The 72,089-nt window shown below is 32.3% G+C and overlaps 1 protein-coding gene and 3 pseudogenes across 2 annotated transcripts; 1 reads left to right on the top strand and 3 right to left on the bottom strand.

Moving 5' to 3' along the window:
* The window catches only part of LOC148588018 (protein FAR1-RELATED SEQUENCE 9-like), a 5,239-nt pseudogene extending 1,067 nt beyond the window's left edge, over nt 1–4,172 (top strand).
* Nucleotides 4,173–4,976: 804 nt separating this feature from the next.
* Nucleotides 4,977–9,320, bottom strand: LOC132169302 (uncharacterized; annotated as a pseudogene). The gene is made up of 5 exons (XR_015911538.1): nt 9,045–9,320; nt 7,151–7,630; nt 6,823–6,975; nt 5,795–6,234; nt 4,977–5,706 (listed from the first exon to the last, which is right to left on the bottom strand). The product of XR_015911538.1 is annotated as an uncharacterized LOC132169302 (transcript).
* Nucleotides 9,321–41,370: 32,050 nt separating this feature from the next.
* On the bottom strand, nt 41,371–44,478 carry LOC148588017 (uncharacterized; annotated as a pseudogene).
* Nucleotides 44,479–53,069: 8,591 nt separating this feature from the next.
* LOC132169301 (uncharacterized) lies at nt 53,070–62,507 on the bottom strand. The gene is made up of 9 exons (XM_088513826.1): nt 62,436–62,507; nt 61,667–61,839; nt 60,920–60,995; nt 57,454–57,568; nt 56,575–57,045; nt 56,149–56,319; nt 54,197–54,300; nt 53,804–54,142; nt 53,070–53,717 (listed from the first exon to the last, which is right to left on the bottom strand). Exons 1-9 carry the CDS (start codon nt 62,505–62,507, stop codon nt 53,070–53,072), a joined length of 2,169 nt encoding a protein of 722 aa, XP_088369952.1.
* Between the last annotated feature and the right edge of the window lie 9,582 nt (nt 62,508–72,089).

The following is a 72,089-nucleotide window of genomic DNA, read 5'->3' as shown; positions in this document are numbered from 1 at the left end:
AACTAATTAAGGAAGAGAATAAACCTTACAAAGAAATATAATAACGGAGAATAAAAATATTCTAACATAAAGAGAAATAACTTGTTAAGAAAAATATTAATAAACCTAATTTAGAAAATATATAGAATATTCCAACATTCCCCCTCAAACTCAAGATGTAAGCATGAATTTGGAAAATAGAAGAAATTAAAGGCATCTGAAGTTGATGGTTGGATCAAGGCAATGTCGGCGAGAAAGGATGAAAGTGGCGGCCAGAGAAATACCGAAGAACGGAGATAAGCCGCTAAAAGAATCCGGTTAAGGGCAAAGCCACAATAGACATTGAGGGTCAGAAAATGAAAACTAGCTGTTAAATCCTGTGAAGGGCCAAACCACATTGTGCCAGGGTTCACCAATAAGAAAGACGAGAAAGGCTGAAAGTGACGGCCGGAGAAATACCGGAGAACGGAGAGAAGCCGCTAAAAGAATCCAGTGAAGGGCCAAGATGCAACTGACAATGTGGTCGGAGAACAGAAACTAGCCGTTAAAAATCCCGTGAAGGGCCAAATTGCATTGTGCCAAGATTCGCCAATGAATAAAACCATGGATCACAACAAAATTGGGAGTTCGTAATAAGAGAATGCTAGAAAACACCAGAGAAATGTCATAAGACTCTTATTGAAAGCCACAAAAGCAAAAATGTGGCTCTGATAAAATGTTAAAATAAGAAAGAGAAAGAAAAGAGAGCGGAAGCAGAGAGAGATCGACGTATGGGCTACATCTTGCATTTCCAAGATATCAAATAATATTACATAACTCTCTATTTATAGAGAGACAATGATTAGTGACCAAGAAACCCTAAAGTAGACCTAAACTAATTAAGGAAGAGAATAAACCTTACAAGCAAATATAATAACGGACAATAAAAATATTCTAATATAAAGAGAAATAACTTGTTAAGAAAAATATTAATAAACCTAATTTAGAAAATATAAAATATTCCAATATATAGATATATATATTCCTTAATTGGACATCACCTCACAATTAAGTTGCATGAAAAATCGGATGCTCATGTGAGTGCTATTATGGACTAGAGTAGAGATTTTCGGCTCCCCACAATCAGCCCATCGTCCACCAACACTGATGTGGCAAAGGCCACATCACATTTTTTTTTTTAATTTTTATAATAATAATTTGTTAGGTTAGAAAAATCTCTCTTCCCCATTTCGTGGTCGCCTCCCCTATTAGAAAACATCTTTGTTTTCCTCTCTTCCCTCACACAAATCTCTCCCCCTCTCTCTTTCTCCTCTTTCCTTCTCCCTAGCTCTCCCCTCACTGACGGCCGGCCTCCGAAGACCACGAAAGCGAGCCACCCACATCTTCGACGAGGAGCTACATCGGTCAAAATCCACAAATTTCAGTGACAACGAGCCAACCATATAAACTAACGACGAGCCAGCACAATCTCCAACGACGACCTACAATCGTCAAAATCCCAAAATTTCAGAATCTCCAACCCACCGTTTTAATCCATTTTCCGTCTCCCCTTGAAATGGACCCCCAAAATGGTATGTTGGGCCTTTTCATCTTCATTTAATTCTTGTAGCATAATTTAGTAAATGTTATTATTCGTATTTACTTCATCTAAATTTTGTTTTATTTGTTTTGATATTGTTGAAAATGAAACTGTAGCTGATTTAGTGTCGGAAGATAATGTGGGCAATGGCAAGTCCGTGTTGAAGCTCATAGATGAAGTTGAAAATGTTGAGACACCTAAAAAAGGAATGGCATTTAGCTCCATAAACGAACTTAATATTTACTATAGGAGTTATGCGAAGAAAGAGGGTTTTGGGGTGGTACAAAAGAGGATTAAAAAGGATGAAAAAGGGCATGCACATTACCTTACTCTAGGATCTGCTCGTCATGGAAGTAGAAAACCCAGCTCAAGTAATAGTTTTTGTAAGCCTAGTCAATCAATCAGAACAGGGTGTAAGGCCAATTTTAATGTGAAGTTAGTTGATACAGAACTGTGTGTGACTAGTGTACGTACTGAGCAAAATCATCATTTAAGCCCACGTCAAGTGAGATTTTTTAGATGCAATAAGGATTTGGATCCTGATGTGAAGAGAAAGCTTGAGATAAATGATAGAGCGGGAATAAGAATGAATAATAATTATAACTCATTAGCTGTTGAAGCGCGCGGGGGGGGGGGGTATGAGAATCTTGCATTTGGAGAAAAAGATTGTTCTAATTTTATTGCCAAGTCAAGACGTCTATGCCTAGGCACAGGAGGTGCCGAAGCACTTTGTGGCTATTTTAGTAGAATGCAAGAAGTAAATGATGGTTTCTACTTTGAGATGGATTTGGATGATGATTGTAGGTTGAGAAATGTGTTTTGGGCTGATGCACGAAGTAGGGCATCGTATGAAGATTTTGAGGATGTCATTACATTTGACACAACTTATTTGACTAATAGGTACGAAATGGCATTTGCTCCTTTTGTGGGAGTAAATCATCATGGGCAGTCAATACTCTTCGGGGCAGCTTTAATACCAAGTGAGAATACAGAGACATTTGCATGGTTGTTTGACACTTGGTTGAAATGCATGAACGGTCGATCGCCAATGGCAATTATAACAGATCAAGATAGGGCTATGAAAAGTGCAATCAATATAGTTTTCCCAATGCTCGACATCGATTTTGTTTATGGCATATATTGAAAAACTTTCCTGATAAATTTGGATCACATTCACAGTACCATGCCATTAAGAGTGCCCTAAGAAGTTGTGTATACGATTCTTAGACATGTGATGAGTTTGACGCAAGTTGGCAAAGTCTACTGGAGTGTTATAGGTTGGAGGATAATGCGTGGCTGTGTAGCTTATATAGTGAGTGGACATTTTTGGTACCAACATATTTGAAAGGTGTATTTGGGTCGGCATGACTACCACACAATGTAGTGAAAATATGAATGCATTTTTTTTATGGTTACGTGTATTCGTCGACCACATTGAAGGAATTTGTGGATTAATACGATAATGCTTTGTGTAAGAAAGTTGAGAATGAGAGTGTTGCTGATTTCCATTCTTTTAATGTCACGATTTTATGTGTAAGCAGGTTTTCTTTGGAGAAGCAATTTCAGCAACTTTACACCCATGCAAAGTTCAAAGAAGTGCAAGAGGAGATTAGGGAGGTGTTTTATTGTACTAGCTTGCTTCTAAAAATTGAAGGTGAAATTAGTACTTATCAAGTGACTGAACGGGTAGAAATCAATGATGCCTACACAAAAAAAGTATGCTTTAATGTTTACTATAACGAAGCTTCATGTGAAGTGAACTGCAGTTGTTGCTATTTTGAATCAAGAGGAATTTTGTGTAGACATGCAATATGTATATTGACCACACTTGATGTTACAGTATTGCCAGAAAAATACATTCTCAATCGATGGAGGAAGGACTTGAAGCGAAAACATCAATTTATCAAAAGTAGTTATGATCCCTTGATTGGCAACCCTACTGCAGAACGTTATTTCGACCTATGCAAAGATATGTTTGAGTTAGCATCAATTAGAGCGACAACCGTGGACAATTACACGATAGTGAAAAATCATGTTTCAGAGTGTTATAAGAAATTAAGTGTACCAAGGAGTGAGCAAATTCCACCTTCCCAATCACTCCCAGATGCATCTATTACCGGTAATGTGTCCAGTGATATGGCAGTGGAAAGTCAAAACGTACTTAATCCTTATGTGGTTTGTACTAAAGGGAAGCAAGCATCAAAAAGGAAAATGTCTGAAGTTGAAAAAGTGGTGGTGAGGAAGTCAAAAGGAAAAAAGAATCAACCGGGTGACACAAAGCCGGGTAACACAAAGCCCAAACCAAACAAGAAGAAAAAACAGGTTGCTAATTTTGATCTATTGCATTTGTTAAATTATTCATATTAGCAGTTTTTTCTAACATACTTTAATTCTTTATTAATTGAAGACTTGCCAAAGATCGCTACAAGATGAACTAGACACAAATGAAACTATGTTTCCTTTTGAAACTGATATTCAGCATGGTCAAGTAATTGGAACTCAAAATAATGTAGTTACGCAAGTATTTTTATATTATTTCCTTTTATCTTTTGTAACCAATATCCTTGTTTTTATGCATTGAAATATCTTTTTTCAGGCCCAATGGAATTCATAGTCACCAAGTCCCAAGTCCTATAAAAGCATATCTTACTTTTGAGTGGAATGCTTGGAAGTGTGATGAAAGCTAATTTTTGTTGGATCTTACTTTTGAATGGAATGCTTGTTTCTTGAAATTGTTCAATGTAGACCACTTTATATGGATTTTTGTAACTCAATGTAGAACACTTGAAATTGTTCAATGTAGACCACTTGAAATTGCTCCTTATTTTTGTGATGATTTTGGATCGTGGCAAGACATTATTTTGAGGCATGATTTTGAGGCATTATGTGGATTTTTCACAATGGCAGAAAATCCCTGAACATACATATATATAAAATATTTTTTATTATTTAGTAAGCATGCCATAACCCACTAGTTCTTCGCTGTACATATATAATCCGAACTACATACATAAATTTCACACTATTCATATTTAATTAATTTGTTTCTCTTTTAGTCAAATTAATTGAATCTTAAATGTTAAATCATCTAGTCCAAATAACCAATCACTTCTCAATTCAAAATAAGAATATAAGATTACATATTAAATATATTTGATTCAATTTAAAACCAATATTTCTACCAAAATAGTCTTAGTCATCCTAATATATTCTATGGGTGTCATACCTTTATTTTCTTTCTTTTTTATTATTATTATTTATATTTTTTGCTATTATCTTCTAAGACTTTTTTTGCAAAAATATTTAAGAATTCTATTATAATGAAAAATGCACAGGTTATATGCTAGTATGCATACATCACAGTAAATGGAATAGCTAAGACAAACAATATATATCAATCCAAAGTCTTTATTTGCAATCAATTCTTCCTTTGGCCTTCCTTGTTTAATATGTTGTGAACCTCCAACAACTTTTGTTCCTTTTCGTTTGCCTTCGTATTTTTGGATGATCAATTCTCCAATCGGCATCTTCCGCTAGAAAAGTCAATGTTGATGTGGCCGAAAAAGAAATCTAGAGTTGAATGTTGAGCGGAATATATCAACCCAAATTTTCCAATGTAGTAGACCAAATGAAATAATTGGGATACCAGCCAAAGTGATTACAACAACCGGAGTCCATGCCCATGCTCTTGTATACACCAAAAAGAAAGTTGCAATGAAGGCTACCATCATGCCCGCAATGGAAATGAAGAGTGTGGTGAGTCCAAACAGCAATTTTAAAGGTATTGACTTTAAGAAATCATTTTCCGTGTAACGTGACGTGAGAATTGACAAGAAAATTACTATTGAAGTCGAAGAGGAACACAATGATATTGCATCGGATATGAAGAATACCATAAATGAGGTACTTCTCAAAAGAATAGGAGTCCCTTTAGTTTGATCACTGCCACCTGGTATTGTGAATGCTGCAGCAAACATCACAGTGGCAATCAATGTTGCGACGACCATGCAATTGTTTGCTGTGTTCTTCATCCACATTTCACCATCTTTTTGGAAATCCTTATGTTCCTCTACAAATATCTCCTTAGGTGTTTTTCCTCTCGAATTCTTTCTCTTCGCAAATGATCGCGGGACAATATTTTCTATCTCCTACAGTTGACGAGATATAAATTGATAGGTAACAGTTGAACTGTTATGTATGCAGCCAGAAGAAAAAAGAAACAATATTATTACTCACCTTAAACCACAACAACTCCCGTTGCATTTGAAGTGCCGCTCCTGATACGATATTTAGTCGATCCAAAGGAGCCAATTTTCCAGCTAAATGCAACATGTTCTCTCTGTCATCTTTGGTAACATAGGATGCAATGCTATTCATGGGATCACCTATCTCATATATTAGATTGAACACACTCTCTTGCCGATGTAAAACAGCAGTGTGAAATATACTCATGTTATTTTCCTTTAGTTTCCAAATAAGGTCAGGATAAGAGTCTGAAATTATAATTAGAAATTCAACATTTCCAGCTTCTGCAGCTTCAAAAATTAAAGCCATATCATTGAGAATCAATTTTGATAAGATTAGGTTGTCTGGAATTCCATCCTTTCTCAAAAGTATTTTAACCAATTGATGGGCTGATGCCTTCATGAAAGCTTTGTTATAGATCCCTTTGAAACCTATGGTGTTGAGAAAAGAATCTATTTAGAAATCAGAAATGGTTCGGTAATAAAGAAATATTACATCTATAAATTCAATTAGTTTACGAATATCCTTAATAAGAAATTATATTGACAGCTTTATAAAATCAAAATGCAAAGATAACTAAAGCATTAGATCGATGCGGCTATTTGTGTCCTAATTATTGACTACTTAAGACAAGTTTTGTTTCTGCAAAACCCAGGCACTTTAAATCTCTTATATCTTTTGAATTTAAGTAAAAGAGAAATGCTAGCTTTTGCCAAAAAAGAAAAATAGTAGTCACTATTTTCTTGTGTGTATAAAAGCAACGGTTACGTACAAGTATTACAAAAGATTGATGAGACATATAGAATAGAAAATAACTTATAATCGTATAAAATTTTCCATAGTTTAGAAGTAGATATCATCTAAAGATTTGATGAAATCAAATAAGAGTATTTTCCCATGCCAAGCTAATATGAGTAAAATTGTCATCAAATTGTGATTAATGTAATAAAAGAACTATATTTACTTGGGACATGTCGTATCTTTTCAATTAAAGAAGTTTGGTTTGGAGGAAAACTAACAGGAGTACTTTAAGAGACTTTTCCAGAATGATAGCTCTCTTTCGCTGCCAATTGAGAATGGTTTCTTGGCCAACGTTTCCAACCCTTCCCGCCAGCATTCAGTGTCGGCATTTGCTATGTTTGGATACAATTTCAGAATTTTCAAAGATATATCTGTCCATATATAGAAACAGCACATTAATTTGATAATTGTCGAAAGGTGGGTTAAGAAATAATGCTTATAGTATATGGTCACTAATATTGCAATATATAAAACTGGTAACTCCATCCAACTTGTGTAACTACATCAAATTCGCCGAACAAAGATATAGTCAGATGTAGGGCTTACCATACATATCATTGCGGATAGTATGACCAAGGAGCTCAATGCGTTTTGCTTTCGTAAACTGTTCATGAGGAGTCACAGAGAATAGATACGAGACCATGTTTGTTTGTCCTATATATGCTGCAACAATGAGTGGTGTGTCTCCCTCGTGATCAATGATCGATGGCAACTCATTGTTTTTTATCACAAGCTGCTTAGCAATGCTGACGTTTCCTACTTGGGCAGCAGTGTGAAGGACAGTAAATCCATAATTGGTTTTCAATTCCATGTCCCCCTGCTCCAATATCCTCAATTCCAACCATTTCTTTATAAAAGTGGTGTGTTGGTGAGCCACCGCAATGTGGAGTGCTGTCGCTTTATAAGTTGCTATGGAAGCTCGAACACAGTCGTTGTCTTTGTCTAAAAATGCCTTAGCAGCCGGCCAATCACCTTTTGTGACCGCTTGACGGAGGGGACGGTAGCGATCTAATGTTCTTTGATCACCTGGAATTTTGGGCTAAGATAAATGAGAAGAGGTGCAGATATATGCAGAAAGGTACTGAAGAGAACATTCACGATGCACTTTTTTGCAAGATATATATATATATAAAAGCAATCACAACACTTTTACCAAAGAGAAAGAGAGAGACGCTTACTTTCAAGATCTTCATCATTTGGGTCTGAGGACTGTCCTGGTGAATTATTGCTTGCTGGAGTTATTACTGAATTCGGCGTAATTGGGATAATAGGAGCGGCTCCATGATGGACTGCATTAGATTCATCAGAAGACGATGTTTTAGGAGGAGGACTAGAGCTATAGAAACCTGCTGTAGCCTTGTATTAGATGATATTGGTTGACGGATAGCTTGTATAGAAGAAGTAGCACCGTCTTCCATCTTTTTTCTTGTTTTTTTTTTTTTTTGGTCGTTGAATAATAAACTCAATTTTAATAACATTTATTTTGATTCTTTTCATTTCATATTCCCTTAAGTTCCTAAGTGACTTGAAGAAGTTGTGTTTTTTAATTTTTCAAGAATTATTTTACATAAGAATTACATTACATGGAAGTTATATGAGATGTAAATGAATAAAGTTAACACTGATTTAGAAAATTGAGATATGAACATTTTTAGATAAGTTATGTATTGAGATATGTACAAGTGAAAGAATTAGAGGGAGAGAGAGGAATGATTCAAGAGTAAATTCATTTTGTAATTCTTCTTGATTTTTCTTGCTCATTTCAAGTTTTCTTCCTTCAACTTACACAACCTAAACTACAAGTTTTCTTTTTAAGAGGACAAAGTAAAAAATAAATACTTCAAATATATTTTTAACAAATTTAAAGACTAATTTTTTTTAACAATCCCCCCGCCCTAGTCCCTCACGTACGGGTTGTAGTTTATTCTTACCATGATTTGCGGTCCAATTTTATCGGGACAATCACATTGCATTAAGCGATCCCTCCCAACAAACTTATAATTGATATTTTTCTTCTGCCAGATTTGCTAAATAGTAAATAAGAACCACCATATTACAAAAGTACCAAGATTTTGATTTAAGGATTCGAAAGAAGAAAAAAAATGCATGATGCTTGGTTTGTGTACTTAAAAATTGAAACAATATACACATACAAAGTTAAGAATAAAAGAATAATGGTAAGGAAAAAGAGAACAACGCTAAATTCATGATGATAGTAACAATTATGGTGAAGATTTTCTCTGGAATTTTGGCCTATGATAAATCAGAAGAGGTGCATGATATATGCAGAAGGTGCTTAAGAGAACATTCACAACGCAGTTTTGTGCAATATATATATATATATATATATATAAAGCATTCACAATACTTTTACCTAAAACAAATCGAAATTAAAACTCGGCCTCCTGTTCTGTGACCAGAGAGAGAGAGAGGCACTTACTCCCATTAGTTGCGTCCGAGTTCTCAATCGTAATCAAGTGACTACCAGAATCTCCAGCATCATTAGAATCCGGTGGACCGGAAGACGATGCAATAGAACCAACTCCACTAGAGGTGCTAGCGGAATCCGTTGTTGTAGAAGAGGATCTTTGCCCAGACGAAGTGCTTCCAAGATTGCGTTGAGATGTCTCACTCATTTGCAATTCTATCGTTTGCCTGTTGTCCTCCATTTCCTCCATTTTGAGGCATGGTTAGATATCTTCTTTCAATTTTTTATTTTTTTATATAAAAATAAATTTAATAGAAAATTGACATGTGAACATTTTTAGAGATATAGAAAGAGAGAGGAATGATTCAAGAGTAAATGCATTTTGTAATTTTTCTTTTTATTTTTCTTGATCATTTCAAGTACTTTTCTTCCTTGGATTTTGGGACATAATTACAAATTTAACTTTAGAGGGCGAAACTGGGTTGAATTCTCTTTTTTTTTTTTTTTTTTTTTTTTAAGAGGCCAAAGTAAAAGAAAAAGAAAAAACCAAAAAAACAAGACTTAGAATATTTTTTTTCACAAATTTAAAGACTAATTTCTTTTAACAGTTCCCCCGCCCTAGTCCGTCACTGGTTATAGTTTATTTTTGTCATGATTCGAGATCAAATTTAAGCAGGACAATCACATGCATTAAGCGATCCCTCACAACAAACTTATTGATCCTTTTCTTCATTTTTCTTCTGGTTCCGCAAACTTTTCTTCTACCAGATTTGCTAAATAGTAAACAAGAATTATCCACCATGACAAAAGTACCACGATTTTGATTTACAGATTCGGAAAGAAGAAAAAAAGGCATGATGCTTTGTTAGTGTTTAAAAATGCAAGAATAACAACAATTATGATGAAGAGAAAAGTAAGAATAAAAGAATAATAGTAAGGAGAAAGAGAAAAATGCTAAACTCATGAGGATAATAACAATTATGATGAAGATTTATTACTGATACGTACTTGACGATATTACTTACTATTCCAATTCTTGCCTTTACAGATTGAGCTTTAGAGCCTCCGAAGAAACGGGGCGTCTTTAATTTGATAGGATTAAATTAAAGAGTCGAGTAGATGTTCACGATAGGATTCGTCATTATATAGAGAGAAAAAACACTCTCCACTAAATTATTGGTTTATTTATTTTGCTATTTAATTTAATTTATACCTCGCTAGTAGGTCACGCTTGCATATTAAACTAAGATTCTCTGGTTCATTTAGCTTTATTTCAAACAAGAGCCATGTTTGAGCTTGTCACCGAACTAGGTACTCTCTTCACGCTTGGTTCATTTATTTTTTTAACTAATTCAAATTTTATTATGAACTTCTCAATTAACTTATTCATTCATTATATAATGTAAATATCATGATTGTTTATATTTTCATAAATTCATGCTATTAGTTAAATAATTATTGTTAGTATTTTATTATTTGTCTTAATTAAATGAAGTGAATTTTTGAGATAAATTCCTGATTCAACACGCAAAAACAAATGACACCTCAAATATATATATATATATATATATATACAATAGATCTTTTCGTTGGTTGTCCGTCCGTTAGTGCCACATTAGCATTTTTCTGTCTCGGCGAAGTTTTGGTGGTTTGAGAATGAGAAGCTCAAACTCAAAAATTGATTTTCAGTGTTTAAAAAGGAAAACCATTTTCCGGATAGTAAAAGAAGCTTTTTTCTGTCAAATCGAAAATGTTTTCCATTGACTCTTATTTCCGTCACATCAAACACCAAAAAATACGAAAAATATTTTATAAAAATCATTTTACGTTGAAACAAGCGGAGACTTTATAATGATTACTGGTTTGTTTAGCTTTCCACTCTACTATAAGACTACCATTAAAATATGCTGCCAAAAAGTATGAGAATTCTTAGTAACGGCATGTTAATTTGATAGGGATTGTACCATACTCTAAAATAAATTCCTTGATACCCTTTTACATGTCTAATATGGTACATGATGGAATTACTCAAATGAGCGTGCTTGGACGCTTGGTTATGAGCTGATCTTTCTAATAAAATAATTATTAGCTACAGTTTGGAACTAAGTATCCTTTCATGGAAGAGGTATGTTTGGTCTACTCACTTGTGGAACAACTATGGAGTTTTAGAATTTTATAAATATTAATTAATGCTAGATACCACATTTTTATCTCACGACTATCCTACAATACATACAAATTTCAGGTAAAATTCACCCTTAAAAATTTGGTTTAGAATACTAGCAACAACTTTTCTTAAATTTAAAGAATCAAGCTACTTTTTGCTTAAAGACCTGAGTGAGATATGAGATGCCATTGAGGAGGGAGCTTTGCTCCTCCTCCCCCGTCCCTTCTTCCTTCCTCCCCCTCCCTTTCTTGCCTGTTTGGAGGTCTTTCTATCCGCCTCTTTTGAGGCCCTACTTTGCTTCATCAAATGTGTTATCCGCCTCTATTAAGGCCCTATCCTAGAGATTAAATCTCTACCACAGCCAAAAATGGTTTTCCATAATCTCGATTGTGTCTCTCGCTGGTCTGTCAAGGTTCTAATCTCGAAATCTTTCGAAGATAGATCTACTTTCCTACACCAAACCCAGTATGACACGCGCCTCCCCATCCGCCACCTCCCACCCTGTCATCCGTCAATATATTTTGTTTTGTTGCTTTTGTTTCTCATTTATTTTCTCATGTATTTTTCTGTTTCATTTTTGGGTTTGTTTTATCTTCTCTCTAGATTTGATTTCAACAGCAATCTATGGGGTGAAGGTTTAATTGTTTCTAAGATTTTATTTATACGAATCCTTAAGAGTAATGGTATTAGGTTTCTGCTCAGTCTTTTGTTTTCTTTTGTTTTTTTATTTATTTTTATGAGTAAATCATTGACCGATGTGGAAGAGTTTTTCAAGCATATAGAAAAATTGTCACTATGGTAGAGGCACAAAATGACAAAAATTTGCTACAAACTAATTTGGGCGTTTGAACTTGGTCTAGCTAGCACCTGTACAAACTGCCTGAAGAAGAATTGTAGAAGGAGGAGCTAGAAACTGGCGTCCCAAGTTGCAATTCAATGATGTAATCGTAATTATTTGGTCTTGCAAGATTCGTGTTAGAGTCTAACTAATAAGGAGTAGATCTCCAATACAGAGTTTGATTCTGATTCTTCTTAGTAGACTTGGAGTCCTAATTTGGAGTTAAAATTGAAAGTTGGTTAAGAATACAGTTTTATTTTTAGCAATTTGAACTGCGAGACTAGGTTTAGGATCAGTTTGAACTGCAATTTGAATGGAGTTAATAGTTGCAACTCTTTAATTTGTTAAACCAACTTAATTTCAATTTCTATTAGGCTTAGGAGTTTGTTTTCTATAAATACTTGTTATACAAAACTTAGAATGTATACTTGTGTTATTCTATAATTTTTTTTTTCCAAAAAAAGTGAATAATTTATTTTAAAATTTATTTATTTATTTATTTTTATATATAAAAACTTCATTGATACTTTTGGTTTTTTATTTTTTTATTTAATGAATCAACATAATTAAGGCGAGTTTTGCTTTTTGGCTTTTGCGATAGTGCATATTTCTTTTTTGTTTTATATTAAGATGTTCATCATTTTGTGACAAGTTAAACAACCAAGTGAATTATGAAAAGAGTGATCAAAGTGGACATGCTAATCATGGATCGTGAAAAGAATTGCGAAAGGAATTGGTCCATATAACTCATCTTTAGGCCCTTTGTTGAACTAATAATTCGGCTTTTGTTGATCTTTTTTGATGATCCACGCACATGTAAAGCCCTATAGCTTTCCCATTTTAAGTATTAAATTAAGTTTGTCCTTATATTTGGCCACCGCCACCTACCACAATGGTCAGCTGCCTCTTACTTCCTCTTGAGAAAAAAAAAAAAAAAAAACAAAAGCAAAATTATATCAAACTCAAGATTTCACCAACTTTTACATAGAATTTAAGGGGATATTAGAATATACTATCCGATTGTAATTGATTTCAAATTTGATTCTAATCTCCTACCTTCTAGATAATCATATTTTATTGTATTTAAATATGATTTGATAATATCTCTATCTACCATATTTGTATTATCTTCACCTACCCTAATTCTGTTTTAAATAGGAACATTTAATATTAAAAATATACTTAAGAAATAAGAGCAGAATGTAGTCATTTCTTTGCTAGTGTCTCCATTCTCACTTTGTTCTATTTCATTTTCTCCCTATTTATTTATGAATTTCTTCATGCTCTTGGCAATTGCTATGTCCTCTCCTGGCACTAAGCCAAATATGTTTTATACCACCATTATTATGTAGTTGTAGACCTGAATTGTGCATTCCCCTTTTCCCCCTCTCCCGCTTTGATTAAGAAAAAAAAAATAAAAAAAAGACCTGAATTGTGCGCAACTTTGAATATATACTAACAACCAAACTAAAAAGTTGTAGCAAAATAAACCAACTTGAATTCAATTTCTATCAATTAGACATATCGAATCAAACTCGTACATTTGCACCAGTTTGAAGACTGCAAATCAGCATCCATATGAAGATCGAAGGTGAGATACGTACGAGAAATTCGGTGTGAAAGTAGAAAACAGAAAGTGATGTAAACCAGGCTCTTTTTGAAATGGAGGGCCTCCCCTATCAATTCGATTGAACAAGCAGCAGACTTTCTTCCGAGCCTCTTTCACCACCTTCATTTAATCCTACCTATCCTAATCCATACAAAATATAAGATAATGTAAACAATGATCCAATTATCAACCAGAAAAGAAAAAGAAAAAGAAAAAGAAACAAATTAAATAACTTTATCAATCTGTCAATCACTTCAACGATGCCTTTTTTATTTTCTTCTAGCGAGATTTTCTTATGAAACATAAGCTAGAGCTAATTTTTCTTATTTCTTCTTTTCTTAGAAATGAAATCAAATATGCAATTAGGCATAGGAATTTGATATTATGTATCATGTATGTATATAGAATACTGAATTACGTGAACTAGCTTATAACCTGCGCAATGCGCTGGATTCTTCATTACAATTTAATTATAAAATTAAAAATATTATAATTGTACTTTTTATAATTGCAAGAGGAAAACTTTAATTTTGCTTAATCAAAACATTAGTATAAAATGAGAAAGAATCTTTATTATTGTTGGTGTAATACCTATTAGATTTCAACACAAATCAAACTCATAATTATAAACATTTGAAAAAGTACTTTGGTTGTAGAAAAAAGTATGCACGATATTCTTTGTTATAGTTTAATTTCAAAATTTAAACACATCTCTATCAAACTTTTCATTATAAGTTGTAAAGAAAAACTATCACACCCCTTTAAATAAAAATACATACTAAAGGTTAGACACCAATATATTACTCAACATAATTATACTGGACATTGCATAAACGTATAAGTCGCATAAAATTTTACTTTCATAAGGCCTTTATCTTTAATTAGTTTAATCCATATAAATTAAAATATGTTAAAATCTTTGTTCCCATATCTATAGTTTAAAATGAAAAATATAAAGAAAAAAATAGCGAAAAGAAAACTTGGATTGTGATTTTCAAAGCATTGACAGAAAGTTAGTAAGAATCTTTAGTGTTATGCCTATTATATTTAATACAAATTATAAAACCCATATAATTATGAGCCTTAAAAAAAGTACATAACAAAATAATAAAAAGTCTTTCGGTCAACATTAATGCAATCAAATAATCACCTCACATCATATACAATGCTTAATTATCTTTTAGGTGTTTCGTACTTCCCTTTTTTTTTTTTTTTGAAGGAAAATCATTCTTATCTCATTAATAGGGGAATCAAGAGCATTAAAACTCTTACAATCACAGAACATAACGTTCTGAAAGATCTTAGCCGAAGCTAAAAGATCAAAGTCGTAACTAAAAGATTACACATCAAAGACGCCAAACATCCGCTAACCTATAACTAATCTTCAGTTGGAATAACAGATCTGCGCTAGGCAGACACAAACTAATGCATAGGTAGCTCTTATTCCTCGACCCTGGGATCAAAAGGACCCCATGCCGACACACATCCTCCTGAACCCGAAAGCCAGGATATCGTTCACATCCATAACCCCAGGGGTCTGGACCAAAATAACAAGCGAGGAGATCAAGAAAGAGGACATGGCCTTATTACAAGCAGCAAGAAAAACAAGAAAAATACAGGGAAAATCAAATCAATACAACTAAAAATTTAAAATAGGAGCACACTAGGCGGATGATAGCAGCCGAAAGAAAAGCCGATCGCGTGCTTGCCGGAAACCGATGCGTAGATGGCGTTGGAAGCACATCGCGGTGGGGACGCGTGAAAAGACCCAGCAGAAGACAGTAAATGGCAAAGCTGGCGCGGAGGAGATCGGCAGCGCACTCAAAGAAATTGGGGGGAAGTTTGAGTGAATCCCCCATGAGCGGCACCCACAAAGTGTGCCCAAACAAACACCTAGCAAGAAAAAATAAACAAGCAAACAAAGAACAACAACAGGAAAAACAAAGCGAAATCCAAAAACAAACACAAAAAAGAAAAGAAACACAGATCGGAGAAGAGAGGGGGGGAAGGAAAATGGGGAAGGGAGGGGGGAACAGATCAAGGAAAGAGAGGAGGAAAGAGAGGAGGGGGGGAGGGGGGAGAAACACCTCCCCCTCAGCTGTGCGGCACTTCCTTAAGCTCTGCTAGGGTTTCGAAACAAGAACGATGTTTTCAAATTTCTGTTCAATTCGTACTTCCCTTTTTGTATAATAATCAAATAAATTTTTGCCTTCTTTTACTTTCAAAAGCATAATAATACAAAATAATTTGATTTGTATTATTTGTTTCCATATTTGATTTTGACATTAATAATACTTAATTTATTGAATAATTTATATATGGAAAACTTCAAATATAGTTAAACGTCATTAATTACGCTAATTTAATGACCGATTTTTTAAATAAAAACCGGTTTACTCTAAAAAAATCGGTTAAAAAATTATACCTTAAAAAATCGGTTTAACCTTTTAAAAAAATGGGTTCACGCCATATGTTACAATTCTAGACTACCTATAAAAAGTGATTCAACTATTATATATACTAGCACATAACCCGCGCTATGTGCGAGATTCTTCATTATAATTTAATTTCAAAAACTTAAACGCATCACATTTTACTTTTCATTATAAGTTAAAATAGATGTGTGCAAAAATCTATCACGCATCTTTTAATGAAAATACATACTAAATGTTATGCACCAATACATTATTGAACATGTTCTTTTTCTTTTTTGAACTGTACCAAACATGCACTTAATGAAAAGTATAAAAAAATAAAAAAAATAAAAAAAAAGCAAGAAGAAAGCTTGAATTCTGATTATCAAAATATTAATAGAAAATTAGTAGGAAACTCTGATATTATTGATGTGACACTTATTATATTTCAATACAAATAAACCCCATAAAGTTCTAATCATTTCAGAAAAAACACATAGTAAAATAAACAAAATCTTCTAATACAAAATAAAACACATATTTCACTCAATATTTAATGCAATCAAATAAATCTTTTCAACACTTTCAAAAAATGCTAGAAAATCCGAGTAAATCACAAAAACGAAAAAAAAAAAAAATCAATAAAATATTCAAATGAATTAAAACATAAAATCATATTGGTGTGATATCTATTATATTTCAATAAAAAAAAATTTTAAAAAAAAAACTTTTTAGAGAAACAAACATAAAAATAATCAATTTACGGTTGTAAAAAATTTATATATAGATACACAAAAATAAATCCAAGCAACAAAATTTTCAATTAAATAGAAACCCTAGATGGAATCAAATACAGTGCAAAAATAAATATATATTTTTTTTTCAAAAAAAGTGAATAATTTATTTTAAAATTTATTTATCTTTATATATAAAAAATCATTGTTACTTTTGTTTTATTTTTTTATTTTTTTTATTTAATGAATCATCATAATTAAGGCGACTTTTGCTTTTTGGCTTTGCGATAGTGCATATTTCTTTTCTGTTTTATATTAAGATGTTCATCATTTTGTGACAAGTTCAACAACCAAGTGAATTATGAAAAGAGTGATCAAAGATAAGGATGACTGAAGGAGGGGTTATATTCCGCGATCAAGTGGACGTGCTAATCATGGTGAAAGGAATAAGTGGATGGCCCGCTTCTCGCAAAGAAGACGTTTTATTGGTGTGAAAACAACTCCAGATTTACACTTTAGTTGATTTGATTTGATTGTCTTTGCTTGGCCGAGTGTAGGGTTGATTGGTTTCCTGCAGGACTTTGTAAGCACTTGGATCCAAATGCTGAAGATCAAGATTTGATCCAAACGCTGACGAGTTGATTATGAAACACCTTTGCACTTCAAATATGGCGGATTCCAGAAAATTAGTTAAAAAATTTACTTTTAGTTTCAGGTGCATGCAGCCCACGTGGTCTGATTGTTCATTTGTAAAGTGATAGGAACCCACGATAAATTGAACACAAATAGGTAGATAATAATTGATAGATAATGAACTCTACTTAAGGGTTGGAGACAAACCACAAAGACACAAGTCAGATTACAAATTCAACACCTCCAACCAACCTCTAGACTCTTGGTTTATACTAGTTAGGCTTACAAACCACTACTCACAATACATCTAATAACCACCCATAATACATGTACACTAGCCCATAACACATATACCCACTAACATAACATAATAACCGAATACTAACTACCCATGTAGCACTAATTAACATAAACAAGGCTAATGACTACCCACTAAGCTACTACACCCCCACTTCCTTGATGCTCTTCTACGAATTACTCTATAATTTTCACTATCATTTGAAGCTTGTCTTCTCAAAAGAACAAACAACAGTATCGTTTAGTCCTTATGTTTCAGCTTCTCTCAAATGACAGTCAGTTTTTCTAGTTGTTTATTAGTCCCTCTTCAAATAAAAGAAAAAAAGAAATCTAGAAAAAAGAAGAAGCCAAGTGACCTATGTTTGGTTCATATAACTCATCTTTAGGCCCTTTGTTGACCTAATAATTCAGCTTTTGTTGATCTTGTTTCATGATCGAGGCACATTTAAAGCCCTATAGATTGCCCATTTTAAGTATAAGTTTGTCCTTATATTTGACCACCGCCACATACCGCAATGGTCAGCTGCCTCTATCTTCATTTTGAGAGAGAATTAAAAATAAAAAAACAAAATATATCAAACTCAAGATTCCACCAACTTCCACATAGAATTTAAGGGGATATTAGAATATACTAGCAGATTGTAATTGATTTGAAATTTGATTCTAATCTCCTGCGTTCTAGATAATCAAATTTTATTGTATTTAAATATGATTTGATAATATCTTTATCTACCATATTTGTATTATCTTTTAAATAGGAGCATTTTATATTAAAAATATAATTAAGAAATAAGAGTAGAATGTAGCCGTTTCTTTGCTAGTGTCTTCATTCTCTATTGGGAAATGTTAGATGCTCTCCTTGTATTCTTTTATTTTACTTACTCCCTATTTATTTATGAATTTCTTCATGCTCTTGGCAATTGCTAGGTCCTCCCCTGACACTAAGCCAAATATGTTTTATACCGCCATTATTAAATACTTGTAGTCTTGTAGACCTGAATTGTGCTCAACTCTTAATATATACTAACAACCAGACTAAAACATTTTAGCAAAATGAACCAATTTGAATTCAATTTCTATCAATTGGACATAACAAATCAAACTCGTACATTTGCACCAGTGTGAAGACTGCAAATCAGCATCCATATGAAGATCGAAGGTGAGATATGTGCGAGAAATTCGGTGTGAAAGTAGAATACAGAAAGTGATGTAACCAGGCTCTTTTTGAAATGGAGGGCCTCCCTAGCTATCTATTCGATGGAACAAGCAGCATACTTTCTTCCAAGCCTCTTTCACAACCTTCATTTAATCCTACCTATCCTAATCCATAAAAAATATAAGATAATGTAAACAATGATCCAATTATCAACCAGGAAAAAAAAAGAAAAAAAGAAAAAGAAACGTATAAATTAAGTAACTTTATCAATCCGTCAATCACTTCAACGATGCCTTTTTTATTTTCTTGTCTCGAGATTTTCTTATTAAACATAAGCTAGAGCTTGTTTTTCTTATTTCTTCTTTTCTTAGAAATGAAATCAAATATGCAATTAGGCATAGGAATTTCATATTATGTATCATGTATGTATATAGGATACTGAATTATGTGAGTATGTCAAGAATGAGTACAAAAGTACATAAATTGTTCGCACAAGTTTGTGGATTCCAAGTAAATTGTTTGACTTTTTGTTTCTTTCGAAGCATTGAAATTTATTAATTTCTTTTCTAAAATGAAGATTTTTGTAAAACAAATTTATGGATTTGATGTAATAATTTTATTGGGAGTGTTAGAATATAAACTAAATAAATAAATCAATAACTTTTTTATCAAGTTAAGGACAAGTGGTGACTTAATTAACATGGTATAAGAGAGAAAAAAAAAACCATAAGTTTGAATGTCGTCTCCATCATTCATTATCCTATAAATTAAATTATTAAATTAACAATTTACTTTCAACTTAAATTTCTAAGACAATTAGTGATTTAACATAGAGATCAAAGAATATAATAAAAAACAACGCGTCAATCTTACTAGCCGACGAAACCACGTGGCTCAAGTATTCTACATCTAATATTCTACCAACATCTTGGAGAGCAATGGAGTCTCCAAAATGAGAATGAACAATGTACCCTCCTCTATATGAGAGCAAAATAGGCATATATATCAGGTCTAAAAAAAGGCCGGCTAATGAAATCATTTTTTGACCAACAATTGGTAATTAAAGGGGGTTGAGAGTGACCATTGCTAATTTTTTTGCATAAATAAGTGATAAGTGATGATAGTTAAGTTTAATTAACCCATTTTATTATTATCTTGCTAAATCAAGGAAATTAGGATATGTTCGAGAATATTAACTGACATGGCGATACATACATCATTAAATGTGTGAAATTTAATCTAGGAGGATCCTATCATTTAAATTACATTCTAACATAAAACTACTTAAGAGAAAGAGTGTTAGACAAAGAAATAAAGAGTCTATACTACTAATTGAGAATTATTTTCGTATTTGGTGTAATACACTTGTATCATCCTTGTGTATTAGTGATCTCTAATATTTATTTTATTCTATTTAATTTGTTGAGTTACTATTTTTGGTCCTCTCCACACTTGATTGGACATAGAAGAGACTGACCGGTATTTGAAACTATGAGTTTTCACAATCTTAAAAGCTTTCAAAATCATAATTGGCTATATTTTGCCCTGTCAGGAATGTCACCTTCCTTTGGGCCGACATGACACTAATAACTTTTCTAACTCTTTTGAAATACTCAGGGAGCAGAGTGCTCGCCTTAGTAATATCTCTAATGATAAATCACCACTTGTTATAAATGCTTAAGCGGATAGGAAGATGCAAATTTAATTATATAATCAAATATTTTAACATTCTCCCTCATGAGTGGAATATTTAATTAAAATGGGGTGAATGATGGAGTCAAGATTTGAACCCAGAATCATTAGCTCTAATTCTATGTTAAATCACCGCTTTTCCTAAAAACTTAAGCTAATAGAAATAAATAAATTTAATCCTATAATCAAATATTTTAACATCCAACAATCTAAGATATTGCAGAAAAAGGTAGTTGAAAGCATTGAAATTAATTAAGGAAAGAAAACACAATCAAGTTTTACATATAAAATGAAAATTTATACAGTAATATACTGGAAAACTCTACTAAAAACACTTGGGAGTATCGAATATCAAAATTCTAGAAAGATGGGTTTTTTTTTTTTTTTTTTTTTGCAGTCCAAGGAGAAGTAGCCCAATCACATATCTAAGTATATTGGGACCAGATATGAATTCAGAAACATAAGAAGAAATTTTACATCAAAATACACAATATGGATGGACATGAATAATTTTACTAATAGATCGAGCAGGTGGAGAAAAATGCAAAACTTGGGAGTCCATTCCCACTATACTTGCAAAGATAACATACATCCGTAACATCCTCCGATCCATACCCATCTTGAAATGTGAAGATTAAATCAGTAATAATGTCAGGCTCCGTGCTCAAGGAAATCAGTTGAACATTGCAGCAAACATGATTTGTGTCCGGTCAACATAACCGTGAAAAAATTACTCACAGGAAGACCATAAACACTTTAAAAAATTAAAGAAAAAGACAATATTGATACTTGAGATTGTTTCGCTACCCTAATCTTTCTCAAACAATCTCAAATGTTACTTTATATTCACGTTAACATACTAAAAACACTCCTTAGCTTTGTTTTTCACACACAAGCTATTTTTTCTTACGTTCTCATAAACTTTTCCTCTAACCCAGTAGTTTACCATAAAGACTGCATGTTTGAGTTTTGCACCATTTATGAGAAGTAAGAGACTCTTAAACGTAACAAAAGAATAAGAAATTTCATATATATATATATATATATATATTTTTTTTATTTGGGTGTGAAGTTTACAGGTTGAGAACAGAGGAAGACACAGGCGATGATGTTTGGATAGAACAACATTCCATTGCTTTTCACAGAGAGAGAGAGAGAGAGAGTTCTGGTATTGATTCGGAAACCAACTTTCCAGTAGTTGTTGCTGCTGCTGATATATATGAAGTGGAGAAGTAAATGTGGACCACACACGCTAACTGTTACTTTTGACTCAAGTTTGGAGAACACTTCACTTTTAGAGTAGGCTGCAACGGTGGAAGACAGTGGAACCGCTTCATAGTCAATTCCCTTTTTTTTTTTTTCTTTTTTTTTTTAACATTAACGCATTTTTATCTTTCCTGAATTAAACAAAACAAAAAGAAAAAGAAAATTCCAGATATGTAAAGTATTAATGTTGTTTAAAGGGAGCAATTTTGAAAGTACCCTGCTTATGTGGCAGCCCTTGAAGATGGGTTGGGCAAATTTGGTTGGCCCAATGAGATTTTGATGTGGATCCAGTACTCTTAATCATATGGTTTGGAGATTATTAGGTAATCTGAATTGATCAGGAATCCGCAGTTTTTATTTTTTTATTTTTTTATTTTTTAAATAAAACCGAATTCCCAGTTATTCTAAACTATTTGAATGGTAAAATATATTTTTGAATACCAAAAAAGAGAACTGGTAGGGTTCCTCATCTTTTTGTATTCTCCTGATTGTGTGTATATTGTTTTTTAAAATAAATATAAAGGACCGGTAGAGTAAGTATATTTTAAAATTTTTAAAAAATAATATACACGTGGAATTATGAGAACACCTGAAAAAATACTAAGAGAAACGGTAGCATTTATCATAAAAAATATGGAACATTTCATCTTTTAGAATATTAGTTTTGATCATAGGAGTTCCAAGGTGCATAAATGGGAGTTCAACAAGTTCTGCCCGCTTTTCATTATTTCAGACACCATCTTCCTAAGGCCTCCTGTTATGGATGATGAACCGCTTGTGGCGGCCAGATTCCACAAGATCTGCCTCAACAAGGAGACCTTCAAGGCGGGTTTTTGCTTGCCTTTCCCTCCTCCTATCGAGAGATATTTGCATAGCTAAGCCTTGCTCCTCAAGAATTGACGCCAAATCGTTTGTGGATTTTGATTTCTTGAGCGATCTTTTGGTTAATGAAGTTCAACCACCGTAATACTCCCAAATATTAATTAGCCCATGATCACACATGGGCTCACATCTAATAGTGATTTTGAAAAGGAGAATGCCAAGTGTTCTCCTCGCCTTCTATTAATCCTAAGTGGATATTATTTTCTAAAAATCAGATAAGAGACTAGGGGGGGCTAGTTTTTTTTTTTTTAAAATAATATCCACATATATAAGACGAGAAAAATACCTAGCATTTCTCTTTTAAAAATAAGGAGAATGAGAGAAGGATGGAAGGAAGAAAGCAAACATTTAGTAGTAGCATCGCGTGATAAATGCTTTGATAATGCATTTATTAATTCAGGGCATTACATTATTAGTAGTGAATAACTTAATGCGATGATCTTAGAAAGAAATTTATAGAATTGGAATATTCCTCAAATACCTACTAGATAAAATTATAAAAAATCTACTTTCTTTTCAAAATAATTCTTTTTAACCTACTAAATAATTAAAACTGAAAAGAATATTGTCTTTAAATAATGAGTATGAATAAAGAAACAATGGATAGACACAGACAAGTTTTTCAACAAGGAGCCCACTTCTAGGGCTCTTGGTCTGCCTTTGTAATTGACTGCCATGCAAATATAATTCTTTAGATTTTTTTAATTATTTGTTCTCTAGATCTCCTGTCCTAGTTATCTATATTGTCCTTTCCCTTAAATGAATGCATAATATTTTATGTTCTTTTCTCTATAAAATCCTCATCTTAATTGGACAGGCTCATCTAATGATACGTAAATGATTTCAAGGCAGTGAATACTTCTTGATCGTTATCTTGTCCACTACTATACGTACTAGAGAATGATCTCCTCTGAGGTCGACTCAGTTTTTGTAACCTGACCAGCTGACATATTGTACGTATACCCAGTTGTAATTTAATACTAGATTGAAGAACATTACAAGAAGTTCCTCTCCATATAGTAGGCCACCAATATTATGCTTTTGTGTGAGATTGAGTCACTTATGTCGCATTGCCATTCTTTGTTTCTAAGATTTTAAGATTAGTTAACAACCCAAATAATGTTTGCAAGCCAGTTATATGCATTTCAAGTTTAAGGAATCCACATATATTAAGTACAGCAAAGTCGGTTAATTCAGATCCTAAATACTTGGCTGTCAAGGGACTTAAAAATTTAGAATAATAAATATAAAAAAGGCCATAAATTATGCAAACAAATAATGTCTGCAAGCTAGTTGTAAGCATTTCAAGTTTCGTGAATCCACTTTATAAATTTAGAACAAATTAAGTTAGTTGCTATCAGATTTTAAGTGCGCTAGCTACATCAATAGGTACCAATTAATGCTTAGTTGTGCCGCCTAAGTCGGTATTATAGCGTTTTCATGAGGTGACTTTTAATGAGTTTTCATGGCCGGTGGTCGTGGTCAACATGCACAGATTTTGAAGGAGGAAGTCCCCTACAATATCCTTTCGAGGATTATGGCATCAGTTTTTGTTAGTTCTTGTGTTAGCTTAATTCAGTTCCATTGCATGCCTTGTCCGGACAGGCCTTCTCCATGTTTGGACAGCAGTTCCAGAAACTCTGTTTCTTCTCTGCAAGGCCCTGTCCGGACAACTCATTAACCTGTCCGGACACCCCGTAAGTTTTAGGCCCAAAAACGTGATTTTAAGTGTGATTAGTCTAGGGTTTTGTCAGGAGTATATATACATCTTTATAGAGAGAGATGTACGAAATTCTACCATAGGTTTCGTGAGAGGCTGTACTTAGAGAGAAAATTTGTGTGAGCCTGATTATTCCTCTTAGAAGATTATTGTTAGTTTCATTGAGCTTTATTGAGAAGTCTATCGGAAGGGTCCGGTAAAGGAGAATCACGTTGAGGAAGATTGTGAGCAAGGAGACGAGTTGTAGGCTTGTCGATCTTACAGAACTAAAGTCTTGCAAAGGGTTGTAAGTTTTCCTAGTGTCTATAATCTATGGATAATCTTTTGATAGTGATTTCCTAGGTTTGACTACCCCGGAGAGGTTTTACTTTTAAATCAGTTTCTCAAAATGTTTCCTATTTGTCACCAAAATCCTTATGTGTGATTGTTTATGTTTTGGTGATTGTTTACTTTGATAAATATCTATTAATTCCGTATAACTGTGATATTTATCTGTTTAGAGTTTTTCAATTAATATTAGAGCGGGTTCACACCAAGAAGGATTATATTCCTGAGTGTGATTTTTGTTTTTTGTTTAAGATGTCTCAAATCCTTAACACTGTGCCTAATTTTAATGGATCAAATTATGGATATTGGAAGTCTCGTATGAGATTTTTCTTAAAATCTATAGACGTTTGGTATGTCATTGAATCTGGATTTAAAGCTCCAGATAAGCCGACAGCCGAATGGTCTAATGTTGAAAAACAAACTTGTATGGCGAATGACAAAGCTATGAATGCTCTATGCTTGGCAATTTTACAAACTGAGATCTCCAGAATTTCAAATTGTGATAGTGCCAAGGATGCATGAGAGATCCTAGAAACTATGTAAGAAGAAACTAATCTTGTTAAAGCTTCAAAACTTTAAATGTTAGTTTCTCAGATTGATGATATTAAAATGTTAGAGGATGAGACATTCAACAAATTTTTTGGTAAACTTAGTGAAATTAGAAATTCCATGATAAATCTAGGAAAGAAAGTTTCTGACACTAAGCTTATTAGAAAGGTTATGAGATCACTCCCTGAAAGATTTAGAATGAAGATAACTGCTATTGAGTCTTGCACTGATCTTAATACCATGAGGATAGAAGAGTTAGTTGGTGCCCTTCAAACTTATGAGTTTTCTTTGCCTCAACCTTGGAAAAATAAGGATTTTGCCCTTATAACTCATAGGAAGAATTCTGATGGGTTATTTGATGAGAACTCACCAGATGAAGAGGAACTTGCCTTGATAACTAGAAAGTTTTACAAGAATGAACATAGAATTTTCAAGAGATTTGGAAAACAAAAAGAAAGTACTCAAGAGAGAAATGAAAGAGACCCACATGGTCCAAAATGTTATGAGTGTTCTGGCTATGGTCATGTTCGCAAGGATTGTGCTAACCTCAAGAGTAATAAGCCAAAAGACCAAAAAGCTTTCAACATTACCTTAAGTGACACCGATGAGGAAGAAACACCTAATTATATGGCTTTTATTGCTTCTTATGATTCTGATAATTCTAATCAATCAGATGTTCAGTCTATATCTGATAATGAATCAAAAGGGGTTAGTGATCTTCAACACTCCTTTAACAATTTGATGAAAAAATTTTCTATGCTTAGAAATACTAACTTGAAAATTGTTAAGGATGTTAAGAATCTTGAAATTGAAAGGGAAAATTTGTTGAAAACTTTGAGTGATTCACATGCTGTTTGCAATACTCTTAAATCTGAAAATCATGTGTTAATTGCTAAGATTAAATCCCTTCAAAATGATTTGAATGAACCTAGAAATCATTTGAGAAATTCCTCTAGTGAAAAGCTAGATAAAATGTTGCTTGTTCATAAACATTTTGGTGACAAATCTGGTTTAGGATTTGATAAAACTGCTTCTTTGTCTTCTAACCGTGCTTCTACTTTAAAGACTGTTTTTATTAAACCAGTGAAAGTAGAAGAATCTTCAAGTGAAGAAAAGCAAGCAGCGGTTCCGACTTCTCAAGGTAAGAAAGGTAAGAAAATCTACATTGAGCCTTATACATCTTACCCTAAACCTAGAGTCATGCATCCTCCTAGGAAACTACCTTCTCAAAGGTTTGTCCCTACATGTTATCACTGTGGAAAAGTGGGTCACATTCGACCTCACTATTTTAATTTGAAACCTCATGTGCATTTAAATAAAAATTCTTATTCTAGGAAAGGAAGTGAGGGTTTGGTCACAATGATGATAGAAGTGCTATCATCATACATATACAAAGTCATAAGTTTAGACCTAAGCTTTCTCAAGTGTGGGTTAGGAAGGATGATACCATTCACCCCTTAAGGGGGAGTGGTGATGATCTCACCTTATGTTAGGTGAGTCACCCACATGCCTAGGATTGATTTTCTTGCATATCTTTACATATCCTAGAGCATGCTGTTTTTTTCTTTTTGCATTGTATTCTTGTTTTATTGCTTTGAATTGTCTTTCATTTGTCTGCATTTCTTTTGTGAAAAAAAATTCAAAAAGACAAAAATATTTTACTTTGGTTGTCTTTCTTTTCTTTATTTTATCTTATGCAACTAGATAGTCCATTAATTTCTCATGTTGCTTTCATGGATTTAATTCTTTGTGTCTTGGAATGTTCTTAATATGCATGAGACGAAAATTTGTGTTCAATAGACTTATTTTTGTTGTTACCTAAAGCCTGAGCTTATATGGTACGTTTTGCCTATGTTTTATCTCTTGTGCACATTTAAGCTTAAATTTAGGTTTTGCTTAACTTTATTTGTGAGATCTGTTAGGTAACCATATGAGGTTTTTTTTTTTTTTTTTTTTTTTTTTTGACTAGTCATATTTTTTCAAATTGACCATATGCTAGTTGAACTTAAGGCTTAAAAAAATTCATGCTTTCTCTTTTGTGATAAGCACCAAAAGTTTAAGGATACTTTCTTAAAGAGAAAAAGAAACAAAATAGTGAAACAAATAAAATCAAAAGATCATATTCCAAAAAGAATTTATTTCACTGTGTCAAACTTGTGCAAAATGTTTTACAAAGAGAAATGTATAGGATGAGAGTGGCTAGGCCCTAGTATGATAAGGTTTGACATTTGATTTGATATACTTGTCAAAACCTCATGGTGGTAAAACTTTCTCCTCATTTTGTAAGTTGAAATTTTTTCTCTTTGGATGGCTTACACACACACCACACAAACATGGGTTGAATGGGTTAAGCAATATGAGTTTTTTACCATTTCTAGTCTCATGTATATTTTGCATATTTGGAGCATCTTTGGGATATTCATTGTGCAATACATGAGTCATTGATGTATATATCATGTGTGTTCATTTGACTTTTGAGGGAGAGAAACATGTTTTGCTTTTCCAATTTCTTGTTGATAATTGTGTCATACATTGAGGGGGAGTTTTGCTGATGTTTCTTTATAATCTTGCATTCTACGTCATTTTTTTTTTTTTTATCATGAGTTTTATTTATGTATTCTTATTTCACATATGCCTTGATGTATTTGGTAAAGTGTTTCAGGAAACATGAAGACCTTTTGTCATTCTGTGACAAAAAAGGGGGAGTAAATATGGGGAGATGATGAGATTGGCTTAGCATTTTGGTTTTGTTACCGAATAGCCAAAGGGGGAGTTTGTTAGTTCTTGTGTTGGCTTAATTCAGTTCAAAAATGCAAAGGCTACTGTTTATAGGCTCAAACACTGATATAGAATGCTCAGAATCCAATCTCCACCGTTCATAATGTAAATTCACGTGTCATGAACGTCCTTGCAAAATCTCAGCTTAATTGGACCACAACGCCTATTGATCGGCACTATTGATCAAGGTTGGACAACATTTCCAAAATGCAATTTCACCCATTGCATGCCCTGTCTGGACAGGCCTTCCCCATGTCCGGACTTCAAGTACTCACTGCATGGACAAATTAAGTTTTAAATAATCTAATTTATTTTTAAAGTTATCCTTTTTAACATATTATACAATTAATCATTAAATAATTCGGTCACAAATCATACCATTTAGATACTTAAGAAGCAACAAATTTAAACTTTCTTCTTCTTTCTGTGCGTCATTCTTTTGTCTTTTCGTTTGGGGGTCTCTCCTGTCCTATATACAAATTCTTAACAGATCCTTTTAGCCAAATTGACTTTTATATACAAATTTTACGTTTCATTCGAATAAAATAGTTTCTTACGTTTGCACACAAATTTTATAAGTGATCATAACTAAACTCCAAAGTTAATAATAAAAAATTAATCATAATAAAATTAATCACATAGTCTAACTTTTCTTATATATATGAAAATGATCACCCATTCAGAAAAAAAAATCCTCGCGCTTTTTTTATTCGCCACAAAATAATTGCCGGGATTTTATTTCCGCCGATATAGGGTGACATTTTTGTAATGTGTTCAAATGTCACACACTATCACCAGTTTACTTGCTTACTTAGGTCTGAACTCTGAACAAATCAATCCACTTGTAAACATTGCTCACAGAGGCAGGACAAGTCGGTATTAGACGATAGGACATCGACAACAAATCAAGAGAGAGCTAAAAATAGTAAGTCTAAAGGAATAAGAATAATTGACTGCCATGTAAATATTAGTGTTGTTGAGATATTGTTAATTTGTTATCAAGATCTCCTGCATATGATCATAGTTATCCATATTGTCTTTTACTGGAAATGAATGCATAATACTTTATGTTTTTTTTTTTTTTAGAAGAACATTACAAGATGTTCCTCTCTCCATAAATAATACGCCAGCAATATACTTTTGTGTGAGTCTGAGTCACTTATATTTTTTATTATAATATATTTTGTTATGTATCAATGTATGTGATGGACTAATGTTCTAAGATTTGTTTAACAACCCAAATAATGTCTGCAAGCCAGGTACATGCATTTCAAGTTTCTTGAATCCACTTAAATTTACAACAAATTAAAGTCAGTAAACTAAGAACTGCTTCCAACAATTTAAAAATTAATAAACTATATTGAATATTTTTTATGCATTGTCTCAGTTGGATTTTAAGGTTTATTTATTTATTTCAATGTAAAATATTTTGAAATACTTTGCTGCATATATATGTGCATGTTTGGAAAATGAGGCCAACCTAAACATTTTCAGTTAAGTGCAAAAATACCATCTTTGTTCTTAATTAATGGCTATTTTTTTTAAGGCCTAAATATTTTGATCCATAATTTATCCCTTTAAATCCCTTTGTCCAAAATTTTGCTTCAATAATAAGCACTATTCTTTTAAACTAATTACTGGAATAAAATATAGTTGGTGAAATGTCTTAAGAGTTCTAGATAATATTGATTCAAAACATGTATTCTTGTCCTTATTTGTTTGTCTAATTTTTTTTCTCTTCAGCATAGCAGCCCTTGAGACTATGTTGTCACAAATAGCATGTGGCCATCGATCTGTTGGGAAAATATATTTGTTTCATTTTTTAATCCACAATTTTTGCTTTTAAATCCTTTGTCCACAAAGTCTCCATCATTGGCATTGACTTTGTGATAATGATGGGGTCTTAGGTTTTTGTTATAAATTATCCTCAAGGCCCGACAGAAACTGCATTGCAGTACTCCTTCAGGTTGGATTGATTTGTTCAGAAAGAGTGTACCAGTACTCTATTATTCACTGATTATCTTATCTATACAGGTATTTGTTTGTCTAATATTATCATGATCACCATCATGCATCTATCTTAATTTGTCTCATTAATCCATGTACATGCACCAATTATATTAATATATCATGAATTTGAGTTAATTACTTGAAAGTGCTTTGATTTATGATAAATATCATTGCTAATAAAATTTTCTTTTGGAAACCGTGAAACCCAATATATATATATATATATGGATTTTTGGGTTGCAGTTCTTTTATTCAGGGATCGAGCAAGATATGGAAGATTTAAATGTCCCCAACAGATTTTTTGGAAGTAAAATTGCATGTTGAAATTTGTCCAAGGATTATATATGTTTGATAGACAACAGTTTATCTATTGCAATTTAAGGGCTACTACATCCTATCATATCATCGTAATGAGATGATAGGATGATCAAATCCTTAGACAGAAATTAAGGTCAAGCGTTCCACATGATCAAATCCTTGGACAGACGTTTTTTTTTTTTTTTTCTTTGCATTCTGTGTCTATTTCGCATATATTTCTATTGAGTTGGTATACCATATCTATCCACCATTCTTTCTTTCTTTTTTTTTTTTTTGTTTTAATCTTAATTAAGAGTGGATAGAGCATATCAACCTAATGGTTATATATGTACTCAAAATAAACACAGAATGCAAAGAAACATTTATCTCTTTTAACAACGAAAAAGTATAAAGAGAAGCAGAAAATAGTCAAAGCAAAATTAACTTTTCTATATTTTCTTAATTTTCGTATATATATTTCAGTATTATTTCACCCGAAACCTAGTTCCGTACGTAGTATATCATCTTCTTTTGTTAGTGATGTGAAACAAAGGGTCAGTGAAAATGCTAAGTGTACATCTCATAGCATTCTCTTTGTTTTTTTTGCTTCGTGTTTATTTTATTTTATTTTTAAAAGTGAATGTGCCACACATATAAGAATGCTAGACACGTGACAATGCATAATAGTATTTCTCGTAATTGTTATATAATTATAATATTATAGAGTATTTAATTAGATGAGTAATACTATTTAGTAGACTCTTATATATAACTTAATAATGTGAGAATAAAAATTAGTCATTGGATCAGCACTTGTGATAAGAGAAAAACCAAAATCAAAATCTAATTTTTACTCCACATTATCTCAATTATATGACAATAGTATATAAGTCTACTAAATAGTGTTATTATTAATTAGATTGAGCTAGAGTTTCAATTGTCTTTTTTACTTTAATAACAATATATATAGAAGAGAAGTATGGAACCTTACATGACAGGGTTTTCCTCTAAGCTAACTTCCTCCAACTTAATTTATAATAATGACATGTCTTTTGAACATGTGAGAAACATAATATTTTTAATAATATGGACAAACTTGAGAAAAAAAATTATTAAAAAAACATGTGCATCTCCTGTGTTATTAAAAAATCATGTGTTTCTCGGTTTTCTCCCATATTCAAAAAATAATTACGTTGGAGGAAGTTCCTTCAACTTAGGTTGGGTTTTTATCATTGGGATTATGCCGCCTAGAAAGGTAAATAGCTATAAATAGCTGCTTTCTTTTATTTGGATGATGCCACAAAGAAAAAAAAAAAAAAAAAAGGACAATTAACATTTTTAAGAAACAATTATCTCCACAACATCACAATAATTTTGAAAAATAGAAAAACTAGATATTATAACAATTTTTTTTTAAAAAAAAAAATTAAGGCTTACATCGAACTTCTTTATAAGTTTTAAATATGTTATCAAACTTTGACATGTATTTATTTTCTCAATTTAAACTTAAGTAATCAAATTATCTTTCTAAATTTTTATATTTGGATTTTTCTTTTTAAGTTAATGTGTTGATGAATATGTATACAATGTTTATATATTTTAATTTTGTAAACTATATAATTGTAGTTAATGTGTTGATGATTATATAGAAAATTCAAAATATAAAGAATTGTCTAAATAAACTAAATAACTTAACGTAAAAAATAAATTACAAGTTACATTTATATATTTTAAATGGTAATTATGTAATTTTTAGTTATTCATTTATTTTATTTATATAATTTAATAATTTCAACAATTAATTTAGTGTCGCGTCATGATGTGTGTGGATTTGAGAGTAGGGGAGTGGCAGTAGATGTGTTTATAGCATTTCTATATATACTTTATAGAGATATATATATATCATTGAGTTGTTGAGCAATATTCTTTGGTGCCATTCGTGACGCAGGGCGTTTGTGCTAGAGTACTAATTACACTTACTGATACTACAAGCTAGGGCAAAATGGCTGCATCTTGGAATCCTTACCAACGCCTTACACCAGGTTTTTTCCTTTCAATATATATATATATATATTTGTCATATTGAAACATTAGATATATCTGTGTGTGCGTGTTTGGATTGGATATATCATGTTATGTCATTAATTACCAAATTTTAATGTTATGTCAATAATTTGGGTGTACATTTCAAGGCTTTAAGACATATTAATTAAAACTACTTGGGACTTGTTGAGTATTCTCTGGTGCCATTCATGATCGTGACTAATTAATTATACTTATGGGCTATGTTTGTCATTGGTCTTGAAAAAGGAAGTGGCCTGGAACTGTAACAGATTTGATTGATGTAAAAAAAACAAATAAGAATGTTTTGAATGAAAAAGTTAAAAAAAAAAAAAAAAAGTTTTATAGTGATTTTTTTAATTGAATAGTAATAAAAAGTGATTGATGTAACGTAAAAAATAAGAATGTTTGTTAAATATACTAGAGAGATATATTGAAGAAGAGTGAGAAAGAGAGAAGAGAGAGTGAAAGCATATAATGGACTACAATATTGTAGTAAGACTGGTTATGAAGTATTATAGAAACTTTTATTTGTAAAGAGGCTATGAGTGATAGACAAGTAATCCTAGTAAACTAAGGAAACCCTATAATAATATCTAATATATTCTCTTAACAGTTGGGGGTTGATTTTGAGAAGAATAGTATATAATTTTTTTTGAGTCTATTGGCAAACAGAGCCATGATAGCTATTGGCAAGACAAGTGAGCAGCAATACCCAACAGGCGCTGGCACCAAAGAATGCCATATATGTTGTCTTGTTGCCATATTATAATTAACTTGCAATCCGTGTGTGCGTGTTTGCATGTATCATCTGTCTCATAAATTGTTATGATATATATGTATGTGTCGTTTAAGGTGTCGGTCTAAAGAAATGACGCTAATGTTAATTTGTTATTGAATATTGTAGCAGCGGACTTGATACAACAGGCTCGAGCGATAAATGCTTGGTTGCCAAGCATGCAAACTAAGATGGATAATCTCACTAACAATGTGGAGGCATTGCGTCGTGCATCGGATCCAAATGCAATGGGTACCAACCACTGATGAGGATTAGACTTGGAAGATTGAATTAATTATACTACTTGTGCTGTAATATTTGCTGTTTGGTGCACTGTTTTATAATTAACCAAACAAATCTATCCTGTTTATTTTAGTTTCTATGTTATGTATTTGGTTGAAGTTAAATGTCTTATCTTTATTACTATATATATGTCATGTTTACTGTCTAAAGAAATGACGCTAAACTTAATTTGTTATTGAATGTAGCAATAGCGCTTACGCCTGAACAGTTGATGGCGCGTTTGGCAGAAATGGATCGAGAGTTAAACGCTATGTCCGCAAACGTGCAAGCTATAACCGAATTGCTTCGTCAAGTGGTTCGTCCAGCGGCGTCTACCTATCCATATTGATCGTATTATACTTGTGCTGTATTTGCTGTTTGGTGCACTGTTGTATTACCAAACAAATCTATCCTGTTTATTTTAGTTTCTATGATATATATGCTTGTGCTGTATTTTCTGTTTGGTGCACGGTTTTATAACCAATCAAATCTATCCTGTTTATTTTACTTTCTAAGTTACGAATTTGGTTGGATTTGAATGGCTTGTGGAGTATAAGTGTTAACTTACCACTTTTTTTAATAAGCTTAAGCTTTTGAGACAACTGGTGGTTTAATTTGGTATCAGATCCAAAGGTCTTAGTATCGAACCTTGACTTCGTAAAATCACCTTACATTTAAATTAAATATTGCACATGTTGGGCCTCACTTATTAAAAGGAAGTTTGAGTTTGCACGTGAGGAGAGTGTTAAAGTAATGATTAAGTGATTAAATTTATCTCTTCTTATTAGCTTAACCTTATGAGAAAAGTGGTGATTTAACAAGAAGAAATAGGAATAAATGCAAAATCAGATCATGTGGTTGGCATAAATTACAATTCACTTCATGTCGGATGAAAGTGAACTTAGAGATCATTGTGATATGCCAAAAAAAATATATTTAATTCCTAGAGTCAAATTTCATTAAAACATTTGATGAATTCTGTTAGATATATGATGTCATGTCAATACCAATAAAATTGTCATGTCAATACCAACAAAATGGCGCTGAAAGATTTTATTTCGAAAATGAAAAAGAAAAAACCCAAATGTATTAATTACAACTTGTGGTGAAAAATCATATCACTTAGTTGCATTCTAAGATGTTGGATGAAGTAATTTATCTCATGACCTATACATATGTGCAGCAAGTGGAATTTTGTCTTTTTTTTTTTCCTTTGTGTGTGAGCATGTGTGTTTCTAATTGTTCTTTTGCTTCATTATTTGTTATTATTGTTTTGGCCTACAGAAGGTGATACTTTGGCCTAAGATAAGTCAAAATTGGTGCATTCAGATATATGCAGAAGGTGTGCTTAAGAGAACATTCACAATGCAGGCTTTGCAAGATAACATGGTACGAAAAATGTTAGGGGTACTAAATTTTTTACTAAGATATAATACCAAGATGTTGTTGAGCATATTCATTGGAAATGATCAAAATAATTAATAAAGATAAATGTTACGGGTTCCAATGAATATGCTGCACATCATCTTGATATCCATCTCTTGGTAAAAAAAATTGGTATCCATAAGATTTCTCTAAACACATTCGCAACACTTTTCCCTATGTGATGCTGAAAACTAAGATTGTTATAACAACATATAATAGCTGCAGAAACAAAATTAAAAAACACATGCATAAGTAAAATAACACTAATGTCAGTTTTCCCTTGTTGAATAATAAACTTATTATTATTTTTTTTTTTGGTAACAAACTGAATTCCATTAAAACATCAGAAAGATACAGGACAAACACATTAAGCTACACAGCTTAGACAGATTAACCCAATCCAAATAGACTATAAACTCCTCAAAGAAGGTGCAGATGGAGGACATCTGCGAATGCAGCCCGAGAAAACCCTTGCCGCAGCGCAATTTGATGGATAAAACCATCGGGAGTACGAATACTCCATAGAAGCATCTAAACAGACTTTCACAAAAGCCATGGAAATTTAGATGCACGGTAACAGTGGAAAAAAGGTTTCCAAAAAGAAACCAAAAGAAAGGGAAAAAAATCCACAACACTTATGAGGAGTCTGAAACCTAATCGGATCGGGGTTAACAAAAAACAAAACAAACAAGTTACAGAATAGTAACACAACAGCTTTACAGAAAATAAAAGCAAGCTAAAAAGCAAAGTAAAATGTCCAAAAACTAGCAACGACGGAGAAGTCAGAGACGCTCGGGCCCACGAACCGAAGAGGGTACCAGAAGATCGGCATAGGAGGTGGGTGGAGGTAGAGCAATGAGAAAGAGGCCTCTCATGCCAGCGCGTGGGGGACACGCGCCTGGGAGTAAGATCTACTCGTAGGAGCATGTTAAACACGCATCGGTGCGTGGAGGTCGGATGGGTGGATCGTTGGTGGCAGGCGTAGGCGGAGATGGCCAGGAACCCAGTGGAGTGGCTCGTGTGCATCCAAGAAGTCCTGAAATCAAAAGAATAGATTTTGAAAAAAACATATCCAAAGATTTCAAGAAAAAAACTAAACCCAGACTTGGAGAGGCTAAAGATGGTAATGGTCGAAGGTTTTGCAGTGGAGGATGGACCGTTGCAATTTTTAGACAAAGATAAGGCCTCCAAGGAGGCAGATAGGGTCTCCAAAGAGACGATTTTAGCCTCTGAGGAGGCTAGAAAGGGTGTGAGAGGGGAGAAAAAGGAAATAGAGAAAAAACAAAAGGGGAGGTGGGGGGGAGGAGGAAGCCATCTTGGAGGCTTCCTCCTCCAAGACTGCCGAGAATGAGCTTGGGAGATTTTTCTAGAGGAGAGAGAATCACAGGGGGAAAAAGATCCAATTTTCTGTCTAATGAACTTAATTTTAAGAACATTTAAGTTGAGTCTTTTTATATTCTTGTATGTTACTAAGTGACTTGAAGAGGTTGTGTAGCATTTAATATTTGAGTTAGGTCATATTCTCATATGTTACCAAGTAATTTGAAGAGGTTTTGGTTTTTCAAGAGTTATTTCACATAAGAGTTACATGTTAGTTATATGAGATATAAATGAATGAAATTATTTCACATACGAGTAACATGCGAGCCATGCATGTTGCATTGGCATTTTTTATTTCTAAACTTTTGTAATGTATTAATGCAGTGATGCACTAATATCTTAGGATTAGTTAACAACCCAAATAATGTCTGCAAGCCAGTTATATGCATTTCAAGTTTAAGGAATCCACGTAAATTAATCTAGTACAGCAAAGTCCCTTAATTCAGATCCTAAATACTTGGCTGTCAAGGAACTTATTAGATTAGAATAAGTCAGTTGGTATCATATCTTAGGCAACCTACATCAATTGGTATCAACTCCTAGTATAGCGTTTTCTTGGGGTGACTTTTAATGAGTTTTCATGGCTAGTGATGGTGGTAGCGGTCGTGGTCTAGATGGACAGTGAAGTCCCCTACAACAACAGAGAAAAGAAAAGAAAAGAAAAGAAAAAAAAACAACACATATTTTAATTCATTTATCAAAAAAAGACATTCAATATGAAAGATATCTCTCGTCATTTTTAGCAAAGGCAGGTTGCATGGGATCGCTACCCAGCAGCACAAAATTTAGAGATACATATGCAATACTGACAATCATAATTTAGAATCCAGTTTCGAAAACCTGCATCACAATCCTATTCTAATTTGGGAACACCATGGCGTCAGAATGAAGCATGGAAACTTAGGCTTCAAATTTGAGCATCCATAAATTTTTAGCACTCTCACGGCCTTGACTGTTTGTTATCAAAGCCTCAAGCCCATTTGCCAACTCCATCTCATATGAAGGAGGGAGATGAATTTTTCGAGAGTGATTCATCAGTAGATTGGGACTTACAACCGATCTATGACGTCTATCCTGATGAATGTGATCCATTTGAGGAGTTATGCTTTTTGGTTGATACCATTAAAACTATTGAAGAGAATGATATCCACCGTGTGTTTGACGAAAGTTCAAAGAGTGAAATATCTTAGTGGGGTGTTGAGCAAATTAATTATGTTGATTTTCTTGAGTTTGAAATTTTTTTGTCAAATTTTCCTAAACAAAATCTTGATGTTGGTTGACATGTCGGAGGAATTTGATTTTTGTTGCGGTCTAGAAAGAATTGGTCATTTTTTGAAAAGTTTTACTAATAGTAAATTTAAGACCCTAAATCAAGAGCTTATAAAGGGTAATTTATCTCAAGCTACTGCGACAAACTTCCGATCTTCTACTTAGAGCCATGTTATGATGGGTTGCAAGTTAATGTTTCTCTTCTGCTATCAAGTTGACTTGCTGTTGAGAGGTACAGGATGGAAGAAATTGCCTAGACATCCGGAAGATCGAGGCAAAAATTATTTGAATTTGGGGATGACTTCTTTCCAACATGCGAGACTGATCCAGGAGAATCAGTATTGAAATTGGCATATATCAAATTGATATTGCTGGAATCTCTTGAGAGAGAAGAGCAACACAAGCATGGTAAGAATTGGGATAAGTTTTGAGGATTATTTTTGGAATAGTATATTTTGCTTTGTCTAGAGGTTATGCTATTTTGCTTTGTCTCCACGTTTGAGGATTAATTTTATATTTTTATTATTTTATTTTTCTCTAAGTAATTTGATTGGAGAGCACTCAAAATTAGCCTATATAAAGGCATATGGCCTGTGTATTATTTTTCAATTCAGTTGTGAAGTATTAATCAAATTTCAGTCTTTCAGAGTTATTCTCTATTTTATTTAGAGAGGCTAAGGTCTTTTTGTTCTTGAATCATTATTTTCTCTCTTCTGTTAGATCAATTATAGCTCTATTTGACATTTTTTAGTTTGGAAAAAAGCATATATATATGATTCGAAGTTGAGGATGAATTCTTTATACAATTAAAACTGTCGAAATAGCACTAATTTCATTAAATAATGAGTATGTATACTATGAATCTCTACATTTATTCCCTAAAGAAATAATAAATAGACGTAGACAAAAGGAATAAGTTTTATATATTGGTCTTGTTCAGGTAACAGTTAAACCCCCCCTCCCGAATCTTGTGTGGACATGAAAAAAAAAAAAAAAAAAAAAAAAAAACAGTTAAACCTCTAACCAAGCAAGGATTAAGTGCTAGTGTTTTGTGTTAAAGAGATGATAGACATCATAATTTATATAATTCATTACTAGAAATGATTGAATCAAGTTTGTATTTATGAAGGACCTATTTTATTTCAAGGAAGACTACTTTTTCATTAAAAGTTGATGCAAGTAAAACTGTCCCAATTATGTGATATATTTAGAGCAATAATAAAAAAAGGAAAACTAAAAAATAAAACTAGTTGGGACGACGTAAGGCATTTCACATTTGGATATTTCTCAAATAGAGCCTTAGCAACCTTCCAATTACCTTTTAGGGCAGCTTGAACAGAACTGCCATGGTATTGAAATCTTCTTGTCCCTGGAAATTTGGAACCAGCAGACAGAATGACATATGAACTCCTACATTTTGGTGATAAATCATACCATTTAGATACAAAAGAAGCAGCAAGATAAAATATCTAACAAGGCAACAAATGAAAACTTTGATAATGCATTTATTAATTCAGGGCATTACTTTATTAATAGTGAAGAATTTAATGTTAAGATCTTAGAAAGAAATCTATAGGATTGGAATATTCCTCAAGTACCCACTAGATAAATTTATAAAAACTTTACTTTCTTTTCAAAATTATTCGTTTTAACCGACCATATAATTAAATCTGAGTATGAATAAAGAAACAATGGATAGACAGAGACAAAAGTTTTCAACAAGGAGCCCACTTCTAGGGTTCCTTTCTAATTGACTGCCGTGCAATTATAATAGTCTTCTTTAGATTATATATGTTAATTATTTGTTCTCTAGATGCATATCTTGTCGGACCAGGATCCCCTCGAATCCTAAGGAGAATTTGAAATTGTCAAATCCTCTATCCTGACCATTCATTGCAATCCAACATACTACAACATCCCACTAATAGGAAAATAATAAAATATTATTTACATTTAATTTTTTTTAGCCCTTGGGGTGGCCGAACCGTCGAAATCACCCCTTGGCTCTCAACAGGGGTGGCGGCCACCACCTTTGGCCAGCCACCCCATTTCTTTTTAAATTTTTTTATTATTTTTATTTTGATGTTTTTCTTTTTTTTTTTAAATGAAAATAATAATTTATTATTTTTTTTAGTGGAATGTTCTGGACCGTCGGATAAAAATGGACGGTCCAGATTAAGGATTTGAGAATCTCAAATCCTCCTTAAAGATTCGAGGGGATCCTAGTCGTATCCTGTCCTAGTTAGTTATCCAAATTGTCCTTTCCCGTAAATGAATGCATAATATTTTATGCCTTTTTCTCTACCTTTCACACTCTATAAAATGTTGCTCATCTTAATTGGACAGGCTCATCTAATATGTATATGATTTCAAGGCAGTGAATACTTCTTGATCGTTATCTTGTCCACTACCACGTACTAGAGAATGATGTCCTCTGAGGTCGACTAAATTTTCGTAAACGTACCAAGTTGTAATTTAATACCAAGTTGTTCCTTTCAATAATACATTAATACGCCACCAATATGATTTTGTGTGAGCTTGAGTCAATTATGATCGAGTCATGCATGCATGTCGCATTGGCATTTTTTATTTCCAAAATTTGTTGTCATGTATTAATGCATATGATGCACTAATATTTTAGGATTAGTTAACAACCCAAATAATGTCTGCAAGCCTGTTATATGCGTTTCAAGTTTAAGGAATCCACTTAAATTTAGTACAGCAAAGTCAGTTAATTCAGATCCTAATTAAATACTTGGCTGTCAAGGGACTTATAACTAGGATTAGAATAGTAAATGTAAAAAGAACATAAATTATGCAAACAAATAATGTCTGCAAGCCTGCCAGTTGTAGAATCCACATTATAAATTTACAACAAATTATAAGTGCGCTAGCTACATCAATTGGTACCAACGCCTAGTTGTGCCGCATCGGTCAGTATTATAGCGTTTTGTTTTTGTTTTATTTTTATTTTTATTTTTATTTTTAACATGTTCATACAAGAGGAAAGAAAGGAAAGAGGGTGATTCAAACTAGTAATCTCTACTTCATGAGATGTGGTCCTCAACCGATTAAGCTACCCCTTGAGCATATTAGAGCGCTTTCTTGAGCTAACTTTTAATGAGTTTTTGTAGCTAGTGGTTGCAGTCAACATGGATAGATTTGAAGGAGAAAGTCCCCTAGCCTACCATAATATCTGTTCTTTTTGTTGGCACGGTTAAGCCGAGGGTTATCTTCCTACAAACCAAAATTTAACATTTTAAATGGTTTTAGGGTTGCTAACATTGTTAAATAGGCCAAAAATTTTCTACACTTTCCTACTTGGTAGTTGGTTGCATATTCGTTCAATAGTTGTGAAATAATTTAAGTAACAATGGTTAATAAAAAGACGGTTCAAAAATAACCAAAATTTGATATATAAAATGGTTTTAGAGGATAGCTAAATTTGTCATACGTAGTATTTTATGACTCCTTCTCCTATTAATTTTTTGTTTAGTGTTGGTTTAATTCGGTCCACCAAATCGTTCCATAGGACAAAAATTAATAGTTGTTTAAATTTAATGAATTCCTATATAAATTATAATTTTTATTTTTTTATCAAGACGTTTTCGTAAAAATATTTTTAAAATTAAATTATAATCAAAAGCCTCCACATAGCACAGGTTATAAGATAGTATTTACAAACCACAATTAGCGTTGATGGAATACTTAAGATAAATACCAATCAATTGTCTTTACATGACCTTTCCTTTTTCAGGATCACTTGAACCTCTGTCAATTTTCTCTTCGTCTTGTTTGCCTTGCATCTTCCGCTAAAAGTCTATGTTGATTTGGCCAAAAAAGAAATCTAGAATTGTATGTTGAGAGGAATGTATCAACCCAAAGCTTACGGTGTAGCAGAACAAACCAAATAATTGGGACACTAGCCAAAGTGATTACAACAATCGGAGCCCATGCCTTTACGCTTTTATACACCAAAAAGCAAGTTGCGCTAAAGGCTACCATCATGCCTGCCATGGAGATGAAGAGCGTGGCAAGTCCAAACACCAACTTTGAAGGTAATGACTTTAAGAACTCCTCTTCTGTGTAATGTGACGTGAGAATTGACAAGAAAATTACTATTGACATTGAAGAGAAACACAATGCTATTACATCTGATATGAAGAATACGTTAAACCAGCTACTTCTCAAAAGAATAGGATTGCCTGTTAGTTGATCGCTGCCACCTGGTACAGTGAAGGCTGCAGCAAAAACCACAGTGACAATCAATGTTGCGACTAGCATGCAATAGTTTGCTGTGTCCCTCATCCACTTTTCACCCTCTTTTTGCAAATATGAATGTGTCTCTATAAATACTTCCTTAGGTGTTTTGTTGTCTACATTCAAGCTATTCACGCATGACCTCGGAACAATCTCTTCTGTCTCCTATAGTTTGAACAAGTATAAATTGATAGGTAATAGTTAAACCATTATATATGCAATCATAAGGAAAAAAATAATAATAATAATATTATCGCTCACCTTAAACCACAAGAACTCCCGTTGCAATTGAAGGGCTGGTCCTGATACGATATTTCGTCGATGTGAAGGAGCCAATCGTCCAGCTAAATGCAACATGTTATCTTTGGTGTAAAAAGTTTCATAGGCTGCAAGACTATCCTTGTTACCGCCTATCTCATATATTAGATTGAACACACTCTCTTGGCGATATAAAACAGCAATATGAAATATGCTCATTCGATTTTGGTGTTGTTGCCATAAAAGGTCAGGATAAGAGCGTGCAAGTGCAATTAAAAATTCAACATTTCCAACTTTTGCTGCTTCAAAAATTACATCCACATCATAGCTATCTAAGTTTGATGGCAACTGTTTCTCTGGATTGTGAACACTTTTCCAAAGGTCATCAACTAAGTCATTATAGTTGCCTCTTGTTTTCGTCAAAGCTTTGTTATGGACACCTTTGAACCCTATGGTTGAAAAAAGAATCTATTCAGAAATGAATTGGTAATAATGAAATATTAAATATATTTAATTATTTAACCAATATCCATAATAAGAAATTATATTGAAATGTTTATAAAATAAAAATGCAGAGATGACTAAAGCATTTGATGCAGCTAGTCATGTCCTAATTACTCACTTCTTAAGATATGTTTTGTCTTTGCATAACCCAGGCGCTTTAATTCTCTTCTATCTTTTGAATTTAAGTAAAAAGAAATGCTAGCTTTGTCCAAAAAAGAAAAAACACTACCCCATGTCCAATTGTGTGCTTATAAAGGAAACAGTTACAAGCAAATATTACAATAGATTGAGACTTATAAAATAGAAAATAATTTATCTCATAGAATTTTCCTTAGTTTAGAAGTAGATACCATCTAAAGATTTAATGAAATCAAATAAGAGCATTTTCTTGTGCCAAGGTCCTCAAGTTGTGATTAACGTAATAAAAGAACTGCTTGGGGAATGTCGTGTGTATATATATATATCCCTGCAAATAAAGAAGTTTGGGATGGATGGAGGCAAACAAACAGGAATTTAAGCGACTCTTCCAGAATGATGGTCGACTTTCGCTGCCAATTGCAAAAGTTTTCTTGGCCAACTCTTTCAAAGCTGTCCACCCATATGGGCCATCTCCATTTCCCGGCAATTGCTAATTCTGTATCCTCTTTCACAATTTTCAATGCAATATCTGTCCATAAAAATGGCACATTAATTTGATCATTGTAAAAGGTTAATTAAAGATCTGTTTGGGATTGCGCGGTTTCAATAAGTCTGATTTTTAAAATTGTATTTTTAAAATAGTAAATTTTTAAAATCGTAAAAGCATTGGGTAGAATATGTTAAAAAATATATATATTTTTTTATCAAATATTTGTTATGCAAAATCATAATTTTGGTTTATATTCACACTGTTTCAAATAAGGGTTATAGTCAGACGTAGGGCTTACCATACATATCAGTGCAAATAGTATAATGAAGCAGGTTAATGCGTTGAAGACGATTCAACCCTGGAAAAGTCTTAGAGAATAGATGCGAGACCATCTTTTTCTGTCCTAGATAAGCTGCAACGTGGAGTGGCATTTCTTCTTTCTGATTAGGGATGGATAGCAGTTTTTGGTTTTTTCCCACCAGCTGCTCAGCAATATCGATGTTTCCTGATTGAGCAGCAGAGTGAAGGGCCGTATATCCATAACTGGTTTCCAATTCTAAGTCCTTCGGCTCCATCAATTCCAACAATTCTTTTACAAAAGTGGTGTGTTGTGCAGCTGCCGCAATGTGAAGTGCTGTCGCGTTCTCCCTCGTTATGGGAAGTCGAACACAGTCTAGGTTTTTCTGAAGAAACTTCTTAGCAGCCGGCCAATCAGCTTTTATGGCAGCTTGAAGGAGGGGAGCACCCTTGGCACGGTTTCTAAGTAACTTTTTTTCCTCTGGAAGTTTTAAATTTTTTATTTAAAAAAAGAAAAAGAGAAGACCCAAATGTATTAATTACAACTTGTGGAAAAAAATCATGACACTTGGATGCATTCTAAGATGTTGGATGAACTAATTTATACGTATGTTTAGCAAGTGAAATTTTGTCTTCTTTTTTCCTTTGTATGTTCTTTTGATTCATTATTTGTTATTATTGTTTTAGCCTACAGAAGGTGACATTTTGGACTAAGCTAAATCAGAAATGGTGCATGCAGATTTCAGATATAATATATGCAGAAGGTGTGCTTAACAGAACATGCAGATAATTAAATTCGGTCACCTGTTATGAACAAAGAGAAAGAGAGAGGTACACTTACTTTCAAGATCTTCACTTGGGCTTGGGGACTTTTCTTTTGATGTCCCAGCTGAATTATTGCTTGCTGTAGATATTTCAGAAGTACTAGTTGGCATAGTTGAGACATTAGAGGCCGATGTTTTAGAAGGAGTAGAGCTGTAGGACGAACCTTTTTATATTTTAGGAGAAAATATTGATATTAAGATGTTGTAAAGCTTATTCATTGGAAATGATTAAAACAATTAATAAAGATAAATGTTACGAATACCAATAAATAAGCTAAACATCATTTTGGTATTTTTTTTTTTTTAATTTTTATTTTATTCAAAGCGGGAGAGGGGGAAAAGAATATCATCATTTTGGTATTCATCTCTTGGTAAAAAAATTTTGGTATCCAAAGCATTTCTCTAAATGCATTCGCAACACTTTTTCATATGTGACACCGGACAGAACTAAGATTGTTGTAACGTATAATAATAGCAAAAACAAAATTAAACACATACACATGCATAATTAAAATAACATTGATGTCGGTTTTCTGTTGCATCACTAAGATAAATCGAAATTAAACTCAAGTCACCTGTTATGAGTCTTATGACGTAGCAAAAGAGAAAGAGAGTGACACTTACTCGCATTAGTTTTACTTTCGAGATCTTCACTTGGGCTTGGGGACTTTCCTGATGTCCCTGCAGAACTTGACATACTTGAGTGATGACTATTATCTCCGTCTTCAGCTACTTGATGGACTGCATTATCATCAGAAGACTATGTTTTAGAACGACGAGAGCTTGTCCAGAAGATCAGTCCTTTGACATGTTTCATCTGGTTTTTCATAATCTTTTCTTCTACCAGAATTGCAAAATAGTAAATAAGAACCACCATGACAAAAGTGCCTAGATTTTGATTTACGAATTCGAAAGAAGAAAAAAAGGTATGATCGATGCTTGGCTAATGTTAAAGATTGAAACAATATACTGATACAAAGGTAAGGAGAAAGAGAAAAATGCTAAATTCATGACGATAACATCAACAATTATGGTGAAGATTTATACAGGTACCTTGACATTACTTACTGTTCGAATTCTAGTCGTTACGGATTGAGCTTGAGAGCCTCTTGAGCCTTTTGATACTCAATCTTGCAGGAGTTTTGGCCAAAAGGTGGAGTAGATTTGTAAGATAATATTTATCATTATATAGAGAAAAAAACAGATGGACAAAAAAACACTACTTGGTAGTCAAGGACATGTACTTTTTGAAAGTTGTTTTCTTCTCTATGGCAACTTTTCTATGTTAATTGAAGGGGAAACTTCACTTTGGCCCCCTAAACTTCTACTCGATTTTACAAAGTTCTCCTGAACTTTCAAATCTCTCATTTTGGACCCCTGAACTTTCAATTACTCTCAATATGGACCCCTCCGTTAGATTTTAAACGTTACATGACATTTATATCCCTGACTTTTGTATAAAATTTCAACTTCCAAAACTTTTTTTACTTTAAAAAAAATGAAAATCAAGGATATTTTGGTCTTTTTTTTGTATTTTTAACTGCTAAAATTAAAGGCATGGTTCTAATTTAGAGTAATTGAAAGTTCAGGGGTTCAAAATGAGAGATTTGGAAGTTCAAGGGGGGTTTGTAAAATTCGGTGGAAGTTCAGGGAGCTAAAGTGAAGTTTTCCCTTAATTAAATAAGGGCTTCTTTAAGAGGCTTAAAAGTGCTTTTAACACTCAAAAAGTTTGTTTAAAGAAAAAAAATATTCATTTGGTAAAGAAATTAAAAGCGCTTTTAAGAGTCCAAAAAGTTTAAAAAATTAAAATGATTAAAACGTACTTTTGGTAAAAGCTTAAAAATAAAGCTTTTGTCAAAAAACGATTTTTAACTTAAAAGCTCTATTTCTCAAATGCAATCTCAAACTTGCTAAAAGAAAATAAACATGCATTTATATAGGCTAAGGTTTGAATATTCTCCAAGCAAAAATACTTGGAGAAAAAGAAAATATAACAATATCCCTAAACTTATGGACAAAGTAAAATACTCTTCAATTATTATGCTTGATTCTTTACATTCTTGTGTAGATACTATTCACACAGTTCTTCAAATATTATGCCTAATTCTTGCCACTTTTATCTTCATCTTTTCTGCTAAGATATTCTAATAGCATTAATTAAGTATCTCACAACTCAGCTATTGATTCGGTATCTTCTCCTGCATTAGTATCCTTGGGTTGGAAAGCATTTGTCCTTGGATGGATACCGCTATGACCCAGCCAAGACAACACAAGGCTGCCACCGGGACTTTGTTGGGACCCGACTGGGCCTCACCGGGACATTACTAGGACTTCGCCAGGACTCTATCGAGCCCCAACTGGGAGACCATCAAGCCCCTGCCAAGACCCTGCCTGGAAACCGTCGGGACGCCGTCGGACCGAGGTGGGGACATGTACTTATGTGTGTATATGCATGGTGGGGTTGTCCTGGTGCGCCAACGCCAAAATGTTTTTTTTTTTTTTTTTTGAAAAAATTATTTTAATATTTTATGCTGTGAATAAATATTGATTTTTATAAGTTAATATGATTGAGTGAAATATAAAAAATATTTGAGATTTTCCTTACACGTGCCGAAAAATGTATTCGATAGAAAACATATCCTGAAAACGATTTATCTGAAAACATTTTATGACAAGCTATTTTACGCCATAAAAAAACGGAGCCTAAGTATTCTTTGATGGAAGGTGTATGTTTGATCTAATCACTTTTGGAAGAAATTTAGATTTTTAGAATTTTGTAAAGAGTTTGTTGGGACAGCCTTGACAACGATATGAGACAATTGTGAAATAAATATATGATATATCTGGCATTTCTCTTTTATAAAACCTTCTTGAAGAACAGATAATTTTTCAAATATAGCGATAAGAATGAAACTTTGATGCATCCTTTGTGTAAGCCTCCCCAATAGCATAAAAACTCTTCAGGCTGTTTCCACATAACATGTCTAATGTACTTTATATAACTTGCCCTTATCTCTCTGCCATATACTTTGTTCAATGACTTCATGTACCACACAGCGATGACAAAAGAAAGTTGGAAACCAAACAAATCCACTATCTTCCCCCCCACCCATACAAAAATAAATAAAGCAACTCTACTATCTCCCAACCACAAAAATAAATAAATAAATGAAGCAACTCTACTATCTCCCCACCCACCCACCCACAAAAAAATTATGGTGTGCACCAACCACTAATAATAATCACTTTCACAAACTGAGGCGCCCTCGGTTGTGTAAAACACCTTGAGAAATGTAAAATGCATTTAACGCATACAACTAAGAGTATGTTTATGATTTTATTTGGCAATATAGCTTTTAAAATTAAAACATGCTTTTCAGCAAAAGCTTAATTTTTAAGCTCTCTATCACAATGTTAAGCAGGCCCTAAGCAACAATTAGTATTAGAAAATAAAAACTATTTAAGTAATCACCTCCCTCATAAGATTTGCCTATGTGCTTCAATTCCTATAAATTTAATGATTGATTTTTTCAAAAAGTAGTATGATATCAAACGGCCATAATGAAGAGATTTGACGAAGATGATGCTCACCCAAATATGACTTATCAAAATATGTGACAAGGTTATCAAAGTTTCAATAGGCCGAGTAAAATATATATATATATATATATATATATATATACATGATAGAAAGCAAGCACCTAATCATAATTAAGGTTTCATAAACTTGTTTATAGGTTTCAAAGTAGTTAGTATACACTAATTAATGTGGAATTTAACATATCTTGACCAAGGGAGCCCTTAGTTCCACAAAAACTAAGCATATCGTATGTGTCATTGTTCATTTTTTTTTTATATAAATAAATAATTTTCACTTTTCCTTTTTGTTTAAGTGAATAATCTTTGCCTTCGATCGATTTTCTTCTTTTGTGACCTGGCACTTTTGTCTTGCTCTTGCTTTGAATGACGATCCTTGCCGTTTGCTTTTTTAAGGTTCGCGTTTTGCTTTTTGCTTTTACGATAGTGCTTCATTTTTTTTTTTTTTTACATGACGATAATGTTTCTTGCTTTAGGAGTCTACTTATACACTTCTTGATTTTCGAACGCCAGTTACCATTTTCTCGTCTTTTTTCTATCTTTTAAATTTTTAATATTATGATTAGATTAATTGGCACTTAAGCCGACAAATCTAATGATACTATTAAAAATTAGAAAGAGTGGAAAAATGACCCAAAAGAAATCATCAAGCAATTATGTCCATTTTTTTTTTTTTTTCCGGCTCCCAAGTCCCAAAATGTGGGAGTAAAAAAACAAAAAAATGGAAATTCTGCGGCAACTTAAATCACAGTTTTTTCAAGGCCTATACAAAAATGGAAACGCTATGCACAATTTTCAAACACCGGACCGGCCATTGTTTTGTGTTCTTGGAGAATGTTTTTGTATCCCTATGCCTTATCTTTAACCTCTCCTAGATGCAAGTTCATTAACTCACGTAAAATCAAATATTTATTTTGTGTTGGAAGGTTATATTATTTTTTAGTGTTTTAAGAAGTATTTTCAATTTACACCATGACCTAATTAAACTTATCATCGTATTGAATTATGTGAATAGATGAGGAATGAGTATTAAAGTACATAAATTGTTGTGTACAAATTTATGGATCAGAAGTAATTGTTTGACATTTTGTTGCATTCGAAGCATTGAAATTTCTCAATTTTTTTTTTCTTTCTAAAATGATGAATTTTCTAAGACAAATTTATGGATTTGAAGTAAATGAATGCTTCTTATTTGTACAAATTTCATTGGGAGTGCTAGAATATAAACTAAATAATTAAATGAACAATTTTCTATTAGGTTAAGATTTTAAGACAAGTGGTGACTTAACAAGGTATTAAGCTAAAGTCTTGAGTTTAAATATTGTCTCAATCATTTACCTTTCTATAAATTAAGTTATTTTTTGTTAACAACAATTGAAGTTTTTAATTGAAAATGTTCGAACTCATGACCTTTGCTCTAATACTTATCCCAAAAGCATATTTAATTGAAATGGGGGTAAGTGATGGAGTTAAAGTTTGAATTCTTAGGACCGTTGGCTCTTATACCATGTTAAATTACTACTTATTCCAAAAGTTTAAATCGATAAGAAGATGTAAATTTAATGATTTAATTATTAGCTTAATAAATACCATGTTTTTTTTTTTTTAACAAAAATACCATTTTGAATCACCATTTATTCTAAAAATCTAGCTGAAAAAAAAAATAATAAACTTAATCATTTAAATAATATTCTAATATATATATATATATATATAAAATGTACGGATAAGAGCAAGAGTGTCAGGCAAAGAAATAAAGAGTGTGAACTAGTAATTGAGAATTTTTTTCCTATTTAGTGTCATACACTTATCGTCCTTGTGTATTAGTGATCTTTTAATATTTATTTTATTTTATTTTATTGAGTTACTATTTTTGGCCCTCTCCACACTTGATTTAACATAGAAGAGACCGTTCGATAATTATCGTGTCGATTCTCTATTTGTGTTAGAATTTATTGTTCTCTATTTCAAGTCAAATACAAATCATTGCATTCCGTTAATGTTCCAATTATCTACAAGAAAAAGAACCAAAAAAAAAATTAAATTAAATTAAATTAAATCCCTTTCTTAATACCACGATTTTTTTTTTTTTTTTTAACAAAAAAACATTTATGTTGAAGGTTCTTTTTTTAAAAAAGAAAAATAATTATAATTTAGGGTAATTTGTAATTTTGTGAAGTTATAGAGGTATAAGGATTATTTTATTATTTGGCCATCTGATTTAATCCAAAATCTTAGCCGGAGGACGGACACCGAAAAAATTGAAAGTTGAATATATTAAGGTTCCCTTTATTTCAACCTAAAATGTTTTTTGCTGAAAAAATTTCTCGGCATTTGAAGCGTATGAAAAATCACAAATATTATTTTATATTTTAAAACTCTGATAGTGAAAACATAAAATATTATTTTATATTCTCATTTAATCATATTCACAAGGTAAAAATTTCCACTTCTTGGCTCTTAAATGTGCCTTATTAAGTGAATTTGCGTTATGGGTGTGAGATTGGTTTCAATGTTATGTAGTGAACTCTGTAAGTATCAGAAGAGTACCGAATTCCTGATCACGAAGCTTCCCTTCCGGAGGCTTGTTCGTCAAATCTTCAAGGTGATCTTTCTTTCTTTTTTTTTTAAAAAAAAAAAAAATTAAAAAATTAAACAAAAAACTATTTTATTTTTTTGTTTTTAAAAATTTATATATATATTTTTTAGTTTTTTAAAATGTACATAATATGGATGGACATGAATAATTTTACTAACAGTGAAGGTGGAAAAATAAACCCAAAATTTGGAAGTCCATTCCCACCATACTTGCACAGAAAACATACATCCTCCAGACCCACCATGAGTTGACATGATTATCAATAAATGGCAGCCAGAAAACTAAAGTTGTCGATCATATTACTCTATTCAGGAATTCACCCAAATATCACATTTCAACAAAATAATTTTGACGAACGCATAAAATTAATCAGTTGGAAATAGAAATTTAATGCCACAATTTCATCAAAGTATGAATGTAAATGGTAGCTAGCTCACCAAGTCAATATATGGGCCCAACATCCTTCTTGCCTTCTCTTCATTTCTGACCTGAGAATTTTTCATATGAGAGTGGGGATATACATCGACAAGTTAATAGGCAGTATTGTACACCAAAAGTTTTAAGAGAATATGGAAAAAAAATTTCTTGAATAATGCTACACTGGCTTGCAGCTCTTTCAGGTAAGAATGCGCGCATTACAAATACATTAGGGAGGTAAAAGCAGAAATACCAATACTCGGACGGGAAATCCTTTCTTCTGTAAGATGTCAACTACTCTTCTACCCAGTTATTCTAAACTATTTGAATGGTAAATTAAAAGATATTTTTGGGTATGAAAAAATATCGAATATTTCATCTTGTAGATTAGTTTTGGTCATAGCGGTAACTCTTTTGTTGGTCAAGTAATTTGGTTTTAAGGAAACAAAATAATCTTTATAAATATGGACGGTTTTAGACTAATTTCTGTTAATTTTTGGTGGCGGATCTCAAATTTGTTTCGTGGATTGAGATCTAGCTAATTACCATGGTGCATTAGCTAGGTTTGAGCTTGTTTATTTTTAGGTTAATATAGGTAGCACCGTCTTGGGGAGGGTTATCCATGCACTTCTTTTCTCTTATTAAGTAGACTATTATACTATACTACCATACAACTATGGTGATGTACATGACAATAAAAATAAGTCATTGATTTTTTCTTCCTATAAGTCCTATTGTTTTAAATGGTGATTTTCACTGTCATATCATCATAGTTGTATAACAATAGTAGAATAGTCTACTTAATAACTTTTTCATTAAAAATTAAATGCAATCCCTTCGAAACAGTTGCCAAAAAAAGAAGAAAGGCCGGGTATAGTAAGCTTCATTTAGATTAATATTGAGAAAGAGACTAGGGTTCAAAACTGTTGATACACAGTATGACCACTGCCCGAAACGTCACCCACAACCTGCAAAATAGCAAAGACAAAGGGTGAATTGCCAAGGTGTGAAAGCACTTTGATGCCTCAATCATACAAACCACTATATGGAGAAGATGAAACAAAAGTAGGAGTGAAAACTTGGTTTCGGTTAGGATTTGTATATATAGCTCACTGCTCGAGATTCTTTCTCTTTATTGAATGAAGATTGATTTTTTCAAAAAAAAAAAATGTTAAATATATATAATTAGCAATATCAATTAAGAAATGATATATATTGAAAGTTCTATAAAATAACAATACAAAGATAACTAATGCATTAAATGCATTATTAAGGAATAATACATGACATACCCTTCTCAACCTAATACTCCATTATCGGTGTTCTTCCCAAATTACCAATTGTGTCAATCTCCCCCTAAACTTAAATGTCAATGTCCCTCCTTTTTAGTTTTTACTATATTATTCTAAAAAAATTAATTTTTTTTTTGTAAATCCTTATAAATTGGTTTTTCTATTAAAAAAATAATATTTACAACATATCCTTATAAATTGGTTCTTTTTAAAAAAAAAATAATAATAATAATTTTTTTAGTTTTTAGGCTTTTTTTAAAAAAATAAATAATAATTTGAAGAGTTTTTTAATTTAATGAAAGGATATTTTTATCCTTAGATGGACAATGACATTTTGTTGGTAGTTTAAGGGGAATATTAATACAATTGGTAGTTTAGGGGGGGGGGGGGGGGGGACATTGATAATAAGGTGATAGTTTGAGGAGGTATGTATACTTTTCCCTATTATTAGTTGTATGTTCTCTCAAAAGAATCAATTTGTTATGTTAATTGTACTTTGGGCATTTTTCTCCCAGGAAATGATATTCCCGATTAGTTTAGGTATAAGGACGAGGAATCCTCCGTATGTTTTGAAGTGCTTACATTATTGACTGTAATGAGAAATGACAAAGAAATAATTATTTCAAAAATAATCTAATTAGAAGTCAAAGCCATGCACGAGTGGATCACTTGATAAATCAAAGTTTATACTAAAAGGCAGCTTGAGTACAATCAGCACAATATATAGAAACCACAGTAAGTCTTGAAGCAAATAGTGAAGACGAACAATTTTTCTTTCTTTTCGTTTGACTTGCAATTCATTCTTTCCAGAGTCTACTTTCATATGGCCGAAAACGAAATGTAGAGTCGTGTTTCTGAGAAAGAAATGCTGCAGAGTTGTATGTTGAGTGGAGTGTTTCAACCCAGAGTCTACAATGTAGCCGAAAAAATAAAGTAACTGGGATACTTGCCGACGTGATTGCAACAACGGGAGTCCATGCACTTGCGTTATCATATACCAAGAAGCAAATTGCGCTGAAGGCTACCATCATGCCGGCCATAGAGATCAAGAGTGTGGCAAGCCCAAACACCAACTTTTCAGGTAATGATTTCATGAAATCCTTCTCTGTGTAACGTGATGTGAGAATTGACAAGAAAACTACTATTGAAGTTGAAGAGGAGAACAAAGCAATTGCATCTGATATGAAGAATACCATAAACCAGTTACTTCTCAAAAAAATAGGAGTGCCTGTCTCATTGTTGCCACCTGGTACAGTTAAAGCTGCAGCAAAAACTACAGTAGCAATCAATGTTGCAACGAGCATGCAATAGTTTGCTGTGTCCTTCATCCATTTTTCACCATTTGTCTGTAAACCTTCATGTGTCTTTGTAAATATCTCCTCGGGTGTTTTCCCCTTTGAATTCTTCTTGTTCACGTATGACTGCGGCACAATATTTTTAATCTCCTACAGTTGACCAAGATATAAATTGAAACGTGACAGTTCAACCATTACTATGGATCAAATACAAAAATAATATTATTAACACTCACCTTAAACCACAACAACTCCTGTTGCATTTGAAGGGCTGGTCCTGATACGATATTTAGTCTATCTCGAGGAGGTAATCGTGCAGCTAAGTGCAACATATTCTCCTTGCTTTTTTTATTGGTATTGGATGCAAGGCTATTCATGTTATTATTACCTATCTCGTATATTAGACTGAACACGCTTTTTTGCCGATATAAAATAGCAATGTGAAATAAACTCTGTTTTTTTTCGTCTACTTGCCATATAAGGTCAGGATAAGTGCGTGTAAGTAAAATTATAAATTCAACATTTCCTGCTTTTGCAGCTTCAAAAAGTGAAGTCAGAGCCAAGTTTGATGACAACTCGCAATCAACATTTCCTACTTTTGCAGCTTCAAAAAGTGAAGTACTCAGAGCCAAGTTTGATGACAACTCGCAATCAACGTTTTGAAAAAGTTTATCAACTAATTGATGGGCTGATGTACTCTGCGTCGAAGCTTTGGTATAGATCCCTTTGAACCCTGTGGTTGAGAAACGATCTATTCAGAGATGGTTTGGTAATAAAAAAATAAATTAAATCCATATGATTTACTTTTAAAATATCCATAATGAATGATATTGAAAGTTTTATATAATATAAAGAAAAATGTTGGGATACTAGTATAAAGTAATTTACAAATTAACATAATAATTCATAATTAGATAAATAATTAAGTGAAATTGATAAGTCAAGTTTCTTATTTAATTATTTCATCAATCAAAAAACTGTCATCTCAATTTCTAAATTACCCAAAAAAAAAAGTATTAAATGTGGCTACTTGTAGTAATATATATTGTTCAAAGAAAAATGCTACATGTATTAACTCTTCTACTAGCATAAGCTTATTTAAGTGATGTGTCGCTCATTTATTGGATAAAAATAAAACAATTAATTAAGAGAAATATAATGAGTACCAATGAATGGATTACACATTAGTTTAGTAAACTTCGATTAATAAAAGAGTTATTACCACTAATATTTCTCTCGAGAAGTGACTTCAAAAGACAATATTATTATCTTGGGAAGTGACTTTAATTTCATCCCATAATTGGTCTCAATGTTTTTCTTATTGTGGTACCCAACGTTCACACCATAAACATTCTCTTATCTTGGGAAACGATATAACATTGCAATATGCACATATATACATTTTTAATTTTATTATAGCACACCGTCAAAAATATTCGATGCATTATATCATGTGAGGATGCTGTGTCATTATGTAAATTAATGTGTTTTTCAGTACAATGTCAATAAAGTGAATAAATCTATCTTCAAGTACATCTCAAAAAACTACATAAATTAAAACACAATGAACAGACAAACGAGAGATCACAAATTAAAGGAAATCCTTCCCAACTTAGCTCAATTTTTGCTCTCTCTTTTTTTTAGGTTCATTTGACACCACTAAACACTCAATTTAACTCAAAATTTTTCAACTTTAATCAATATTTTTCCACCCAACTAATAAAAAAATTTTAAAATCAAGAAAATTAAAAAATAAAAAAATAAAAAAAATAAAAAAATAAAAAGTAAAAAATATTTATTTATGGGTGGTGGCCGGACCACCCCTAAGAGTCTCAGGGAAGCCAATCCACCCCCGAAACCAGCTGGTGGTGGGGCAGCCACCCCATCTGGGTTTCGGGAGTGGATCGGCCACCCCTCGGGGAGGTTCAAAACTACCCCATTTTTTTTAAAATATATATTTTTTAATTTTTAATTTGTTTTATTATTATTATATTTTATATTCTTCAAACAACCCAAACATAATCTCAACTCTTTTTTCTCATTGATATTTGCAATTTTGAGTTAAGTAAAATAGAAATAAATCACACACACAAAGGAGTCAGCATTTCTGAAAATGCATATATAAAATATGTATATATATATATTAAATTTCACGAATCAAACGACTAGTTAAAGTTGACTTCTTCCCACCAACCATCGCATGCCATTTTCATTTGGCAATCATGGGTTTGCCTTTTGCATTATTGTTGCACAAAGCATCTCCAATCATTTTTATTTTGGAGAATTGAAAAAAAATATATTGAAATTGCACAAAGCAAATATCAATGATTTAAAAACAAGAGTTTATTCCAACTATATGTAGATATCAAAATTTTCCATAGTTTAGGAAGTAGATATCATCTAAAGATTTGATGAGTCAAAGAAGAGTATTTTCCCGTGCCAAGGGGTAATTTGAGTAAATTGTCATCAAGTTGTTTATTATTGTAATAAAGAAAAATAAAATAATAATAATAATAAAAAAACTTGGGAAACGTCGTAAACATCTCTGCAATTAAAGAGTTTGGGTTGTAGGCAAACCGACAGGAGTTCGAGCATCTTTTCCAGAATGATAGCTGACTTCCGTTTCCATTTGTCAAACGTTGTTTTCTGGCCAACAATTCCAAAGCTGTCCACCAACCTTTAATGCCATTTCTACGATTCCCGGCAGTTGCTGACGTTGGATCCATTTTCTTCGCAATTTCCAATGCTATATCTGCCCATAAAACCGCGCATTAATTTGATCACTATAAAAAGATTGGTTCAAAAATCCTGAAAATATGGTCGCTGATATTGGAAGAGAATTGGTAACTCTATCCATATTGTCTAAATGCCTAAAAAGTATTCTGAAAGTTATGCGGCAACTTGTGAAACAGCTATAACATACGTTTTCTGCCCAATCAAATAAAGATAATGGCATGCTAAATTAAATAATGCTTCAAACTCACAATTAGTAAAACATAGGACATACCATACAAATCAGTGGAAATAGTAGCAAGAAGGAGAGTAAAGCGTTCATCAGTAGTCAACCGTTCAAAACGAGTCACGTACAATAGATAAGAGACCATGTCTCTATGTCCAAGATCAGCTGCAATGAGAAGTGGTTTCACATTTCGCAGATCATTCATCAATGGCAGTTTGTCGTTCTTTTCCACAATCTCCTTTGCCATTTTCACGTCTCCTGTTTCAGCAGCCACGTGAAGGGCCGTGAATTTATATATGCTTTTAATTTCCAAGTCACGCTCAGTCATCTGTTCCAGTTTCAGCAGTTCTGTTACAAAAGTTGTCTGCTTTGCGGCCACCGCATTGTGAAGTACCGTATCTTCCTCTTTTGTTATGGGACATCGAATGAATTCCCGGTTCTTGTCAAGAATAGCCTTAGCAGACGGCCAATCACCTCTGTAGGCAGCGCTGAGGAGCTCTCGTTTTAATCTTTTTTCCACTGTAAAATTTTATTTTTCAAGCGAAAATTATGAATTACAACATGTGGTGATAAAATCATACCACTTGGATGCTAATTAAGATGTTGGAAGAAGTAATATATTTATCTTATAGGGAATCTTCCAACTTTACGTATCTGCAGCAAAGTGAAATTTTCTCTTTTTCTTCTTCCTTTGTGTGTGTTCATGCTTGTTTGTAATTGTTGTTTTGTTTCATTATTTTTGGTTATTTCTTGGCATACAGAAGGTGCTTCAAAGTGCATTTTGCTCCATTTCAAAATGCAGTTTAATTTTGCAAGGTGGAATGGAAAGCATATATAGCATGGAAAAAACGTATTCATGACAGTTTTCACTATGATATTCCAAAACTGACTCATATGATGAGAGAAATAAAGAGAGCATTTACGTACCCTCAGTTTCGCTTGAGCATGGCTGCCATACATCTATAAAACTTCCCCCTGAAGAGTTTGCAGGTACATGCTTTATTTCAATAGGAGCTGCTGACTGTCGTCCTACACCTCTTTCCTAAAAAAAAATATATTAAATTGATATTGATTGTTATTTACCTTGTATAAGAGTAATTATAATCAGGTTCGATGGTAATCAAATCAATCAAGTTTGATGGCCGGTAATCAAATCAATCAGATTTGATTACCATATTTATCTATTTCAATTCTCCTATAAATAGGAGCATTTGTATTGTAATATCAATCAAACAATAAAATTGTAATGTATCTCTTTGGGCATTATCTGTGGATGTAAATTATAGACCGAACCACGTAAAAATCCTTTGTGTTATTTTATTATTTCCTCCATGTATAAGCTTCCCTTTTCAAGTAATTTTAAAAGGCATACTTGTGTCCTAATGGTGATTTTAATAGTCACATCATTCTTATTCTTAATAGGATACAAGTAGACCTCCTAGGATTAATTTCCCCTTTCTGATCCAAGTGTGTTAATCCAAGTCTATGATTTGTAGAACTGTCCGATTTCAAGATTGGTGCATGTATTAGATGACGCTAGGACCTGACTGGTACAACGTTGTTAAAAGAGTTTCCAAAATTAGTTTAATTATAGATATATCAATGTTTATGGTTTAGGAGTATTTTGAAATGAAGAGCTTCTAAAGAGCTTTGAAAATAGAGCGTACCCTACAGAAAGATATATATATATATATATATATATATATAAAGAAAAAAATACCCCTATATATTTTTCAATAAGACAAAAATATATCTATAAATTTAAAAATAAAAATAAAATCTTTTTTTTTTAAAAAAAAAAAAAGAAAAAAAAAAGACAAAATTTAATTTCAAAAGAACTTTTTTTTAAACGAAAATTTTTAATTTTTTTTAAAAACGATTTTTAAAAAAAAATATAATTTTTTTTTAAAAAAAAAAACGGAAATTTTTATTTTTTATTTTTTAAATTTTGTTTTAGAAAACGAAAATTTTTATTTTCTTAAACGAAAATTGTTAATTTTTTTAAAACGGAAATTTTCATTTAAAAAAATTATAAAATAAAACAAAAAATTTCAATTTCTATAAAATCGAAATTGTTTTCTTATAAAAAGGATTTTTTTTTTAATTTTAAATTTGCCACCCTTCGGATTTATTTATTTATTTTAGATTTAGGTTTTTTTAGAAGTTTTAGTATTCTTTGTTTTTATTTTATTAAGTGTACGTACTTTTGTTATTTGGGAGAACATTGACAATATTTTGGTAGTTTTGGGGGGACATTGTCACAATTTAAAGTTTGGAAAATGACATTATCAATTTGGTGATAGTTTTGGGAAAAGTATATGGACTTTCCCCTATATATTATGGGAATTGTTTGTCTTTTTCCATTCAACTTTTATAAAAACCAACTATTGGATTTGAATTGGGTCTTTCAAATCTAATCATTGGTTTTTAAAAAGTTGTACAGAAGAAAAACTCAAGAATGACGTTTAGACATTTTATAGTGTAAGGCCCAACTCATAACAAGCTATTGTTTTAAAAGAAATAATGCTTGAATCTATGCACTTCTGTGTATGTTTTAGTATGATATACGAATCTACACGAGTCTGTGTGACAGTGAGTTGTAGGGCATTAATGGCACCTTAATAATCAAGTGTAAGATTAAATTGAGTTTAAGCTAATAGAGATTAAGTAATCATTACTAACAATTACAATTTAACAGTCAAATTTTAATGACGGTTAGATTAGCAGTTATTTACAATTAATTGCAAACTTACATGATAATTTAAAACTCCAAGTTTGACAGTTTTAATAGTTTAAGACATATATAGACAATTTCTCTCTTCTTCTATCCTTTTCAAAACGTTTTATTAAGTCTTGCTAGAATTTAAACTTTGAGAGTGTTCTAGTTTGATTTCGTTTTGAGCAAAAGGTAACTATTTGTTTGCAACCTATACCATCCCCTTAATAAGAGGGAATTTTTTGGTAAAATTATGAGACTTAAAAAAATAAAATAAAATTTGGGTAGAGAGCCACCCCCAATGGCCGGCCAGGGGGTGGCCGAACCACCCCCATGGCCTATGGGGGTGGTTCGGCCACCCCCATCTTGCAAAAAGGGGGTGGCAGAACCACCCCCAAGGGCCATGGGGTGGCCGAAGCCACCCCTTGCCCAAAAGGGGGTGGCCGAACCACCCCCAAGGCTCTTGGGGGTGGTTCGGCCACCCCCTTTTTGCAAGATGGGGGTGGCCGAACCACCCCCATAGGCCATGGGGGTGGTTCGGCCACCCCCTGGCCGACCATTGGGGGTGGCTCAAGCCACCCCTACCCAAAATGGGGGTGGCCGGCCACCCCCTTCTTTTTTTTTTTTTTTTTTTTTTGGTTCTTAATTTTTTTTATTACTATTTTTTTAATTTACAATAATATTTTATTATTATTTTTATTAATGGGATATGTGTCCTATTTGTGGTTATAGGATTTCATCTCAGAAATTTTAGCTATAAACTGAATATTCTCCAGTCCATAATGAACTAGAGAGGATCTTGTTTTCCTCTTCCCTTCCTTGCCTTGCTTGGTATTTATAGTTTATTAATGGTCTTGTATTACTAAGTTTAAATGTCTTTACAATTGAATAAGGTAAATCAAGAATTGTAGAATGGCTATTTAATGATTTATAAAACTGAAGAATATAGATGTCTTGATTAACGTGTGGGGTTATAAAGATAGATACTTGTTAAAGTTTTATAAAGAGAAATATATGCGCTTTATCTACAATAATATTGGATCCGCTTGTTTGCTAGTCAAAATTACAATAGATGCTGTTAAAGTATTTAACGGTTCAGATGCTTTCAAAATATTTAACAGCCCAGATGTAACGAAAGAAAACTTTTTGTACTGTATATTGGAATTATACAGACCGAAACAGATTCACGCTCTAGAGGAAGTCTGGTAGCTAGCCTCGGGCTCCAGGTCTGGTGGATCTCAACCCCATCTGAGGTGGAGGGTTCTGTGCTCATGATGGGAAATCTTTTGTTTGGATTTTGGATTTGGGTTGAGATTTGAGGTGGGGTTTGGAGTGGGTTTTGAAGCAAGGAGATGTTGGGGTTATATAACGGTAAGGTTTACAGAGAACGAGTGGTACAAGAAGGGGGATTTTTTAGTTCTCTCTCTAGTTCTCTGTTTCGCCTCATTTCAATTACAGCACAACGGTTTCGTTAAAAAAGTATAACAAGTTTGCTTTGGTTACATCTGAGCCGTTAAATATTTTTAGAGCATCTGGACCGTTAAATATTTTAACCACAGCACACAAGCTGGATCCAATAATATTGGGATCGGGACGTTACAAACCATGTGCATACCAATTCATCAGAATTGGTGTGTGCAAACAATTTCTTAAAAAAAAAAGGACTCAATAACGTACCTTAACCGTACGAGTACGCGGAGAATCTGTATCATCTATTGGTTGATGAAGAAATGCTCTCTGACCCAAGAGTACCCTGAGAAATGATGGAAAGAATGGACATTTTTGTTGATTGACAGCTTGTCCAGAAGATGCGCCTTGACGACGAGTCGTTGATGAAGATGCCTTTCTCCTTGCTACCTCTAGAGGGTGGTTCCAAGTTCCTTCTTCCATTTTTTTCTTGTTTCTTTGGAAATAAAATGAGATAGAAAATAAATAAATAAATAATCAATCTGATAATATGCGTATATATAGAATTCCTAATTAGGCGATCGAGTAGATGCATGGAGACAGCTACAAAAAGTAGGTATATGATCTATGTGAACATCAACAAATTCTCTATTTTGGACTAATTTAAGTTTATGGATTCTGATGATTTATAATGATAATTGCATTCAAATACTAAAGACCTCCGAAATCAAGCATATGGGTACGTGTTGGTCTCTCTAATTTAATTTAAATTCAACAATCTTTTTACATGCAAACGTAACAAATTATACAACTAGACTACTTTAACAAATCATTAATTATTCTACTATTGATCGATTAACACCCTGTTATTCAGTGTTAATTTATTTATTTCAAGAAGCGAGATATTTTAGAAATTTAGGATAAACTTTAATTTCAAATGTTAAAATGTTATTACAAAGTTTTCAAAGTATATACCCCTAGAGAGGCGAAAACTACAGACAGAAAGAGTGTAAGTACCTAGTTTCGCTTGAGCTTGGCTGCTGTACATCTATCTCCACCAATTCTTCTTGTGATTTCGTTTCATCTAAGCTTTGCTGTTTGTCCAGAGCCAGTCGCTGATGAGGATTTGTAGAACTATCAGATTCGACGTTTCGTACATGTAGTAGTACTTCATGAGGAGCTGCCCCTTCCTGATCCAAGTGTGTTAAAAGAGATTTCAAAATTAGTTGAATTATAATTTATAGATGATATATCAATCCTTATGGTTTGGGGGTATTTAGTACGGTGAGAAGAACCCGACGTATCCCGCTCGTGTGCGTGGTAGTGTGTTGTAGGGTGCTCTGGAATGGCACCTTGATAGTGTTGTAAGATTCAATTGAGCTTCATCTAATAGTTGAAATTAACTAATAGTTACTAATTACAATTTAATCATCATTTACTATTAATTACAAAATTACATGTTTATTAGTGAACGTACATTAAAATTGCTAATTTGAGACTGTAATAGTCCATTAATGTAGACCAGTTTAAGTCACAAATTAAATAAAATTTCCTCGATCCTCTTATATCTCTCTCAAAACCTTCTGTCAAGTCTCTCTCTTGTTAGAATATAAACTTTGTGGAGGTTTTAGTTTGGTTTGGTTTGTGTAAAACGCAACCAAACCATAGAGTATTTGGGCTTTATTGTATCCTGGAGAAGTGTTTACTTTAACCAATAATTTCTTAAAGAAAGCAATTCAGTAGCGCAACTAGCAATTAACTTCTTGTATTAATTTTCTGCACTTACGGATAGTGCTCGTTGACGAAGAGCTTGTCCAGAAGAAGCGCTTTGAGGATGGCTCCTTGATGTAAATGCCATAGCTGCTTCAATTGGGGCCTCTCTTTTTTTAGGAGGGGTGTCTTCCATTCTTTTTTTCTTGTTTCTTTGGAAATAAAATGAGAGAGAAAATAAATAACTAAATAAATAATCAATCTGATAATATGAGTATATAAAATTCCTAATTAGGTGAGTAGATGAAGATAACGGCTACAAAAAGAAGGTATATCTAGCTATGTGAACATCAGCAAATTCTCTATTTTGAAATAATTTTAAGTTTGTGGATAATGATGATTTATAATGGTAATTGCCTTCAAATACTCTTGGTATTGATTAAATCAGAGAGACCTCCAAAAGTAACAAGATACAACTAGATTACTTTAGTCAATTATTAATTATTCTGCTACCGATTGATATTAAACACCCTGTTATTCAGTGTTAGTTTATTTATTTTAGGAAGAGAGTTATTTACGTTTTAGAAATTAAGGATAAAATTTTCAAATATTGGAATTTTATTACAAAGTTTTCAAAGTACATAAGTACTTAGACCAAGAGAATTCAAACGAGAAAGATAGGTTTTGTTTTTAAGGGTTCAGCACCTCTCATAGATTATAGATCAAAGATAGCATAGTACTGGACCTCAGATTATTAAGTGCAACTAATACGTATGGTCCATCACCCGAATCTTTTTACTTCAAGTGAAAACCCCTAGTTAATCACATAGACTCATTCGCAATACAGTCTATAAGTTAAGCTTAAAATATACTTTAATACTTAAAAAATTGTACCAAATAAAAGCTGGCATATTTGTTAATAAATTTCAATTTTTTTTTTTTTTTTTTTTTTTTTTTTTTACATTTTTACTATAAAAATGACCACAACACACTTTGGGCAAAATCTTAAAAATAAAGTTTTTTTTTTTTAAAAAAAAAAAAAACACTTTTTAACTTAAAAACTATATTTTTCAAACACAATCCTAAATGTGCTCTAAGTGAAGATCAGTTGAGATCATACAAACCCTTGCATAGAAGGCATAATTGTCTGCTAGGCCACTAAAACAAGTTGAAAGAGAAGTTTTCTAAAAACAGAAGAAATACCGAGTCTAATAAAGTGACATGTGCTCATAAAACATGTAAAAAGCACATATTTTCTTATTAATTCTATTAAAAAAATGTGTATTTCTCAAATATTAAGAAACATGTATCACTTTATTAGATTAATTTATAAAAATTAACTACAAACTAGTTTGTAGCTAATTTATATACATATTAGAGTTTCCAACAAATGTCCATTGTTAGCGCTTATTTGCGCTTGCGTTTGAGAAATAGAGCTTTTAAGTTAAAAAAAGCTTTCGAGCAATTGCTTTATTTTTAAACTTTTGCCAAAAGTGCTTTTTGGCCATTTTTAGGCTTTTTGAACCCTTAAAAGTACTTTTAATTTTGTTACCAAACCAATACTTTTTTCTTCAAATGGGTTTTTTGAGTGTTAAAAGCACTTTTAGGCCCCTCAAACGCAATCCCAAACAGGGCCTAAATAATTGATGAATTTATAAGAATTTTTTAATAATGGAAAAAGATAAAGAGACCATAATTTTGACTCAAGATAGTATTTAGTCAATTGTTTAAAATCTTGCTTCCAATCCCCTTCAGATCAGAAGTCGAAGAGGGTAAAATTCTGAGCTGTTCGGGTCCATGCCCGTCACTATGTTTCATAAACTTTTATTCTATAAAGTTTTTGCAAAATAGTAAATCAGCATGAAGCACCATATCATGGGAATACCAAACATATATATGATTTATGGATGACAAGAAAGGTAAAGAAGGGTAGGAATATCTCTGGTTATTGTAAACTAATAAAAGAATAATTAAAGGTACTGAGAAAGAGAAAAATGGTAAGCAAGGGCACAATGACAACGACAATAACGAAGAAGATTTATTAGAGATGCTTGAAACACTTACTGTCAAATTAAGCCAGTTGAGCAGCCAAAGGAAACGGAACTTTAATACTAAAATATTTGTATTTGGCAAGTTGTGATGCTCAGCCTTGCAGGATATAGTATTATATATATATATATATATATATATATATATATAGATGTGCAAGAACTTTCTTCCAACGTTAGGTAAGAAGTGCTTACGTGGGAGCTTGACGTCACGTATCAAGTCATCCATGATGTAGAAGTTTGTATATATGAGTGATTCAGAGCTCCTAAAATTCACGAAGTCCCGCCCCTTGCCAGTTGTCATGCGATCAGAAGTTTGTACTAAAATGAATGGAGTATGCAAACAGACAAGTCAGACGATAATAACACCTCAACAACCCTAAGTTATGCAATGCAACATAAATAATAATAATAATAATAATAATAATAATAACTGTCCCTCCTTGTTATCCTATTGAGAGTCTTCTTTGTACGTGGATCGTTTGAGGAGCAGGGAGAGGAAACAATAAATATATAACTAAAAATTTGGTTAATTAGAGCATTATTGTTAACCAAAATAGTTAAGAAAGAATTACATTTCTCAAATTTAGTTATCTACTTTTATAGAATACTTATATTAGGCTCAATGTTTTGCATATTCACTTTCATTATTCTATTTAAATATTATTTTTCAATTTTTTTATTTTTTTCAACAATTATATTTTTAAATATTTATCTTTTCTTTATTATTATATTTTTGAATATTTATCTTTTTAAAATTTTATCTTTTCTTAATAGTCATATTTTTTAAAAAAAATTTGCATCTTTTTCAACGGTCATATGTTTTCAATATAAATAAAGCAATTTTCTCCTCAATTTTTATTCACCTCAACTAAAAATTTATTTTCTATTTAATCTGTAATCTCTAAAATATTTCTTAGTGACTAACGATGATTTAAAAATAATTATTGGTGCTAGCTCAACCAAACCCCTCCCACCCGCACCAATAAATACATCAACAAATGCCTTCCATCCTTCTATATATCGACATTGAAGCCCATCCCACCGACCAATCATACCCATCAGGATGGTTTTGCAATTAACCGAGGTGGGACGTGCACAGAGAGAGAGAGAGAGAGAGAGAGAGAGAGGAAATATAAAAAGTAATAATCCAAAAATAAATTGAGACTCACCAAATTAGAGCATCCAAATAGTTTTTTTAAAAAAAAAAAAAAAAAAAAAAAAAATTCTTTTTAGCTATTTTCATAAGTCAATTCATTAAAAACCAAAAAAAAAAAAAAAAAAAAAAAAAAAAAAAGCTTTCATAATAGTCTCAGCAAAATGATGATTTTTTCACTCATAAAAAATTAAAAAATAATAAAATATCTTTTCAAACTCCTTTTTTTTTTTTTTTTTTTTTTGTTTCTTTTTCACACACAACCAAAACGTTTACCAAGGAAATTGTTTTATTTATATTGAAACCATTAGACTCTTTTGAAAGAAAAAAAATGGACGGATAGGCCGAAAGATGAATAATCAAAAATATAAATGTTTGAGAAATAATAATAAAAAAAAAATTGAAAATAATATTTACATGGAATAGTAAAAATTGATAGTTAAAATGGTGAAGCTGCTAGGATGCTTTAAAAATATTAACAGATAAAATAGAGAAAGATGATTTTTTAGCTATTTTTGGTAGTAAAATTTAATGAGTCTAGTAGGGATCGATGAATTGAACACCATTAAGGTATTGATTAAATGTACCTCATCATGTCCTTAGGAGGAGAGGGGAGTGATAGTGACGCAACACAAAAGGAAAATCACAGAAAATAAAAATAAATTTATGTTAAACAAAGTCTCACCGACCAACAATAGAGTTTGGCAGAATCTCGATCACCACCGAGGAAAAGAGGAATTGCACCTCAAAAAAAGAAGTGTCATATGTAACAAAAGTATCTCACTAAGAATACATAGTTATTCATTCATCTATATATTTATTGATTTTAAACTGTAACTGAAGAATACTTAAATAGATTGACAAAAAATAATAATAATAATAATAAATCATAACCCTAATTTGAAAGACTTTCGGCTAAACTCATTCTTGAATTGCAAAATAACTTAAAACTTTGGGTCAAATCCATTGAAATTACAACTAAAATTGATAACCTAAATAAAATATATAACTTAATTTAAACTAAAATTCTAGATTCTTTATTAATTTTTCATCTTGCATCATCATATAGCTAGCGAATAAAATTTTCGGTTAATTACTGCTATGTACGTAGTGTGTGTTAACATATTTTTCTGACCAATGTGGACCTCGAAACAAGAGATCCAGCTAGGAGGGAGAATGTCAGTTTCAAGATCATCACCAATATCTCAGTATGAGCAAAAGTTTGGATTTTACGACATTTACAAATATTCTTTTTTAAAAAAAAATTAAAAGTGAATTTTCATCCTGAACCACCATATAGCTCATTCCCATTGCTTTTTTCATGATTTCTTTTAGTTTTTGTGATTTGGATTGAATATGGTAAAATAATAATGGTTGTACACCGCTAAAACTAGCTAGTACAATATATATATATATATATATATATATGCCATCTATTATTTCTCGTACTTGAATTAAGTTATTAAGGGTCTCTACTGGACAATTTATCTTTCTATTCTTCATGATTTGATTATCCTATCAAACATAATTACATATCTTTCTATACAGGTATTTGTTTGTCTCATATTAACTGATCAGTCCATTCTTAATTTATTATCCTATCATACGTATCTTTCTATACAGCTATTTGTTTGTTTCATATTTATTTATAGATAAAGCTCTATAAATAGAGCATTTTGTATTGCAAACTTATCAAAAAATAAAAATAAAATGTTGTATTTCGGGCTTTACCTGGTAGACTTAAGTCATAGACCAAACCACATCTCTTTTATTATTCCGCTATTTTTTTTTTCTTTCAAACTTATGGGTCTATTGTTGATTAATTATTGTTTCATACATCGCTCTCTAAACAGGTATTCGTCCATCTCATGTTAACTTACCTGTCTATTGTTGATTTATTACCCTGTTATACATCGCTCTCTGAGCTTTTTATCTAGGTATATTAAGTAGTAGAAAATACACAAAGAGAATCAATCAAAATAATCTAATATACATATTAGTGAACAATAATCCATTACAAAAATGAATTTAGTATGCAAAACAGTCATGCATTCATGTCAGACGATAATAATTCCTCAACCAAAAATTGATGCAACATAATAAATGCACCGCTGAAACGACAACTGCATGCCCTCCATGTGATGAATTAGAATCCTTTCAATTTTATTGGAAGGTTATTTTTGATAGAGATACAATTTTGTGACACAATTGTGGCCTAACTTTATCTTATGCATGTGGTCATTTTTTTTTTTTAAAAAAAAAAAACAAAATAAAAAATAAATTTTTTTTTTTGAAGTAATAACATCTTATATGGTCCTTTAATTTCTAAAGAAAAAAAAAATTGTGTCTCTATCATTTCTCATATATATATAACATGAAAATGATATTGCAAAATCAAGAAATCTCGTTTACTTAAATTAATAACACATTAATTCGTACTTTTAATTAAATTTACACAAATTGGAAGTAGAAAATTAACTATTAATGTATTGCATGTCATATCGTGATTTATTTTTTATGCTTGGAATCGATCGCACTATGATAAAGGTCAATTTCTTGACGTGTGAACACACTTTTTTTTTTCTTCTGACCCGATAATTTTTGTGTGGACCATAAAACAAGAGGCCCTTAGTTGTTAGTACAATGGAAGAGATAGATAACTAAAAATAATAATAAATTTAATCTTTTGATTAATATTTTATAAAACCAGGTCCTTCCTTACATTTCTTTATATAGGTATTTGTCCATCTCATTTAGCACATCAGTCTATTATTGATTTATTATCCTGTCCTACATTGCTCATGTTCTCTATCAATATCCTGTCATACATTGCTCATGATGTCTATCTAAGTATTTGTCTGTCTCATGTTAACTTATGAGTCTATTTTTGATAAATTATCATTTCATACATCGCTCTCTATCTAGGTATTTGTCTATTATTGATTTATTATCCTGTTATACATCTTTCTTATCGGTCTATTGTAGATTTTTAATCCTATCATACATTTCTCTCTATACATGTATTTCTATGTTTCACACTCTCTCACTCATGCATAAGAACGAAAAAGACGATTATTATCAAGAAGAGAATAAGAAGAAAGTATAGAAACTAATAACAGAATAGAGATATAAATAAAAGAGAGACGATAGACAAAGATTAAGGTGGTTCGGCCTATGGCTTAGATCCACACATTAAATCCTTATAGGCTATAGCTTTTATATATATATAATTTGAGTATACAACTCTATTTGTAGAGTAATATTGCATGTGATTTGAAATATTTTAAATACAAACATATCCCTTAAATTATGGGTTAACTAAATATCATCTAAATCAATTATGGAATACGAATCAACATTTATCACAAAATATTTATGGTTAACATGCCCCCGCAAGATGAACGGTCCGATAGTGATAGCTGATCTTGAACATTGAGTGGATGAAGAATGGCTACCATATATATATAGCCTCTAACGATTCCTATGTCCAGAACTTGGCCGGGACTTTGAACAACGGCGACTTTGGCTAGCATTGGCTACTGTGGCTGAAATTTGGTCAACTATGAGCCTTAAATGGGCCACATGGGCCAAAACATCTCCCTCTTTGGGTGTTTTTTTTTTTTAGCTTTTCTGTTCTTGTACATCAACAGTAACCATAATAAAAAAACCAAACACTTGAGAGAAAGTAGAAATAAACCTTCACCATTTTACCTCATTCTTACAGTTTCGCATGAAGCATACATTGCTTATGATCTCTATCCATATCCTATCATACATTGCTCATGATCTCTATCCAACTATTTGTCTGTGTCATGTTACCTTATGAGTTTATTTTTGATATATTATCATGTCATACATCGCTCTCTATCCAGGTATTTGTCTATTGTTGATTTATCATCCTGCTATACATCTCTCTTATCTATTGTTGATTTTTAATCCTACCTTACATCTCTCTCTATACACGTATTTCTCCGTCTCATGTTAACTTGTGAGTCTATTTTTGATTTATTATCATGTCATACATCTCTCTTTATTGCAGGTTGTTTATCTGCAATCCTGTCTGCATTGCATACATAAGAGGTGTTGTATCGAGAGAAGACCTAGAAGATATGATTTTAATTGTTAACCACAATTTTGGCTCATTACTACTCCATAGTGTCCGAACATATTTTTAATTTTGACCTGTGTGAACCACTAAACAAGATCCAACTAGAAGGGAGATGGATAACTACAGTTCGGCTAATAAGTACTACAGATTCTGTTTTTAATAAATATGATGTTTCCAACCATGGGGGAATGTGAGTTTCAAGATCATTATTCATTAAATAATTAAATGAAAATGAGTTTGAGTTTGAGCGCACACGTAAGTAAGAGTGTTACAGTGTTTATTAAATAATTAAATTTCTATTAACTTAACCTTTTGGGACAAGTGATGATTTAACATCCTTCCCCTTTGACTAGTGGAGGCAGCCCATTTAGTAGGAATAGCTAGTATCTCTCCAGTATAAATTAAATATATATTATTTAACGGTGTATATGAAGTTAATATTGAAATGTCTTAAAAAATTTAATAATGTAGAATCATATACACCATTATTTTTTTTTCCTAATTAAATGGAAATTATCCTTATCCCATTTAGCATAATAAAGTTAGAATGAAGACATTTATCTTTCTTTTGTATCTTTAATGATGATGTGACTTTTAAAATTATCATTAGATCAAAATCTCATTTAACATAATAGCTTTTTTTTCCATGGCAAACTTAAAAAAAAACGGTCTTTATGGAAAAACCATGTGGTTTCATCAATTCTGAACATCTAGACTATGTATGCAAATTTAGTCGATCTATTATGGTTTAAAGCATACACCAACAACTTGGTTTAGTCATCTCTCTTAGTCACTTATGAAGGCAGGATTTATCGGTTCTCTAGTTGATATATCTCCTTTTATGTTTCACATGTTTCGTGTCATTTATACAGATTATATAATTGTCACACGAAATGGTGAACTTGCAATTTTTTTCTTTGATTAATAATTGGGATAAATGCAAAATTGATTATCTTGTAGTTGACTTAAATTATAAATCACTCCATGTGGTATAAAAATTAATTTATAGTTCCTTGTAGTTGGCTTAAATTACAAATTATTTCATATGGTGTACAAAATAACAGTTTACTCCCTGAAATCTATTTCTGTTAAGTAATTTAATAAAATCTGTCACTTTGCTATGTCATACCAATCAAAATGTGACACATATTATTATTTATTTATAACTTTCAAAAATAACAATTAGGATTTTTCACATCATTTTATGATACCCGCTAAGATTACACATCAACCCACACTCCATGTCATACGACTATATTAAATTAACCTAATATTTTTTATCCCCAAAATTTTACCATATGCGTAACCCTCCCTCATCTTCATCTTCATCAGCCGCTTCACAAAATGCTCTCAAATCGTGGTGATAGAGATGAAAATGAGGGAGAATTATGCATAGAGTAAAATTTTGGGGATAGAATAAATTATGTTAATTTACTATACCAGTATGACGTGACAAAGTAATAGATTATGTTAAGTTACTTAAATAAATAGATTTTAAATTGTTGTTTTGGCTTACCATGAAGACTTATAAATTATTTTTTATACCACATAGAGTTATTTGTAATTTTTAGAGATCCAAATCCACTCAAAGCAAAAGGTCTATATAGTTTGAGCAGCAGGGATCTAGATCCCTCAAATTTTCAACGAATTTGAGTTTTGGAAAAAATATAATTTAGCTCTCCAAACTACCAGCTATTTTCATTTTAGCCTTATAATGTTCAAAAAGTGATAAAGTAGCCCCCAAACTACCAATCAGTTGCAAGGCCACTCTGTTAGTCATTACCGTCAAATAGGATGAAAAATTCAATACTACGTCGTTTTGGCAAGGTTAAGTTACTAAAATGCCCTTTTGAAAAAAAAAAATCAAATTAAAAAGAAGCCCAAAAAACGGCGCCATTTTGATTGAAATAGAAATTTCTTACAGTTACCAAAACGGCACCGTTTTGGTAAGATAAGGGATTCAAACCAAAAGAGAACCCCAGCTTCCTCACTTCGTCTTCTTCGTCTCATTCCCTTCTTCTTCTGTAGCTGTCTTTTGTTATCTCTAATGGATCTTCGGTTTTTTCGTCTAAGAGGGTGGGTTTGGAGCGTTCGGTGTTCGGGAGATCGAATACCAAGTCATTGGCGTCAAAGTACTTCAAGAAGAGACGAGCCTGCAATTGACGAAGTCGCCATTAGAGCTGTGATTTCTATTCTTAGTGGGTACGTCGGCCGGTGTTTAGACGACGTGAGTTTTCGGGAAAATCTTCAAGAGAAGCGTAAGTCTTGCTTGGTGAGAAGGAAAAAAGAACAGGACAATGGGATTTTTGTGAATGTGGAGCTGGGAATTGAGAGCATAGAGAAGTTGGTGGAGGACGATCAAGGGACGACAACGACGTCGTCTAGAATTGCTCTGTTTTGTGTGTAGGGTATCAGGGA

This window comes from Corylus avellana, chromosome 1 (genome assembly GCF_965113065.1).
Source record: "Corylus avellana chromosome 1, dhCorAvel1.hap1.2, whole genome shotgun sequence".
Taxonomy (NCBI): domain Eukaryota; kingdom Viridiplantae; phylum Streptophyta; class Magnoliopsida; order Fagales; family Betulaceae; genus Corylus; species Corylus avellana.
This window is presented reverse-complemented; position numbering and strand designations above follow the sequence as displayed.

Excerpts from the sequence above, each read along its gene's own strand:
- LOC132169301 (XM_088513826.1), bottom strand. The coding sequence starts at position 62,507 with ATGGCATTTACATCAAGGAGCCATCCTCAAAGCGCTTCTTCTGGACAA. Across the intron at positions 60,996-61,666 it reads CCAAGCTCAAGCGAAACTAG|GGTACTCTTGGGTCAGAGAG; the intron begins GTACTTACACTC and ends ATCATTTCTCAG. Across the intron at positions 56,320-56,574 it reads TATTTCCACTGATTTGTATG|ATATAGCATTGGAAATTGCG; the intron begins GTATGTCCTATG and ends TTTTATGGGCAG.